This window comes from Schistocerca cancellata, chromosome 5, assembly GCF_023864275.1.
Source record: "Schistocerca cancellata isolate TAMUIC-IGC-003103 chromosome 5, iqSchCanc2.1, whole genome shotgun sequence".
Lineage (NCBI taxonomy): Eukaryota > Metazoa > Arthropoda > Insecta > Orthoptera > Acrididae > Schistocerca > Schistocerca cancellata.
Window position 1 is genome coordinate 365,281,152 of NC_064630.1, and position 72,089 is coordinate 365,353,240.

Here is a 72,089-nt window from a genome sequence, read left to right on the forward strand (position 1 = left end):
ACATGTTAGGTAGCGCATATTGTCGCATTCGTATCGATAATGATAGAGGAAACGTTTCTTCGGACTTAGCCAGGTTTTACTGCCTGCAATTGAGTTTATTCTTATGTTCGTATTTCTACACAGTGTAGTGACTGAGATGTTCTTATGTTTAGGAGTATTTATTTCTTTCGTTAGAAGTTGTAATTTCTTCCTAGCTAGGTGGTAAAAGAAAACCTTTGGAAAATCAAAATAAATTTCAGATACAGACTCTGTCTACAGCATTATCTATACAAGATCGTCCTTTTCTGAAATCCTTCTGCACAACTGGCTAAATGATGGCTACCAATACCTTAAATAGTTATACCAAATAAAAAAAGAGCTTTGAGCGCCTATACCTAGTCTAAATCTCTTGCAAAATGCAGAGGTACTCGTGTTTAAGCCCTAAATCCGGACGACACAGCAGGTGTATCTCAAGTTTTTGCAAGAACATTAGCGCCATAACACCTGTAAGCCGTTCTGGCGACATTTTGGTACTAAAAGTTTGCCATATTCATTATAGCTTTCTAAAAGTTGTGTGCTAAACTACTAGCGAGCTCACCCAGAGTTGAAGGCAGATCGAAGTATTACGCAAGTGGTAACTCCTTGGCTTTATAAGACAATCGCTCCCCTACGCACGCTTAATCCACTGCTAATACCTGAATATACTAAGGCAAAATGTGTTTGTTTTGACGTACGTAGACACGAAACCTAAGATGTGCCGTCAAAGTAACGACTCATAATGATGATTAAAACATCAGAATGTGGTGCGAGTAATTTGCATCTAAGGTTTTACGCTATTTTATAAACTAGTGCAAGCCTTTTTTATCTAGAGAAAAATAACAGTGACACGAGATGAGTAAGTGGACACTAGCAAAAGACAGAACTAGCTTAAATCTTAACTTTTTTCATTTTCCTCCGTCGCATATCGATCAGTGACTTAAAAGCAAGATGTTATGTTTCATTGCTAAAGATACCCGCAACAATCTGACATTCAAATGGACGTCTCTAAGATCAGTTTGTGGCGGGCCTTTAAGACTTTCTCAATGGAACAGATACGTAAATACTTTCTCCGAACCACCAATGTTACGAATGAAATGTAATTCTCTCTGTATCATACAGTTTGGGTGCCACCTGATTAAAAATTCGCTGGAAAGATTATTTCTACCTGCATGAAATGCGTTATTGTGGCCCTAAATGTTCACCTCACCGAGTATTGATAGTAATGCGCAGCTAAGCTACGTTGAAATACTAGGGAGTAAGCAACTGCCCTAGACTGTGAACCTGATTTTTCATATATATGGCTACTAGCAAACTTACATGCTGAAAACACACATACATTACCGGAAAGATTAGTACACCAGAAAAGACATCGATTTTGATCCGATAACGGCACATGCCACCTGGGGGACAGTAGATACACTGACAATGATTTTAAAGTCGGCCGCCAACAGATAGCGTAGTGACATAGCTACCAGTGCGCCACCTCTTTCTACCCTTTAAAAGGGAATGCTCGGAGCCAGATGGCTGCTGCCAGCCCGCCCCCTTTAGGGGGAATCGAAACTCAATAAAGGAAAAAAAACCAGATGGTTCAGCGTGGTTCAAACGTGTGAAAGAAGTATGCAGCTATGCCAGGGTGATGCACTTACGTTTCCTATAGCCAACACATCGATTTTGAAAGGGTCAAATTGTGGCCTTCCGAGTGGCACAATGGGTCTTTCAGAGAACACAAGTTGGACGTGCTGCGTCAGTTGTGTAACGATGCTGGTATCAGCGGTCACGTGAACATTCTCACACACGAGGTTCTGGACGTCCAAGCACCAGAGATACCCTCCAGGCTCGTCGTATTGTAAGGGCAGCAGTGGCATATGGTACAGCTACCATAGCACAGATAAGAGGGTTTGTAGAACCAGAAGTGTCAGCACAGACTGTTGTAAACCGGTTATTAGCAGTTGGGCTACAGCCACACTTGCCTGTAACCCGTCTTCCGCTGACGGCACAGCATCGATGTGCACGCCTCGATTGGTGACGTCATAGGATCACTTGGAAGATGGAATGACGTACCGTGGTCTTCAGCGATGAAGACAGATTCTGCCTGCACGCAAGTGATGGTCGTTTGTGCGTACGACGTAGACCTGGCGAGCGCTGTCTCGTAGAGTGCATTCGTCCAAGAAGCACTGGTCGCATCCCAACTCTCCTTCGCCTTTAGTGTTTCTGGATGAGACGCCAAGCAGCGCTCAGTACCTGCAGTATGTTGTGATGTGTTTTACTAACAGGATAACGCTCGTCCACAAACTACCCGTGAAACTCAACGTGCTCTGCAAGACGTGCATCAACTTCCCTGGCCAGTTCAGCCTCCAGTCGAGAACGTGGTGGTATATTATGGAACAAGAAGTGACTCGTGCGACTCTTCAACCAACAACTCTTACAGAACTACGTGAACACGTCGATCAGACGTGGCATAACATATCTCAGGACACTATATGGCATCTTCACGTTGGATTGGATGCCAGAGTCAGCACCTGTATTGCCGCCCGTGGAGGCCACACCACGTACTAGTATGGGTGTTTCAGCTTTGATCAATACCAGGTGCTTCAGAACCGCTTGTGTTATTAAAAGTAACTCCATCCTCTGGCGGGAGTGTGGGACTACGGCTGGTCAGTTTCCAATAATACAGTGCCAGTCGCCGTTCTTTAGGTTTTATTTTTAGGCTACCAGTTTCGACAGTACATTATGTGATCTTCAGGCCTGCTTAAATCCAGTAACCTTCGTGTTACAAAATATAGAAGCACTTTCAACTGGTCTCGAGAAGATTATTATGGGCATGTGGGCTCCTTGGACAGCTCTTGTGTTATTGATCTATAAATGTAATCATTTCATGTTCTCCATATGCGCTCTTGTAACAATTAATCTTGAGTGAACTATAAAGTTCTAAAAGGATGTCCTAACTTTTTTCCTGCTGCGTATTTCACCAGTTAACTCTCACTCACTGAAATACAAAGGCAGCAGATTCAATGCACCAAGTTGTCTTAAACTGAAGAGCCAAGGAAACTGATATACCTGCCTAACATCGTCCCTGTGAGCACACACAAGTGCATCAACACGACGTGAAATGGACTCGACTAATGTCTGAAGTACTGTTGGAGGGAACTGACACCATGAATCCTGCAGGACTGACCATAAATCCGTAAGAGTACGAGCGGGTGGACAACTCTTCTGAACAGCACGTTGCAAAGCATCCCAGATATGCTCAATCATGTTCATGGCTGGTGATTTTGGTGGCAGCGGAAGTATTTAAACTCAGAAGAGTGTTGCTGGAGCCACTCTGTAGCAATTATGGACATGTGGGGTGTCGCATTGTCCTGCTGGAATTGCCCAAGCCCGTCGCAGTACACAATGGACTTGGATGGAGGTGACCATACAGGATGCTTACGTATGTGTCACCTGTCAGAGTCTTATCTATCACTCCAACTGCACACACCTCACAGCATTAGAGTGCCTCCAGCAGCTTGCACAGTCCCCTGCTGACATGCAGGGTCCATGGGTTCATGAGGTTGTCTCCATACACGTACACGTTCATCCACATGATACAATTTGAAACAAGACTCGTCCGACCAGGCAACATGTTTCCAATTATCAACAGTCCAATGTCGGTGATGATGGGCCCAGGCGAGACGTAAAGCTTTGTGTCGTGCAGTTATCAATGGTACATGAGTGGGCCTTCTGCTCCATATCGATTATGTTTCGTTGAATGGTTCGCACGCTGGGACTTGTTGATGGCCTAGCAGTGAAATCTGCATCCGTTTGAGGAAGGATTGCAGATCAGTTAAGATGAACGATTCTCTTCAGTCGTCGCTGGTCTCGTTCGTGCAGGATCTTTTCCCGGGCGCAGCGATGTCGGAAATTTGATGTTTTAGTGGATACCTAATATTCGCGGTACACTCCTGAAACGAAATTTTATACAGTGTTCACCTTTTCTGAGCGGATATCTTTATTTACATTCCATAAAAATAGAACGCAACTCAGGCCCAACTTTCGGTTAAAAAACCTGTCCTACTCCTACAGCTAGAAGATTCGATCGCAATTTCCTAAATTTGCTTCTGAACGTTTGATATGTGAATTTAAGTCACTGCAAGTTGTTTTAGTACGTTGTAGGCCTATGTTCTGAAACTTAAATCTCTCACCGTGTATAGATCGTTCCACGAAATTAAAGAGAACGGATGTCAGTAACTTTGTGTCACGACGTTTCACCAAGAGTCTTCTTGCCGTCTACAACCGTAAGTAAAATAAATGTAATACTAAATTTGATGATATAATTTTATTCTTTACACTTTTGTCTTTAAGAAATCACTCTTACTTCCACTTCGGACGCTCCCTGTAACCACTGCAAAAAGTGGAAGGATCCCATGTAGCCAGAACACTGGTCATTAGCGGGCGATTCCGAGGTCCTGCTATTGGAGCTGTAACAAAATACTTTTTATAAGTCATTGTCAATATATTTTCTGTCAACATACAAAGAATAATTGAAAAATATTAAGTTCCAACAAGATGGTGGCGTGTTGAAAAAAATATCATTTTCTTCGCTAACAAAATAGAGACAACAGTGTGCACTGAAAGTAGACTTTTGAAGGTTTTGCAAAATGGCTATGTATGCTGATAGAGGCTTTAATTTAGAATCCCAGGGTCAAATTCAATCAAAAACCTATGTGCCGTTCTGGAGCTATGTTTCCCGCCAATTTGAAAAATATGATTTCGAGAAAAAATGCGTTTTAAGTTTTAGGTCAACTTTTTGGAATTAAGTTAAGCATATATCTAGTCAGCTATCACTGAACCATACAAAAATCCTTCCAGGTCGAAAAGTAGGTTCTACTCCATCTTCATCATGGTCATGGTGGTCCTGTGGGCCTTTTGCAGCTTCTATCATCTGCTGATCTGCTCTTTAGATACGTTTTTTTCTGCTGTTGTGCAGAAGTTTGTAATGCCAAAACGAAGCGTAGCCGAAGCGCAGGAATGCTCATGCCATCTGTTCGATAGTTGCGCAAACAAACGCACAGGTGCTTCCGCCTGGCGGCAGTCAAATGAAATAGCGCTACGAGTAAGACAGTATCTGAATAGGGCTGCGCACAGACGACGAAATAAAGATGCATTAAACTAGGATAATATTATTACGTATAGTAAAGATATTACTTTAATATTAGTTTTATATATATATATATATATATATATATATATACATATATTGATTGTAATTGAATATGGTAATGTTATGGTACGTCCATTCGTAAATAGAGAACTTGGCATAGTGTAAATTAATGTTTAAATGTGAGGGAAATCCCCGAGAATGCGGACAATGCAGGTTGGCGCATGAATTTGGCAGTAGAGAGAGATGTGTTCTGGAACTGTTCAGATGCAGAACAGAGATTACGCGTCGCGAAAGTGACGTATGGTCCGGTAACGTTGCTTATAGACAGTTAAAAGTGAGCTTTCAACAAACACGAACTGGATTTATGGTGTGTCAGCAAGTCAAATGGACAATAAGGCTTGCAGGATGCAACATTTCGACGGAGACGACTTGTGAGCGATATAGTTGCTGTTCCCGCTCAAAAAACACATGGCACGCCTTGTGGAAGTCTGCGTAACTTACGACGCACTGCAGCGACCAGCAGCAAGGTATGAAGTGACCAGTGTCTGCAGCTAACGTTGCAATCTGATCTTACTACCATATGTGACCCATTGATGAGCTCACGCCAGCACAAGCAACGAACTAGTAGTTATCGAACGACAGTGTTTTTATGAACAATGCATTTTATACCGCCGCCATAACAAGCACATTTATCCGTAGCGAACCAGTTTATGTATTTATCAAGTCAAGTTCTCTATAGTGTAATGTCTGAGTGAAATAATAAGTTTGTGATTCAAAGTGCATTCCACCAGTGTCATCAATTATTTACAGAAAATAGTTCATTATTACCCCAAACCCATCGCTGTGTGTGCAGCAATACCACTAAAAAGGCTATATTACGTGAGTATCGGCGTATTAATGCAACAAGGGGATATAATCGGAGTTAACGCCGAAAATTTCCAACAAACGCCGGATTATACAACTGACAGAAGACGCCAGGTACTGTGCCACATTAATTACAGTTCAACTCGATGTGGTGGCTTTTTAGTACATTATCAACGTAAAAACTCATTCAGTTTCAATAGAGCAAAATGATTCTAAAGTAATGTTTTTAACATCTCTAGTAACCATCAGTTCTATAGTGTTCATTGATTATTCAATTAAAGAATTTATTGCCACCACAGTACTCATTGTACCTTCAGTACAATGCAAATTCTGTAACATTAAAATCATTACTGACAGTTGGTGTAGATCAATCTAACTTACAGCAAGTTCAAGTGTTTATCATATGTGTGTGTATATTGTGTTATGTAAATGTTGTTCGCCCGCTAGGCGTGATTAACGTACACCAGTTAGTGCATTCTGTTCAGTCACTTCAAAGAGGTTATTTTTGTTAATGAAAATCAGAATTCATTTAACATTCGATTTCTTGTACGCCATCGCCAATATTTATTCAGTAATTCCGTGTAGTAGCCTTAAATACATAGCAAAGCTATTCAGTCTTATTACACGCTTTTATCGCTTTCCAGACGTCCGATGCCGCATGGTCTAAAAATATTACAGTACACTCGGATGGAGGCATCGCATATGGGTTTTCCGTGACAGGACTCGTCACAGTAGCCAATTTTTCGTGGTATTAGACCTCCACGTGGCGACGGTAGGCGAAAGGGGCATTAATCTTAAATTAGTGTTGTGAACTTTGCATTTAAAATTGGGTGTATTTTAAGTAATACGATCTCTAAATTTTTACGAAATTCCCAGATGGCGGACAAGCGAAAATTATTAAGTGACATGGACAAAGTAGAGCAAGATGGAGGAAGTCCAAATGGTAACAGTGGGGAAGATAACACATGTGAACCAGAGATGGCATAGTATTTGAGAGTAAACCAGAACGTGTTCGATAGTTGTGCAAAGAGTAGTGGGGCTCAAGAGGACTTACAAAAGACAGTGAATGTAAAGATCGAAACCATAAAGCAGGAAGTCACAGATAGTGACCAAAGTAATTTAGAAGGAGCAATTGCATACCCAGTACATGTAGGAAAACTAAAAATGGAACACGTAGTGGAACCCACTTGGGATTTAAGTATGTTGGTAGTCATGTTGCAAACAATGAATGGAAACATAGGCACAGTAAATGAAAATATAGGTTTGTTGAAAGAGAAAGTAAATGAAAATATAGGTTTGCTGAAAGAGAAAGTAAATGAAAATGGCTCTGAGCACTATGGGACTTAACTACTGTGGTCATCAGTCCCCTAGAACTTAGAACTACTTGAACCTAACTAACCTAAGGACATCACACACATCCATGCCCGAGGCAGGATTCGAACCTGCGACCGCAGCAGTCGCGCGGTTCCGGACTGCGCGCCTAGAACCGCTAGACCACCGCGGCCGGCTAAAGGAGATGAAAATATAGGTTTGGTGAAAGAGGATATGAATGAAATAAAAGGGGAAATGAATGAAAGAATAAGTTCACTAGGAGAAAAAATAGACACTGTAAATAGAAATATGGAGGCATCATTGAATGTAATGGTGGAGAGGCTAGACACCTATGAAGGATGTGTTAGTGCAGTTGAAAAGAGTGTAGAATTAGTGAACATTGAAGTCAAACATATTAAAGAAACTCATGAGATAGTAGTTCAGGAAATGAAAACTGAAATACACGAATCCGTTTCTGAATTGGAAACCAAGATTTTTCATGTTCAGTCAAGCAGTGAAACCAAAATGCAAGCAGTTGAAGAGGCTGTAGATAGCAAAATTGTTAATGCAGTAACTGTAATAAAGCAAGATGTAGATGGTAAAAATAAAGTCTTAGCTAACCATGTGCATCAACAAATTTCTGAATTGAAAGTGAATGAGGTAGGAGGGCTAATCACAGTAACTTCAGAAATTGCTGAAAGGATTGAGACTTTGGAAAATGCGAAGAAGTCAGCTATCATGTATTCATTTGTAGTGGCATGTCATAACTATGTAGGTGCCGAATTGCAAAAATTTGACCCGAAAGGCAAAATATATCCTGTAACTTTTATGAAAGCTTGTAGGACTTTGATTCCCAGGGAACTCCCTGAGAAAAATAGAATAATGATAGTAGAAACTAAGATGATTGGTGATGGGCAAGGAGGGCCACAGAGGATTGTGAAACTTTAGAAGTGTTTTTGAGTAAATTGGAAGAGGAATTTTGGTCCAAAAGTAAACAGAGTGAAGTGTTCCTGGAATTCTTGGATGCTGCACCATATAAACTAGGTGGCAACAAGACCATGAGAGAATATTGTGAGGACTTGTGTCGAAAAGTAGATAATGTAAGGGGTTTGGTAACAGAGGAGCACTTGCTACATGTGTTGCATAGGAAGTTACCTTGGAATGTACAAGGATAAATTGTCTTGGCAAGTAGTAACAGGAAAGATTTCTTGCAAAGGATAGGTGAACTGGATGTGTGGAATAGGAGCAATGAAAACAAGTCCAACTATAATAACCAGAACAGACACAATTATAGTAATTACCATAATAATGGTAATAATAACAGGAATGAACAGAGGCAGGAATATGGAGTGAGAGCAATGAGGACTAATAGATGTAGAAGAGGTGGGGGTTGTTTTGGGGAAGGAGACCAGACAGCGAGGTTATCGGTCTCATCGGATTAGGGAAGGATGGGGAAGGAAGTCGCCCATGCCCTTTGAAAGGAACCATCCCGGCATTTGCCTAGAGCGATTTAGGGAAATCATGGAAAACCTAAATCAGGATGGCCGGACACAGGATTGAACCATCGTCCTCCCGAATGCGAGTCCATTGTCTAACCACTGCGCCACCTCGCTCGGTAGAAGAGGTGGAAGAGGTTTTGGTGGTAGAGGTAACTACAATGGTAGATCTCAGTTCCAGTCGGAAACGAAGAACCACCATAGTAGAGGGCCAAATTGGAGCGGAATATAGGGGTAGTATAATAGGAACCAACACTATCACCAAAATAAGAATTACAATAATAATAGGAAATATAGTAGACAGTAAATTATTTGCAATAAGAGGGAACAGAATGAATACCATGCTTGGTGTGAGAAAGATATGAAGCAATGGGGGAAGAGAGAATGGGACTCTAAATTAAAATGGGTACAAGGTTTAACTGGATTTTGTAGAAAGAAGGAACTACATACCAAGGCTAAGCAAAGGCTATCAAGTAGATATAGATGATACCTTGCCAGAAAATGAACATAATAGCATACCTAATGTTAAAGAAGGGATATCCAAAAGGGAAAAGGTGGGTACTTGCAGAAATATAGGAAAGATTATCAATAGTAGTGCCGGAAAACAAGTAGGAAGTGTTGTTATTGAGAGTAAGTCTCCCAATAATGCTAGTGGTGAGGAAGGATATGATCACTGGGTAAATTACTTATATGAGTTAGGTACAGGATTAATAGAGTATGGGAGGGAGCTAGGAAAGGATACTTGTAGTAGATACGAGAAAGTTGAAGGAATGGGTAGAATTGAAATACAGGAGAATATTGAAGATATTCCCGAAATATGTAGTGAAATGGAGGAGGAATCACTAAGTAGTGATCACAGTGATGAGGAAACTAGTAGTGACGAGAGTGATGAGGAGGTAATCGAGATGGGTGCTACTACTTATAATATTGAACTGTGTAGTGTGAGTACACAGATGGAGCATAATTTGCAAGGAGAGTGTTTCAAAGGAAATAATTCAAAGAGTGGCCAGAAAGGTAACAGCTTGGTAGACATGGGTAATGAAATCAATAGTGTAGAGGGGCAAGTATTTAAGGGTAAATGTGATATGGTGATAGTAGGTGAACCTAGTCCAGAACATGAGAGGTTATATGGTACCCAAAGAGCAGAACTAAGTGAAAGAGAGTATCCCACCCATGCTGAAAGAGAAACACAAATTTATCTTGTCTAAAGAGGCAATTGTAGGGATCTGAGCCAAGAGGATGAAATTGTGATAGGTGATAATGAAAATTCCTCAATAGAAATGAGTCAAAACACAGTACGAGAGACAAACAGAAAAATACCCCAGAAAGGGTTTGTCACAGAGAGAGAAAAGGAACCACCTGTAAGTATAGTGATAAGTTAGTGAAAGGAATGTCAGCAGATTGGACTAATGAGGCAATTGAACAGGATTTGCTAAGAGAAGAGGAAGATGAGTCATCAATTAGGTTCGGTCAACCCTTAATAAGTGTACAGTTGTATGATGTAAGTGAATATGCATTATTAGATACAGGTAGTGAGATAACTTGTATTTCTGACTCCTTGTAGAAACATATTAGTAGTAAATATGAGATTCCAGAAATGTTTTTGTCTGGACTCAAGATAGTAGGTGCCACAGGGAAGTTAAGTAAACCTGTGAAGAAACAAGTGTATTTGTCTTTCAAAATTGGGAATTGTAAGATGGAAAGTGTGTTTTTAGTTACTCCTAATTTAAGTATAAATATGATTATAGGTTCAGATTGCATGATGGGAAATCAAGTAACAATTAATTGTGACCAAGGGCTGATGCTGTTTAAATATTTGGGTACAGAATATACAGTGAATTTTGCAGGACATATGGTAGATGAAAAGGAACCATTAGGGTGTCCCAAAATAGTGGAAGGGTCAGTAGTGGAATGTTGTGAAGAGTGGGAGGAAGGAAATGTTAGTGAAAGTGAGAATCTATGGTAAGACAAGAATAGGTTGTTCCATCAGAAGGTGAGTGAAGTGGACGGTATTGATGAACAACAAAAAGAGGAGCTGTATAATCTGTTAGTAGAAAACGAACAGGTGTTTTCTGAGGAACCAGGAAGAGTAATCGATTTCGAATTTATGTTAAAAATTAAACCTCATGAACCATTTTATAGAAGACCATTTGATACAGCTATAGCAAAGAGAAAGGCAGTAGCCGCTGAATTAGACAGGATGGAAAGACTGGGGGTAATAGAAAGAAGTAACAGCAATTATAATAATCCGATTATGTGTGTACAGGCAAAGGATGGTGGAAATGGAGTAGTACTGGATGCCAGGAAGCTAAATTCAATAATAGAAAGAGAGTGTGACAAACCAGACAGTTTAGATGATATAATACAAAATTTTGATGGCATTGAATACTTAAGTAGTCTCGATTTAACACCAGGATATTGGCAAATAGGCCTGCCAATAGAGCATAGAAAATATATGGCTTTCTTATTTTGAGGAAAATGTTACCAATATTGTGTGGTACCATTTGGTCTGAATATTTCAGTATTCATATTTATACGGGCTCCAGACAAAGTATTAGGAAAGGAGTTGAGTAGCAAAATTACAGTGTATGTGGACGATATACTCATAGCTACCAGAAGTTGGAAGGAACATTGTACTATATTGAGAGAGGTGTTTCATGCATTGCATAAGGGAGGAATGACATTACGATTGAAGAAATCTAAACTTGTAAAAAGTGAGATTATGTTTGTAGGTTACATAATTAGTAGTCAAGGAATTACGAAAGATCCTGAGAAGATTAAAGTGATAAAGGAATTCCCTGTGCCCAAGTGTAGGAGGCATTTGAAAGCTTTTCTAGTATTGTGTCGTTTCTACAGAAAATATGTCAGTCCAGGCATTTAATAGTCCAGCACTCAATGAGTTACTAAAGAAAAGTAAAGCTTTTGTTCAGGCAAAAGAGTGTCAGGAGGCGTTTGAACATCAGAAAGAGAAACTTAGTGATGATAGTATTTTAAGTCATGTAGACTTAGGTCTGCCCTTTTGCTTGGAAACGGGCAGCAGTGGATATGGATTAGGTGCGCACTTATTCCAAGTATTCAGTTTGGAGTGGCATGAGGAAAGAAAATTATAGCATTTGGAAGCAGGACATTGAGTAAATGTGAACATAACTATACCATTTCAGAAAAAGAAGCTCTAGCAATAATTTGGGCATTTAAAAAATTTTATAACTTTTTGTTGGGGCATAAAGTAATATTGTATACTGACCATCAGGCATTGACATTTCTTAACAAAAGTAAGCTAGTACATACCAGATTGACGCGATGGGTGTTGTATTTACAGCAGTTTGACATTGAAATAAAGTATATAAAAGGTAAACAGAACATAGTATCATATGCTTTGTCCAGGATAACTATAGGAATGAGACCAGAAGATGGAGTGTTAGGAGAAGAGGGTTACAAGAGAATTCACTACATAAAAAGAATGAAAAATCAGAAAGAAATCAAGAGTATATGTAAGAATTTAAGAACGGAACAGAATAAGGATCCATTTTTAGTATTAGTGAAAACTGAACTTAGAAAGAGGGGTAATGATGAGATGCAAAAACATTATTGTGTATTTGATGGACTATTGTTCAGAAGGAGAGAGGAAATGTCATATGTATGGAGAGTGTGCTGGCTGGAGGAACATGTAGTAGCATTAACTGATTGCATACATTTAAGTTATGGGCATTCTGGAACAAAGAAATGTTTGGAGAAATTGACAGAATCAGTATATTTTAACAATATGCCAAGGAGGATCCATGTAAGATTGAAGACGTGTGACCTCTGCCAGAAGGTGAAGGTAACAAATCACAAGAGTAGGGGTCTGATACAATCCATTTTACCCAAAGATACCTTAGAAATTGTGGCTTTGGATTTCTATGGTCCATTATCTAAGACTATAGGAGGTTTTTGTTATATTTTAGTAGCAGTAGATGTATTTTCAAAATTTGTAAAATTATATCATCTGAGAAAAGCTACAGGAAAAGCAGTGTGTGACAAAATGATTAAGGATTATTTTGTAAAGATAGGCAAACCAAATGTTATACTGTCAGATGATGGGTCTCAATTCCTTTCAAAGAAATGGAAAACGAGCATGCAAGGAGCAAGAGCAAGAGCAAGGAGTAGAATTAAGATGTATAGCAGCATACCATTTAGCAGGCGATCTGGCCGAACGCTACATGAAAGAGATAGGTAGACTCTGTAGGACATTCTGCCATGACAAACACAGTAGTTGGGGAAAGTATGTACCTGACGTTGAAAATGTTTTAAATAACCTGGGGCATGAAAGAACAGGATTTATCCCAAATGAATTAATGATAGGAATAAAAGAGGCTAACATAGTTGAAGAGAATATTAACTTCCCTTCAAGAAAGGGGATGACTTAAGAATAAAAGGAAGGGCTAGTTAAAGAACATATGGAAAAACATATGTTACGGAGGAAGAAAAGACATGATGGGAAAGGAAAGTTGACTAAAGTAGAAGTAGGAGACCTCGTGTTCGTCAAATCCCATGAGAAATCCAAAGAAATTACTTCAGAAATATCAAAGTTTTTTCAGGTGTACAAAGGTCTCTTTGAGGTGGATGACATACCTCATACCAATGCATACTGTTTAATCTTTCCTAAGTCAAAGAAAAACTATGGTGTATGGAACATAAGCTGTATAGAAAGAGAATACAAGAGTAAAAAGTTCAAAAATAAAGTAAGAGACTCTAAAAGTAGAGGAAAGCACTATTGTATATAGTTGTAGTAGGTATTAGTAAAATTTTGTAAAGACTATAATAATAAGACAGGTTTTGATACTGTGGTGGTATGGCAGGAACTAAAAAAACCATATGTGTAATATAAGACTGTATTTAAAGAAGGATTTACCATTATACTGTGTGATTTAAATCAGAATAGGCAAATTGAACTGAAAATTATCATGTTGTTCATTAGTTCTTAATCACCATTATAACCATAGTATTATTATATGTGTCATGTAACAAGTCTGTCTTTCCCAGAGGAATTCAAAATAATTTAGCATGTTTAAGTAAGGGCTTCAAACAATAGTAAACATGACAGGAGCCATGATGGCAATTCATCCAGACCTTGTATAAGCAACCCAGGATGAAATAGAGGGTCATATGTAATGTCACAATGAAGCATAGCAAAGGCGCTGCAGTTGAATATGTGAACGCTCATGCCATCTGTTGGATAGCTGTGCAAACAAAAGCACAGGTGCTTCCGCCTGGCGGCAGTCAAATGAAATAGCGCTACAAGTAAGACAGTATCTGAATAGTGCTGCGCTCAGACGACAAAATATAGAAGCATTAAACTAGGACAATATTATTACGTATAGTAAAGATATTACTTTAATATTAGTTTAAAATATATATATACACATATATTGATTGTAATTGAATATGGTAATGTTATGGTATGTCCATTTGTAAATAGAGAACTTGGCATAGTGTAAATTAATGTTTAAATGTGAGGGAAATCCCCGAGAATGCGGACAATGCAGGTTGGCGCATGAATTTGGCAGTAGAGAGAGATGTGTTCTGGAACTGTTCAGATGCAGAACAGAGATTACGCGTCGCGAAAGTGACGTATGGTCCGGTAACGTTGCTTATAGACAGTTAAAAGTGAGCTTTCAACAAACACGAACTGGATTTATGGTGTGTCAGCAAGTCAAATGGACAATAAGGCTTGCAGGATGCAACATTTCGACGGAGACGGCTTGTGAGCGATATAGTTGCTGTTCCCGCTCAAAAAACACATGGCACGCCTTGTGGAAGTCTGCGTAACTTACGACGCACTGCAGCGACCAGCAGCAAGGTATGAAGTGACCAGTGTCTGCAGCTAACGTTGCATTCTGATCTTACTACCATATGTGATCCATTGATGAGCTCACGCCAGCACAAGCAACGAACTAGTAGTTATCGAATGACAGTGTTTTTATGAACAATGCATTTTATACCGCCGCCATAACAAGCACATTTATCCGTAGCGAACCAGTTCATGTATTTATCAAGTCAAGTTCTCTATAGTGTAATGTCTGAGTGAAATAATAAGTTTGTGATTCAAAGTGCATTCCACCAGTATCATCAATTATTTACCGCAAATAGTTCATTATTACCCCAAACCCATGACTGTGTGTGCAGCAATACCACTAAAAAGGCTATATTACGTGAGTATCGGCGTATTAATGCAACAAGAGGATATAATCGGAGTTAACGCCTAAAATTTCCAACAAACGCCGGATTATACAACTGACAGAAGACGCCAGGTACTGTGCCACATTAATTACAGTTCAACTCGATGTGGTGGCTTTTCAGTACATTATCAACGTAAAAACTCATTCAGTTTCAATAGAGCAAAATGATTCTAAAGTAATGTTTTTAACATCTCTAGTAACCATCAGTTCTATAGTGTTCATTGATTATTCAATTAAAGAATTTATTGCCACCACAGTACTCATTGTACCTTCAGTACAATGCAAATTCTGTAACATTAAAATCATTACTGACAGTTGGTGTAGATCAATCTAACTTACAGCAAGTTCAAGTGTTTATCATATGTGTGTGTATATTGTGTTATGTAAATGTTGTTCGCCTGCTAGGCGTGATTAACGTACACCAGTTAGTGCATTCTGTTCAGTCACTTCAAAGAGGTTATTTTTGTTAATGAAATCAGAATTCATTTAACATTCGATTTCTTGTACGCCATCGTCAATATTTATTCAGTAATTCCGTGTAGTAGCCTGAAATACATAGCAAAGCTATTCAGTCTTATTGCACGCTTTTATCGCTTTCCAGACGTCCGATGCTGCATGGTCTAAAAATATTACAGTACATTCGGATGGAGGCATCGCACGTTGTGACAGACGGGTCCAATGCTACGTTCGAGCACGTTCATAACTTCCATAATGCGTATTAGGCTGTCCTGGTGATGTCGACCTTTTTCTTCCTGCTGTGAATAGTTTTCGGAGACATTTTTTACAAATCGCCTTGTACCTAGATAACGGAGTTTCTGGCTAACATGGGATGAACACTGCAATAAAGTAGACATGTCAGAGACCATTTTAAGCAAAAAAATGATTTTTAAAAATTTTCAAAGATGATTACCCTGTTAGGGTTCCGCCGGTGCATGCTGAGTGTACCTTGTTGCCGCTGCGCATGTTCATTGTACTGTTTGCAGTATACACCTGAAGATATCCAGAAGACCCTGCGCCGAAATATCGTGGTAGCAAGTTACTGACATCTGGCAGTTGCCCGATATTGCATGGAACAAGTTGTAGGTACCGATTTACATAGTTCGTTTATCACATGTTCATTAAAGCACCATGTTAACACGTTGTACTTATCTCTGCAACAAAGGTACCCTGAGCTTGCATCTAAATATATCGGAGATAAAAGTGAGCATTGGCTATATCCAGAACACAATTTACGCCGGATGTGATACATCAAAAGTACAGAGACCATGAGGTAAAGCTGCTGACGGACAATTTTTTTTTTTTTTTTTTTTTTGTGGTAAGTTATATCGGACCAAACTGCCAGGCTTACACACTACTTAATCTTACTTTAACCAACTTACGCTAAGGACGACACACACACCCATGCCCAAGGTAGGACTCGAACCTCCGACTGGGAGAAGGGGGGGGGGGGGGAGGGAAGCGGGAAGCGAACCGTGGCAAGGCGCCCCAGACCGCACGGCAATCCCGCGTGGTGGACCGAGATAAACCACTTGAAGTGCGCTGCAGGAAACGGAAAGTGGTTGCAGAATGAATCAACAGTTCAATATTTACCAGAATTCATGGAAATGTTCGTGACATAAGAGAGATTAAATAATTAAACTTCCACTCGATTCAGGACCATGTCTGTCATCAGTATCAGTATGAAATGTGATCGGTACGTACGTGTGAAAATTGTTGTATTTAGTGTTATTTTATTGATGTTTGATCCTGTGATCTCGGTGATCGTTTATGGTTGTTGGCGAATAACGCAACCAGCCACAATTACTGTTAAACCAGTTTTTGGCTGTCATGCCCATCCTAAGAAGGCTAACATTTCCAGTTACATTGTTTTGTGCAGCAGCATGTCCACTGCTTCTGTAATATCTTTCAGTGGACGGAGGTACGCTTCGCTGTCGTTCGTACGATTTTCAAGAATGATGCATAAGCTGCTGCGCAACGCCATTGTTGCAAAAACATCGACTGTAATGCACGTGTATGGGCTCTAACTAGCATTAAGAATGTTATGAAGTGTTCACAGTGACTTATTTACATTATGTGTACTGTCTGCAATGCAACAGCTTATACATCGACCTTGAAAAATATAAGGAACACAAGAAAAGAATCTCCGTTCACCAGAAGATACTGCAGGAGCAGGGGAAATGCTTCTTACCAATACATGAATGTATATGGAAATGTTAACCATCTAGCCATCTAAAGATGGTCATGGTAGCTCGAAATCTATTATGGGGTTGAAGTAAAGCATTTTAACGGCAATTGCGGCTGCTTGCGTTAATCACTAATGCTCTTATACTCCAATGAAACTACATGATTCATGGTATCTTTTCAAGTCTAAAACATCTATGATGTATGTAAGCAAACCGAAGCTATGAATGAAAATTTGAACCAAGGCCCGGATTCGTACCCGAGTTCCTTCTCACTGGACTGATGCCCTAATCACTATGCCATGGCACAGTGACTTTGCACACCTGCACAGACTATCCTGGCACGCCTCCCTCCTACGTCAAAATTCTCATTCTCGCCTCAACCCACTTGGTACTCCCCTTAAATTCGAACAGCATTGCGGAGACTCTCCAACTATATTTGAATTGCACATCAGCATCGAAAGAAATGAGGGGTCCTGCCTGAAATACAGGCATAGGATCTTTAATCAAACGAAACTAAGTGGTTCCAGAGACCTTTTCAAATCTCAAAAATCAATGATTTTTATATGCAAACTGAAGCGATGAATCAAAACTTGTACAAAGTTCGGGATTAGAACCCGGGTTTCCTTCTCACTGGGCAAATGAGCTGATCACTACGCCACCATGACAAATCGGCTTTGCACAGCTGCACCTACTATCCTAGCATACCTGCGTCCTCAATCCAAAACACAGCTTCGAATCCTGGACTTGGAACAAATGTTTATTCGTCGCTTCAGTCTGCATATATGTACTCTTGTACTCGTTCTGGCAAGGAGGGAAACAGTCTCCAAAAGTCATCTCGAGGAATTTCTGGCCATGTCTAAACAAAAATACTGTTGAAGGTAATGATATTTACTAGTTGACGGCTGATACGAAAGTACACACTTTTCCCATCGCATACCAGACATTCTCTACGAGTGGCAAATAAGAGAGCTGTGCGACTGGTCAAGGATCTGTACAGTCCTTGAAGCGTTTGTAGTATGAACTGCAGAGTGAGGTTCTGCGTAATCCTGCTGGTATGTGCCAGCTGTTATAATAGACATGATAAATATGATCACAGGTTTTACCATTCTTCCTACAAATCCTTCCCTTCATCATACACCATATCTGCGCTGTTGCCGGTTCCAGCATTTCTCACCTGCCCACACCTTGATTGGAGGAGCTAGTGAATTGTGGTCTCTACAGGCGCTGCTTCCTCTGGCCCTTTCACCAGAGTATCTAACAATACATTGACGTCTATCTGGCAGCCACAAACAAAAGCGAAATTCATCATTCAGCACCACAGAATACCACTCGGTGTACCATTTGATTCTGGCTTTATACGTTAAAATTCTGTTTTCTGTGATTTGCTGTCAGCAATACACAATGCAGGACAAAGTGAGATCTCAACGCAACTTCCGGTAATCTTTTCCCAGTGGTTTCGTTTTGGCATTCTCCCTGTAGCCTCTTCATGGATCCTAGCTGCTGTAATCTACCTATTCGTCATATTCAATCAAACAGCTCTATAATCTACTCACGGTGTTATACTTAAGGAAGGACCCATGCCTGCTCCCCCTTACCACAACTGTCACCACTACTTTCGCACTACAGCCGACCGCCTCTTCAGTCTGTCTGTATGACGCTACAATATCCCTCTTGCCAGTGATTCGAGCTTTCGTAAAGACCAAAAGTCGGCTATAAGCTGCACGTGCATGTCGTTAGGATTTGCTGCTTTGAGATCTCTACTGGGGAAGATCCATTACCGTTAGACACAACCAACAGATATCACGTACTCAGACATTTCGTGATCTGTGGGCGTTTTTACTGTTCAGTAAGTAAATTCGCAGAAGGGTGAAATTTTAAACAACATATCACACAGAAATGGAAGCAGCAGAGGATAAGTTTGATGCCGGCTGGAGTGGCCGCGCAGTTCTAGGCGCTATAGTCTGGAACCGAGCGACCGCTACGGTCTCAGGTTCGAATCCTACCTCGGGCATGGATGTGTGTGATGTCCTTAGGTTAGTTAGGTTAAATAGTTCTAAGTTCTCAGCGACTGATGACCTCAGAAGTTAAGTCGCATAGCGCTCAGAGCCATAAGTTTGATAGACTTCTGTCAAAGTGTTCATTGTGAACGGGTTCTATATTCGCCATTGAATGTTATTATAAACAAGAAAGGAATGACTTCTAGTGAGGGAATGAGGAAGGGGAATTAAGATGCACCTTAAATATTTTGGAAAGCATAGCTCAGTCTCTAAATGAGACACTGATGTGGGAAAGGTAGTAATTGGAAAACAGAAAAATTTTCAGGGGAACGGAAAAAACAAATTTACGAATTGGTTTTCACTAACATTATTACAGACACAGATTGGAATTGAAGGCATACACTCATGCTTCGTGTTACATACTGTAATGGTCGCCTGGTCGTAGATATTGCTAATTGCTATAATCGCACTATTTCACTCCCATTTACGGAGGCACTTGATGTTAGGTTGGCGCCATTAAAATGCATTGTGTTGTGGTAATCGCTGCTACTTGCTGGATCGCTGCTGTGTCTCGATGCTGATGCTGGCTCTAAATCTGGTTGTCTAGGGTTAAAAACATGAGGTCCCAGGTTTTTTATGTGCTTTTGATGGTAAGAACGAGCGAAACCAACAAATATGTAAACATCAATTATTTATTACTCTGGTGGCCATCTGAATTCCACAGTCCACCAAAGACCATGACACAACACAAAGTAGTACTTCCTTTACATGTTCTCTGCATTGTTTATCCACCTCAAACAATAACACACAAACACACTTTACCAAAGTGACATTCCGACTGCCTCCCGACCCTTCTTGCTGCTTGTATTTATAACATTGTCAAAGAACTACTAAAAAAAGATATAGTTTACAAGTCACATGTACATCTGTTATCATAATTTGTGCAGAAAAGTTATTAATTTGCATCGAGTGACATAATTTAACATGTTATTAAAATGACAGACAGATTTGCTGACTTGACAGAATAATTCATTGTTACAAAAAGGCCGTTTTTTAGAAGTTTGTCAATTGACTTCTCTAATTTGCATAAATAAGTAAATAACATGAATTATTAAGAATTACATTGGTTTTCGTCTAAAATAGGATTGATTACATGAATACTGAGTAAAAACGCTCCTAATGAACAAATAGGTTTCACTGGGTGATTTTTATTTAAGGAGATCCAAAATATCTAAGTTGGCCAATATTTTTCGTACTTCATATTAATTATTTAAGATGAACTTAGTGTTTTTACATGATGACATTTGCTGTATCAGTGATCAAGTGATATAAACTTTTGTGTGGGTCAGTTATTCAGTATAATTTAATGGGTTGACTGTTTATGGAGACATGTTATGCAATCATTGTTAACATACACAATAACTTTTCTATAATCATAAATACTCATTAAACTGGTTGAATTTGGAGGGTATCACATACTTCGGCACAGTAAAGCCTTTAATATGTTCCGTTACAATACGCACCATAAAAAATGAGGATGAACGGTCATCTTTCAAGGCGTTACAAGCGCTGCAAACTAGTGACTGACCTGAATGATAGTCCTTTTTAAAAAAAATTCTGTGCTCCGTCCACAGTTCAATGTCATTCAATGACTCTTGTTTTCTTTTTTTCAGGAAAATTTTTTCTTGACAGTCTAATCCAGTTGAGGGAGCTAATTTTTCAAGGAGTTGTATTCACAAGCTCGTCACATTCTGCTGAAAGGTCAAAGAAGTCCTCATCCTCCATCATAATCACATAATCTTTCATTGTTACCACTTCGAATCATTTCTGCTGCCTTCTGGAATCAATGTCTTGCATCTCTTTTTTCTCTTCTCAGTGATACCGAATGATCTATCACAACTTACCATTCTAAATGAAAGAGGTTTTGGTGGCATATTGATTTGTAAACGCAGATCTGTATGACAGCAAATACTACTATTTGTTACGGTCACATCTAGGCACCCTCTGTTCACAAGACACTATAAACGGACATACCACCTTGTCCGCACCAACAGCTCTGCACATACAACTTGTTATTTAGCGACTACGCTATCCAATAAATTGTTGACAAATAATGTTAAAAGTAAATTAGACAGTTTTCATTTCTAACTACACATAATATCGGAAATTTTATTACAAGCAAAACATAAAAGAGAACAGGTTGAGTGAGGAAGGTGGTATCCCACACACAGCAGTGTCTTCAGTGAGTTACATCAGTTTCCGGTTCAATAATCACAGCCACACGTATGAAACTGTCTATGTGGTTCCGTTGAACGTATAGAGAAAAACAGGCTTGAGCGAATGATGGAGGAAATCGTTGATCGGCCCAAATGTGTCGTCGAAAACCACGACGTACTTCAACAAACGTGTATATATATATATATATATATATGAATCGAGTTGCATCTTGATGGTAACAAAAATGTCGCCCTACTATGACAATACTCAGCAATCATATACAGAGTGGTTTCACTGTCGCTACCTTTGTTGTTTTAAGCAACCCTAAATTCTGTGTGTTGTCTTCAAAAACCACGCGCGTTATTTTCATTTTCTCTCGCTATTACTCTTATAGAAAACATGAACAATGTTGTGGTCTTCAGTCCTGAGACTGGTTTGATGCAGCTCTCCATGCTACTCTATCCTGTGCAAGTTTCTTCATCTCCCAGTACCTACTGCAACCTACATCCTTCTGAATCTGCTTAGTGTATTGATCTCTTGGTCTCCCTCTACGATTTTTACCCTCCACGCTGCCCTCCAATGCTAAATTTGTGATCCCTCGATGCCTCAGAACATGTCCTACCAACCGATCCCTTCTTCTAGTCAAGTTGTGCCACAAACTTCTCTTCTCCCCAATCCTATTCAACACTTCCTCATTAGTTACGTGATCTACCCACCTTATCTTCAGCATTCTTCTGTAGCACCACATTTCGAAAGCTTCTATTCTCTTCTTGTCCAAACTAGTTATCGTCCATGTCTCACTTCCATACATGGCTACACTCCATACAAATACTTTCAGAAACGACTTCCTGACACCTAAATCTATATTCGATGTTAACAAATTTCTCTTCTTCAGAAACGCTTTCCTTGCCATTGCCAGTCTACATTTTATATCCTCTCTACTTCGACCATCATCGGTTATTTTACTCCCTAAATAGCAAAACTCCTTTACTACTTTAACTGTCTCATTTCCTAATCTAATTCCCTCAGCATCACCCGACTTAATTCGACTACATTCCATTATCCTCGTTTTGCTTTTGTTGATTTTCATCTTATATCCTCCTTTCAAGACACTGTCCATTCCGTTCAACTGCTCCTCCATATCCTTTGCTGTCTCTGACAGAATTACAATGTCATCGGCGAACCTCAACGTTTTTACTTCTTCTCCATGAATTTTAATACCCACTCCGAATTTTTCTTTTGTTTCCTTTACTGCTTGCTCAATATACAGATTGAATAACATAGGGGAGAGGCTACAACCCTGTCTCACTCCTTTCCCAACCACTGCTTCCCTTTCATGCCCCTCGATTCTTATAACTGCCATCTGGTTTCTGTACAAATTGTAAATAACCTTTCGCTCCCTGTATTTTACCCCTGCCACCTTCAGAATTTGAAAGAGAGTATTCCAGTCAACATTGTCAAAAGCTTTCTCTAAGTCTACAAATGCTAGAAACGTAGGTTTGCCTTTTCTTAATCTTTCTTCCAAGATAAGTCGTAAGGTCAGTATTGCCTCACGTGTTCCAACATTTCTACGGAATCCAAACTGATCTTCCCCGAGGTCGGCTTCTACCAGTTTTTCCATTCGTCTGTAAAGAATTCGTGTTAGTATTTTGCAGCTGTGACTTATTAAACTGATAGTTCGGTAACTTTCACATCTGTCAACACCTGCTTTCTTTGGGATTGGAATTATTATATTCTTCTTAAAGTCTAAGGGTATTTCGCCTGTCTCATACATCGTGCTCACCAGATGGTAGAGTTTTGTCAGGACTGGCTCTCCCGAGGCCATCAGTAGTTCTAATGGAATGTTGTCTACTCCCGGGGCCTTGTTTCGACTCAGGTCTTTCAGTGCTCTGTCAAACTCTTCACGCAGTATCTTATCTCCCATTTCATCTTCACCTACATCCTCTTCCATTTCCATAATATTGTGCTCAAGTACATCGCCCTTGTATAAACCCTCTATATACTCCTTCCACCTTTCTGCTTTCCCTTCTTTGCTTAGAACTGGGTTGCCATCTGAGCTCTTGATATTCATACAAGTGGTTCTCTTCTCTCCAAAGGTCTCTTTAATTTTCCTGTAGGCAGTATCTATCTTACCCCTAGTGAGACAAGCCTCTACATCCTTACATTTGTCCTCTAGCCATCCCTGCTTAGCCATTTTGCACTTCCTGTCGATTTCATTTTTGAGACGTTTGTATTCCTTTTTGCCTGCTTCATTTACTGCATTTTTATATTTTCTCCTTTCATCAATTAAATTCAATATTTCTTCTGTTACCCAAGGATTTCTATTAGCCCTCGTCTTTTTACCTACTTGATCCTCTGCTGCCTTCACTACTTCATCCCTCAGAGCTACCCATTCTTCTTCTACTGTATTTCTTTCCCCCATTCCTGTCAATTGTTCCCTAATGCTCTCCCTGAAACTCTCTACAACCTCTGGATCTTTCACTTTATCCAGGTCCCATCTCTTTAAATTCCCACCTTTTTGCATTTTCTTCAGTTTCAATCTGCAGTTCATAACCAATAGATTGTGGTCAGAATCTACATCTGCCCCAGGAAATGTCTTACAATTTAAGACCTGGTTCCTAAATCTCTGTCTTACCATTATATAATCTATCTGAAACCTGTCAGTATCTCCAGGCTTCTTCCATGTATACAGCCTCCTTTCATGATTCTTGAACCAAGTGTTAGCTATGATTAAGTTATGCTCTGTGCAAAATTCTACAAGGCGGCTTCCTCTTTCATTCCTTCCCCCCAATCCATATTCACCTACTATGTTTCCTTCTCTCCCTTTTCCTACTGACGAATTCCAGTCACCCATGACTATTAAATTTTCGTCTCCCTTCACTACCTGAATAATTTCTTTTATCTCGTCATACATTTCATCTATTTCTTCATCATCTGCAGAGCTAGTTGGCATATAAACTTGTACTACTGTAGTAGGCATGGGCTTTGTGTCTATCTTGGCCACAATAATGCGTTCACTATGCTGTTTGTAGTAGCTAACCCGCACTCCTATTTTTTTATTCATTATTAAACCTACTCCTGCATTACCCCTATTTGATTTTGTATTTATAACCCTGTAATCTCCTGACCAAAAGTCTTGTTCCTCCTGCCACCGAACTTCACTAATTCCCACTATATCTAACTTTAACCTATGCATCTCCCTTTTTAAATTTTCTAACCTACCTGCCCGATTAAGTGATCTGACATTCCACGCTCCGATCCGTAGAACGCCAGTTTTCTTTCTCCCGATAACGACGTCCTCTTGAGTAGTCCCCGCCCGGAGATCCGAATGGGGGACTATTTTACCTCCGGAATATTTTACCCAAGAGGACGCCATCATCATTTAATCATACAGTAGAGCTGCATGTCCTCGGGAAAAATTACGGCTGTAGTTTCCCCTTGCTTTCAGCCATTCGCAGTACCAGCACAGCAAGGCCGTTTTGGTTAATGTTACAAGGCCAGATCAGTCAATCATCCAGACTGTTGCCCCTGCAACTACTGAAAAGGCTGCTGCCCCTCTTCAGGAACCACATGTTTGTCTGGCCTCTCAACAGATACCCCTCCGTTGTGGTTGCACCTACGGTACGGCCATCTGTATCGCTGAGGCACGCAAGCCTCCCCACCAACGGCAAGGTCCATGGTTCAAGGGGGGGACATGAACAATATCTTTTTTTTATTCATTATTAAACCTACTCCTGCATTACCCCTATTTGATTTTGTATTTATAACCCTGTAATCTCCTGACCAAAAGTCTTGTTCCTCCTGCCACCGAACTTCACTAATTCCAACTATATCTAACTTTAACCCTCCGTTGTGGTTGCAATATCTTTTTAGTAAACTTAATATAGCTCCGTTTTGTATTGGAATACTTTTCACTGGCGGCCGCGGTTTCGATTTATTCAAGAAAACGTACAAAATTACCTTGAAACGCACGTCTACCCCTACTCTGACTCCTCACCAGTCATGATTTCTAGTATGTAGTTCGTGGTACTTCCTCCCACCACTAAACGAAAGATTCCAACTACGCGAACTATTCCCGATATTCGCCTTTTTTTCGAATTGCGCTGTTAAGGCACCGGCACAGTCGGTTATTTCGTTAACAGTGTTAATTTAAACGTGCCTGTCAGGATATGAAAGAAAAACGACTTTTGTAAACGTTACGCTAAAACTAATGACGTTTACAATTCGATCCAAACTTAACTCCTACAAGAACAGTTGTTTCGCAGTCAGAAGGCCTGGCAAATACAGCGACGTAAATGTCTGTTTTATGCTGTTAAAATTCACGAAATTGTTTGGTAAAATTTGCACAAACGTCGGTTTTACTATTTGTAAGTGCTTGCCTAAGCAGGTGGCGTAATAAGGTCACTCAACTTAGGCCAAAGGAGATGAAATGCTGGAAATAATTCGTGCAGTCGCAAATTTTTGTTCAGTGGTAGGACGGAGTACCGCAAACAACATACTAGAAACGCTGACCGGTCGGGGCTGAGTGTGGGAGTGGGGTTGCGTTTGAAGGTCACTTTTGTATGTTTCTCTTAAATAACTCAAAAGCTATGGCCTCTATCCAAAACCCACCCCAGAACAAAATTTAAATTTCCTGCAAAAAGGTTCTGTTCCTTTTTCTTTAGGATTAATAGTTTGCGTTTAGTGACCGCGAGAACATGAAAATCTAGTCAAGTAGGTCTAAATGTAGATGTTTTAATGATTGCCACCCCAAACCGTGTACCATATCTGTGACGCTCACTTCCTATTTAGCGATAATAAAAATGAACTGCCCATCTCTGAACTTTCTCTACGTCCTCCGTCAAACCTGTCTGGTAATGTTCTCATACCGCGCAGCAATCTACAGAAACGGCCGGACAAGCGCAATATATGCAGTGTCCTCAGTAGACTTGTTGCGGCCTCTAAGTGTTATGCTAATAAAACGCTGTCTTTTGTTCACCTTTCCTACAAACTTCTCTATGTGATGGTTTCAATTTAAGTTGGTAATCGTAGCACCGTATATTTAGTTGAATCGACAAGCTTTAAATTTCTGTCATTGGTCGTGTAGTCGAACAGAGCTCTTTGTTATTTTCAGCCATAATGGCTATGTTCGTGCACCGTGACTGTGTGGGATAATTATTTATTTCAAGTTTCTGCTACCAGTCACTTTTTATTTTATGCTTAATCTAACATAATGCAACGCGTTTCGAACATGTTCTGTTCATCTTCAGTCGTTTATACATACATACATATAGAGAAAGATTACTTAAAAATAAACAGTCTTAAACTAGATTAATCTAGAACTCTTTGTCCATTGTTTTTTACTGTAACTGCTGGTGTGGCATTTGGGGGGAAGGAGGGGGCAGTGTATGGCTAGAAATCAAAATCAGTGATGTCTTCTGCTCGTTTTCTTCCTTGTGGTTGACTGTGTATATCACAGCCTGTACAGGATGCAGATAGAATTGCATCAGTTATGTGTTACGAAAATAGTGTAAAAGGCTTTTATATGACAGTTGATCACTTACAATTTCGTCATCTTGCTGCTTCACTTGCATCACTGATGTAATGGCGGAGCTATTGTTTGTCACTGATTGCCAACGTAATTCACTGCAAAAATTGCTTCGATGTCATACGCACAACACAAGATGGAGGACTGTAGCATTTGAGTCTGTATCGATTATCGAGGTTTTGTATCGATATTCTTGGTACTGACAGATTTGTAGTCAATTATTTACATTGACGTATCTTGAATCTGTTGAGATAGAACTGGCTTAAGACTGTTAAAGAATTTTGAGTTTTTGAATTCGGTTATTTCATTAAGAATGTTATCTCCATGCTTTGTGTTACGTGTGAAAATTTCCATGTCTTCCATGATCTCCATTCTTCTACTTTTTCCTGTTTTGTGCAAAATTTCGAGGTTGTCTTCGATTTTCAAAGGGTGGCCTGTGTCTTTAATGTGAGTTGCTACTGCTGATTTGTTACATTTATCAAGCCTGTAGCAGTCTAAATGTTCTTTGAATCGGGTTCTGAAATTTCTGCCTGTTTGGCCGATATAATGTTTATTACATTGGCTGCAGGTAATTTTTGTAAATGTCAGATGCATCAAGACTTGTATCTGGTGGTTTTATATTGTGAATAAGCTTCCTACTTAGGTTGTTGTTGGTGCTGAAGTAGATTTTTACTTCCTTGTAAGATTTCTCTATATGTTTGTATATATGTATAAACACCTGATGATCAACAGAACATGTTCGAAACGCGTTGCATTATGTTAGATTAAGCATAAAATAAAAAGTGACTGCTAGCAGAAACTTCAAATACATAATTAAAAAAGAGTTCTTTGTGTTCATGTCGAGGCCTCTCACTTTTTATCCTCTAAAGTGAACTGCCACTTTACTAGCCAGACAGATATCTTGTATAAATCATTTTGCAGTTCGTTTCGATCCTTTGGTTACTTTAACAGGCGTTAAACGAGAACATCATCTGCAAACAGAGAGGGATGATCATATCGTCTGCTAAATTGTTTATATAGATTAAGAAAAGCAGAGGACCTGTAACACTTCCGTGTGGAACCACAGATGTCTCTTCGCTTTCACTAGATGACTTCCCATCGGTATCCAGGAGCTTGACCTATCTGATAAGAGATAACTAATCCAGTGGCACAACTAAGGCGATTCTACACAGACACGCAATTTGGTCAGTAGTCGCTTGTGAGGAGCGGTGTAAAAATCTGCTGGGAACACAGAAATATGACCCCAGAACGCGTCACGTATCGCCATGTCACTTGCAGGATAGAATCAAATTATTTTAATACGCACTTAGTAATGTCCGCGATTCATTCATTAACTCAACTTATATCTTGCAAGGCGACATGTTTAAAGTATAGCTGCTTTTAAAAGCTGACAAAGTTTGTCTTCTTACGCGGTTTATTGACAAAAACTGTTTCTTTACCAGTTCAAAATACGCTAGAATGCCCTTAGAACGTCGCCTTAATCTGTTCTAAGGTTTCTTGTGACAAAGGCAACTTTCCGTCTAACTGAAAACTTCTAAAACCGCTTCTCAGTTTCCGAGACACTTTATCACCCAGCAATGATTGAAAAGGCTGCACTGGGCAGCTAAAACGTTCGGTGTTACAGGTCTCTTCTAAAAAATATTGGTCTTTCCCAGTGTCTAAACATTATATGATATCGCATTACGTTGTGATCGATGAAACGCGATAAAAAAGTCGTTCTGATTTCCTCTTATCGTTGACAGCTGGTGAAGTGGAGGTACAGTTGCATATAAAAATAAGTCTGGAGCTACGATAGACTAGTACCATGTTTGGGATTCAAGTATCACGCGTTCCTCTACAGTGGCCGGCTGCGTTTGCAGGTAGAGAACGCCAAGCATACTATCGCGCGCTGCGTACAAAGATGATCTCAAAAGACCAAGAATGTTCTCCTAAACACCTATCAATTTCGGTTCAAGTCATCTAATCTTTTACTGTCGTTATTGTTGCTGTTGTTGTGTGTATTACGGTCGTTGATAATATTATTACTGTCCCATAATTTGTGCCTCGCATTGCTCAAGTGAAAATTTATGTCAGTAACAGTTTTAAGCGAAGTTGGCTGTATACACTAGCAGTATTAATTCAGCATGATTATTGCAGTTAAACTGGAATATCTCTCTCAAGTAAACTGCTCTAGTAATAGGAATTCAAGACAGGTCAGAAACTGTATGCAGTAATGGGAATCGATTCCAATACTTATAGTTTAAGGTCGACTCGCTTAGCTTTAAAATCTGCATTCGTAAAAATATACATTCCTATCTCATTAGTATTGGATAGTAGATTTTAGGCATATGCTGTCTGCGCACCGAAACAGACACTCGTAACTAAAATGAAATATTTTAAGATGTTCCCCTAGTAAATACAAGAAAGTCATTCGACCATGGCTATAACAGATAACATCTTCGCTCTGTCTCTTTAGTATAACTCGTAGGCGTATATTTGTATTAACCCGACGTGGCTTTACATCAAAATTATCATTGGTTGGTTGATTTGGTGGAAGAGACCAAACAGAGAGGTCATCGATCTCATCGGATTAAGGAAGAAAGTCGGCCGTGCCGTTTCAAAGGAACCATCCCGGCATTTGCCTGAACCGATTTAGGGGAATCACGGGAAACCAAAATTAGGATGCCCGGACGCGGGATTTTATTAAGCATAAATGTATACAGGGTGAACCGGAACTCCACTGACAAACTGTCAGAGATGGTAGTATGGGCCGAAACAAGAAAAAAAGTCTAGCAAACATGGGCTCTAAAATGCTACCTTATGAGCTATGGCCATTTATTCATCTTTACTACTCTGAGGCACATCTATTCTACTGAATCTTTACTTTTTCTATTTTGAGATGTGATATTGACAAAAAGAAAGAAAAAACTGTACAGTAAAAATTGTGCTCCAAACCCCATACATTAAGAGCTATGGGCACCGTGAAACACGTCTCTTTTTACTGAACAACCGTTCATACATTTTTAGGCACGCATTTTAGAAGCTATGTTTAATAGACGTTATTTCCTTGTGTTGGTCTATAGTAGCAACTCTGAGAGTCTGTCGGTGCTGTTCTTGTTCATCTCGTGTGCTTCCCGTGTGGTGCTCCTATGTTAGTTCTTAGTGCAGTGTATTATCTGCTGCACTCGTGTTTTATGATCCTGTAAGGAAGTTTTATGTTCAATAAAATAAAATCTGTGACAAGAATTCTTTTACATTTATTGAGTATCCCTCAAACAGGTAGCTTTCTCGGTTGCTACTGATCTTAGTTGCTCGGCCACACCGAAGACTCTTTTTTCCCTTCATCACTTATCTGTGCTTGGCCATATGTTTAGTTGTTTTTGAAAAAATTCTTTTGGATATTAGGCAGCCTCAAAAAACGGGGTCAAAATTTTCATCAGAGCTGCCATGCAGTCATGTGACCAGCATGTTCCCTAAGAACGTTAGTCAACCACGTGGGAACAAAGGACGAGAAGGAGGTTAGTGTTTAACGTCCCGTCGACAACGAGGTCATTAGAGACGGATCACAAGCTCTGATTAGGGAAGGATGGAGTGCCCTTTCGAAGAAACCATGCCGCCATTTGCCTTAAGCTGTTAAGGGAAATCACGGGAAAAAGTAAATCAGGATGGCGGGCCCCGGATTTGAACCATCGTCCTTCCGTATGCGTGTCCAATGTGCTAACCACTGTGCTACCTCGCTCGGTGTGGGAACAATGGCATGGAAACTTAGTGCTGTTTGCTCGAAAGCTTCGATGAATCCATCATCTGCAACTAGAAAAAGGGTGAGCCCAGTATGTCCTCAAGATCCTCTTTCAACTACATAAACAAGAGCTCTCAATAGAACTGCCGTCTGCCAATGAAATTTTACTCAATGAAGAAGCTGCCTCTGGGTCCATGCTGCTGATTCGCTGTTGGCTGCCAACCACCTGTTATATTAGTACAGTCTTTCCGCAATACGTCCAACTACGCCCGACATATATCCTAACATTGTACTATTATCCAATGACGTTCCGGAATAGCGAAGTCGTTTCTCACGTGAGACCCGCAATAGGACGCTGTATATAGGCTTGCAATCTTCAGAATCCATCAGTTTTGCTTCCTAAAAAGCACCGCTCTAAAGACATTCGAAACATTCATGACGTTTTCGAGTTTTAAAATGACGTGTTCTAATACTCTAAAAGATTTGAGACTAGCATACTAACCGTACTGTTATAATAAACAGTTCTTCTGTGTCTACTTTACTTTCAACTAAAATGACAATATCATCCGCCAACCTTAGTATCGGTATCTTTCATCTTTGCACTTCCAGACCTGTTCTTATCTTTCATTTCTAGCGTCCATTCCTCCTTCAACAAATATTTTAAGCAACGATAGTGATAAGCTGCCTTCCACGCTTTTTAAGATGAGGTCCACTTAATCGATTCTGAACAACTATTATTTTCCTTTTGGCTTAGCGCTGTACAGTGCTCATTCTTCCACTTCTCCACTCCGTCAAGTTCCTCTTGATCTTCTGTATTTGACTTTAGCGTTCATAAAGAGTTCTTTGTGGCTTGCTCTTCAGGGTTCATTTACTTTTAGTGGAGGTCATCGGTCCTGGGAGAGCAGAGTTTGAGCAGTACTGAGCACTGTATAAACCCTAGTCATGTCCTGATCCATTCGCATTCTCTTCGGGCGCTTCACAATTGTTTCCCTCTTTCAGGCTTTAGGTGTTACGGCCTAAGACATACCTGGGAAATGTACGAAACAGTATTGGCAATGCTTCGTCAGCTGAGTATCCACTGTATTCTTTCCCGGAGGTCTAGGGAAATCGAGTAACTCTGAGGGTTTCCTGGCTGCCATGATATCAGATGTCACAGTGGTACTATGGGACTCGTACTTTTAGTTTCCAAAAGCAGTTGCGAGAGTCTCTTGATTCAGTTAATACCAGATCCAGTGACTTCTTCCTGCTGCCACAAAGGTAATGAAACCGAAAAGTAATTTCTAATTGAAAATTTCTGAAGTGGTTTGCGCTAGATAGATACTGATTATTTCAATCGTAGCATTATATTTCTACGGGATGATAAATATGCCAATATAATCGAATCGAGAATACTCATCAAATGTATTAGTACTTAAAAAAATTATATATCGTTAATTTTGAGTCCAAGTTGCACAATTTTTACAGTATGACTACTCTGTATAAATTCGATTAAAAATGAACGATACATAATCGTCTAATCATGGCTCTTAGTAGAGAGACTCAGAGTGTAGCTTTGGGCTGGGAGAGTGTGGTACAGTTGTGTGTCTGGCTGTTTTGAGGTGGAAATTTGAATTCATAGGTGGACTGGACAAGCAGAGATTGTCGACAGATACAGATTCTTCGCACATAAGAGGACAGCTGTGATGAAAGGGAGCCGATGTACACTTCCAGGAAGTAATCTACGAGCTATGACTGGGCAATCGGTGACACTCAAAACGTGATGAATAACGTTGCTACTCGGAAAGTCTGTGAGCCGCTGATTCAAACAGGACGCATTATCATGTTCCTGAAACTACTGTAGTATGATTCTACCATTGTGGCATACGCAGTTTTGGATCTTTAAACAGAATATGAGAAATCGACACACCTGCCAGGTTTCCTAAAGGAACAGGAATCATGTCAGATACCCTCGGATTATTTCTTCTCGACAGTTTGTGTTCAGGGTAGCCAGACCATTTTTACGACTCCCATGTGATAGTTATGGTAGCGATCAGATACTGATAGCCAAGAAGAAAAAAAATGGTGGTAAGGACTATAGGAACAAACTCCTGAGGTCATCGGTCCCTAGGCTTACACACTAATTAAACTAACTTAAACTAACTTACGCTAAGGACAACATACACACTCATGCCCGAGGGAGGACTCGAACCTCCAACGGGGGGAGCCGCACGAACCGTGACAAGACGCCCTGAGACCGCACAGCTACCCCGCGCGGCGAGTCAGTTGTATCAATATTGGGTTTGGCATCAGTAAAATGAATTAGTTCATAACTTTAGCGGAACTTTCTGACTTTATGTTTCTCAGTGGTTTGCTATTTACAGATCAATCAGTTTTCGTAAGTAAGCTTTCGCACATGCAAAATTCTTCGTTTTTACTGCACATATTGGAAAGTAAGTGATACGCCCTCGCATTATCAAACCTAGTATGTTGTTGCGGTAATTACGATCTTGGACAAATTTTTGGGAGAACAGTGCTCAAATCCTCGTCCGTGAATACTGATTGAGGCTACCCTTGACTTTTCTAAATCGCCTCGCTTGGGAAGTGGGGTGGCTTCCCCCACAGGACAACGGCTTGTAGTCTTCTCTGTGCTCGTCGAACTTAACTGTTCTGTTGCTATCAACAATGACCTACATTCCTTACTGCAATGAAGATGATTCTTAAAATAGAAATGGCCCATGAGTATAAATGCAATATATAATTTTCCTCTTAGAAATCACAAGCCATCCTCAATTTAGATACAACAATAAAATCGATCGAATTCTGCAGCTCCAATCATGGTTTTCAGAAAGCTCTTCTTTGTAACGAAGCAAACTGCATAGCTGTAATTACACTCACATATACTCCTCCCTGCTCGCTGTTAGCTGACTATAAGGAACAAAAAGGTCTACGACGCGGACACATGCTCATTTTGACCGGACATGAAATGAAGAAAAGGAGGAGGAAAACATTTATAATATATTTCATTTGATTTTTTATATTTACTCTACCCGGTAACATTAAGGACTTTACACCGTCTCTGACAATGGATGAATATTTTAAGGCATGAAATCTTTATTGCATTGAAGTTTCATTAATAGTCTAGTGATTACAATAACTTAAATTGTGATAATGGTAAAAAGATGAGAGAAAGGATGATCTGAACCAAATTTAATTATATTGAAGTTTATTTGTTTCAATAATATTTATTGAACAGGAACTAATGATATTAATAGAATTACTATTAATACTGCCATTAATAACGACATAAATAACAATTTTTGTTATTATTATTATTATAGTGACAGTGAAAATCATAAGAAAGAGTGCAAAAGTTTTATTATGGCATATACCTTGATAAGAAAGCGAAATTTTGGAATTCTTCCATAAAAAGACATTGTAATACGGGAAAAAAGTTGTGAATATGCGTAAATACTCACACTTGTCTGCACGTAGCCAGGATAGTTGTGAGTGGATGGTGAAGTATGATCATAATGGGAGGCGGCAAGGGATTCTGTTTGCCACAATACGAACTTCGCAGTATATGGCTGGAAAGGGAACAGAATTTCAAAACATACTGACGCTTTGACTATAGGTAACTGTGTGAGAAGAAAATATATTTTATAGCAAAACAAATGGAGAAACTGAAAGGTGCATAATCAGCATAATTCCCTATTGTAGCAACTTTGGCTCAATCAAAAGTCAACATTGCCTGCCAGAGCGACACATTTGGCAACAATTCGCTTATAGTTAATATAAATGGTTCGGTGGAATCAAGTTTAGTTGTGAAAAAAAAGACCGTCTTATGTCATTGTTGGCTAGGACAAGACGAGGGGTAGTTTCGGCCTCCTAACCGGAAAGAGCTTTCGTCCTGCACGTAGTGTATGGGAGTTGTGTCTAAAGTGTAGTGTGGCTGTTACAGTTTTTTGTATAATATAGTGTCATGTTTCTGTTGCTTGATGATGAGAGAAGGGATTGTGAGAAACCTGGTGCTGGCACATACCCTCTTCCTCTCGAACGGAACCAAGGAGAACGCCGGGCTGAACATCTTCACCGACGGACAGATGACAATCGTCAAAATCAGATGCCGACATTCCATGAGACAGTATGAAGTACGCCATAATTTAATCCAAGCCATTGGAACACGCAGACTGGTGGTCTGCAACTGTACGACACCACCTCCATTCCTCTTGTCGGCCAGATACAGGAGGCGAAACTTTCTTCCACAGCTCATTATTCGAACCAGTTACCTCCGAGTTGAGTGCAGTTTCACTAGCGACAGTGGGTACGGATGCAGCACTGTTTTACTGTAAACAACTGCGACAGTTTAGGTTCAGTGACTGACAGTTCTCATGTACAGGATGGGCAAAATAAAATGGCCCAGAAAATATTTCGACACCTCAAGAAAGGCAACTCAACTTACACCATCTGCCCTGAATGGCGACGATGTAAGTTAGCTTTCCTATGAAAGAGTAGAAATCAGTATGAAGAGCGGTTTAATGCAGGAATATTAACACTGTCTGTTGAGATAGTCGTGACAATGTATAAGCAATGCAGTCAAATAGTATCGCATTTTATATCAGTAGTACAGTATATTACAAGACATCAACGATTCTGTTGGTAGAGAGTGGAGCTTGATATAAAAGCAGTCAGATCTATGCTGTGTTAGGTTATGTGTATATCCCTTTAAGGCAGATAAGAAACAGACAACATTAGCGACACTGAATCTTGTTTACATAAACCACGATTGTGACAATGCCATATTGAAAACAATTGTCACGTGATGGAAAATAAAAAAAATTTGTACTTACAGGGAAATGGGACTCCCTAATCATCAAATTGCCAGAAAGATGAACTGTTCAAGTACAGTGGCTAATAATTTCGTTACATAGGGGCACCATGTGGGCAGAACGGAAAATGCGGGCAAAGCAGAAAATTATCTGAGGCATGGAAAGGGTTCCTTTTGAGCAAATCAATGGCCACAAACGGTTATTCTTCTCAATTCTAGCTGATTTTCAGTTTCCAGTACTGCCATACGTGTATGACAAATTTTGTCACATGACAAACATCCTGCAATCAAGAAACGACTGCAGAAACTCTCATTTAGAATCAAACATAAGCAGGTCACGTTAGAATTTCCTGAAAAACGCACGTTATGGACTTCAGAACAGGTTAAAGTGATAGTCAGTGGTGAGAAAATGTTTAATTAAGATGGGCAGGATGGATTTCAGTATTACTGGCATGACCTGAGAATAGAGTAGCGGGTAAGAACCAGCAGAAATTTTGGTGGTGTAAGCGTTATGATCTGGGCAGCATTCCGCACTAAAGGTAAACCACGAATTTCTTTGATGAACTCTAGAATGAACTCTAATATGTACACTGAGATGCTGCAGACAGTATTAATAATAATGTTTGAGGACCTAGGTAACGGAAGTCTAATGTTTCAACAAGGTAATGCATCTCTGTATGGTTCTCCTAGAACCAAAAAGTGGTTTGATCATAGAGATACGCCTGTCTTGCTCAGACCTGCACGTATCCCGAATTTGAACTCTGGGAAAAACTATTGTGAAATACTTGCAAGGTGTGTTCATTGCAATGGAAGGCAATTTGAGTGCATGTATAAGCGGAAAAGAAAGATACGAGAAAAGAATGGGTGACAATTTCACTGCAAGAACTACAAACACTACCAAAATTAGTGCCGAAGAGGATTGTTGAGATAATTTGGTAGAACGGAGGTTGGACAAAGTACTAACTCTGCAATAGCCTATCAGAACAGTGAGTGTCTTCATATCAAATTTCAAACGGGAAATGCAAACACCTTATTTTGTTACTCTCGTTATGAAAGAAACTTTGTAATTCCGTCATGATTGTTTAACCTCAGCTCGCTCCCAAAGGAGGTTACCCCAGCTTCGGTATACCGCTCGCGGTTTGTCGAACTTCGTTCGAAGTTCATTAATACGATCTTCATTTATACAGATGGCTCTAAGACCAATGACGGTCTCGGGTGTTCTTTTATTGTCGGGGCACACAGTTTCAAATACCGGCTCCATGGTCATTGTTCGGTCTTCACAGATGAGCTGTTTACCCTCCGTCAGGCTGTTCTTTACATCCGCCGCCGCCGACATTCTGCTTATGTCATCTGCTCTGTTTCCCTGAGCGCCATCCAGAGACTCAGTGATCCGTATCCGGTTCACCCGTTCGTGCACCGGATCCAACGCTCTCTTCAGCAGCTGGCGGACGACGATTCTCCGGTTACCTTTATGTGGGTTCCTGGCAATGTCGGTGTCCCTGGGAACGAAGCTGCAGATGCCGCGGCCAAGGCTGCGGTCCTCCAGCCTCGGACAGCTTCTTGTTGTGTGCCTTCATCTGATTTTAGCAGGGTCATTTGTCGGCGCATTTTATCGCTTTGGCATGCCGATTGGTCTACACTTACTGAAAACAAGCTTCGGGCCTTGAAACCTCTCCCCACGGCTTGGACGACCTCTTCACGCCCTTCTCGGCGGGAGGACGTCGTTTTGGCTCGGTTACGGATTGGACACTGCCGGTTCAGCAATCGCCGTCTGCTGACGGCTGCGCCGGCGCCGTTCTGCCCATGTGGGCAATTGCTGACGGTCCGCCACATTTTAACGTCCTGTCCGAATTTTAATACACTGCACATTGATCTTGACCTGCTATGTACTCTGGATGACATTTTAGCGGATGACCCAGGAGCAGCTGCTCGCGTTCTTCATTTTATCCACTTGACAAACCTGTCTAAGAACATTTGATTATGCTGTTTTCTTTTAATCCCTTGCCTGTCAATGTGCCTTTTATAGTGTTGTCCTTTTTAGTTGCTGTTTTAACCTTGTGCCTCACAGTGCATTCATAACTTAGTCTGGGCACTAATGACCACTGTAGTTGTGCGCCCTGAAAACCACAAAAAACCTCCATAGTAATTTAGATACATTGTGAGGTGTCAGGCAAATCCAACAACTTCTATGAAAACCCTGACATGATAGCAAATCCGGTAGTATGTCACATAGTTCCAAATAAATCCTGACATTAAATTAACCAAAGTAATACGATCAACGAGTGAGCAAGTGGAATACCACAAACTAACACAAGAACGCCTAAATTCATGTCATACCTTCCCATCGTGAAACAGACGCAGATCCGAGGGAAGAAACGAGAACAGAAGCCGAGGGCAGAATCGTGTAGGCTAGGAGACCCTACGATAAGGGACGGACACCCACGTCGCCAGATGACCGCCAAAACCGCCCCCCAGCCCATGTTAAAAGATAGAGCCCTCCAGAAGAACAGTATAGATCTTACGATAACACTAAAAGGGCCACACCAGCTGCAAGTTTTAGCGTGAGAATTTTTAGCGTCTCTGTTACGTTGCGAACGTTAAAAACATTGCCCCACCACGAAAAGTATAACGTTTCTCATTGGATAGACAGAATTTTGTAGGCGGAGCTTAAGGTTAACATTGAGACCCTGATTGGTCAGTTGAAAACACAGCCAGATAGCTTTTTTTAAACCAACTTCGGTAAGTTGTAGTAAGGAGAAGTTAGGAGAGAGTTGCTTCCGAGACGGCGAGGTACATGGAGCTGTGCTGCCCGCCGCCCCCTGACTCTGCCTAAAGACCGACAAGGTAATGAACGCACGCGATGCCGCATTTTTGAGCGCATAAGGCTTCACTCAGAACTGCAGAAGTCTCATTTGTTACATCCCCATTTTGCGTAATTCTAGTGTCGATCGTCAATTAAAGCTCATGGTATTCACATTTGCTACGTGAAGTTAAAATCTGAAACGCGATGATTTTTCTGTTATATAATTATTGAGAAGCCACATCAGCCACTGTAATTTACGACAAGTTGGATAAGTAATTAAAGATAATTGAGGGTCACTGTAGACCACTTTGGTAGTTTTCTCTTTTATGAGACTTAACTTAAATCTAGATTATAGATGTGATATGGCACAGGTCATCCTTCGATCCATTGTAAAACTTGGAAACCCATTCAGGGAATATTCGTTCACATTTTTGTTGAACGCAGTTGGTTTTGATCATCCTGCATTAAAATATTTCCTTTTATCAATAGCGCAATTTATAAACAATGTTTTGTGAGTAGAATAAAATTTCCAATGGTAAACGTAACTGCTTTTTCGACGTTATTTTACCAGCTAACTAAAAATAGGAAAGCCTTGAACCCCTTCAACTAAATTTAGTTAGTATTAAGATTCTTTTACAGAGAGTGCAGTGGAGCTGACGCTGAAATCATTAAGTATTTGATTATATCATCGCTAGTCTCACTGAACTCTTCTGAACTCTACATGTGGTCTAGCGTCTCCTTACCAGCAACAGGTCCCAGGTTCAAACTAGTCAATCCCCAAAAAAAACACGCTCAGAGCGTCGTTGCACGGAGACACGACGTAGAACAAACAGACACCACGCAGAATGTTAGAACATGTGTGCTTCAGACAACTTTCGTGGAACTCTGCCATTATACTGATTTCCACTGTTTTAAGGCGAATGAAATATTTTCCCGGCCAGTTTTGCTTTTCCCACCCTACAGAGTGAGACTTACCATCCAGACAATATTTGTGACGCGACATGACAGGGTGGCTGTTACACGTGTGCAGCTACGCTGGCGTTCCTGACGAGCGGGCTCTTCATCGGCTTCAGCTCGCCGATGATCCCGCGGCTGCAGCAGAACACGTCGCACATCGTCATCTCGGCGGACGAGGGCTCGTGGATGGCGTCGGTGGGCATGATCACCACCGTCCCGCCCTCGCTGGTGTCCGCCTGGCTGGTCGACGTGGTCGGCCGGCGACCCATCGTGCTGAGCTGCGCGCTGCCCCTCCTGGGCTCCGCACTCTGGCTGCGCTTCGCCTCCTCCTTCTGGGAGCTGCTCACCGCCGTCATCATCGCCAACCTCGCCATCGGCTTCATCATGCCGGTGCGTGCACCACCTGGTCACCATCCGAAACATTACTTCACAAGCGGGGGGTGGAAAGTGCCCCCATTTTAAACAAAATGTACCTTACAGTGTTTGATGAAAATCATCCAGACATCTATTCTGGCCATTGGTATCGATTGTGTCTACCTTTATGGCGGCTTGTGGTCTGCTAGGGATACTTGCAATGAGTTGTCTGACTGTCTGCGGAAGAATGGCAGCCCATTCGTCCTCAAAAGTCGAAAGTGGAAAAGGCATTGATGGATCCTGGAAACTGGAGCGAAGCTGACATTCTAGCTCAACCCAAAGGTGTTCTGTTGGTTTCATGTCGGGACTCTGGGCCCCCAGTCCATTGCAGGAACGTTACTGTCCACAAAACGTTGCCTCCGACATGATGACTCATGACATGGTGCACTCCCAACTGTTCCTTTACTGGAAGCAGAACAAAATAGCGGAAAATGTGTTCGTATCCTTCCACATTCAGCGTTTTGTTAAGTGCAATAAGGAGACCACAGCCTATCAGGAAAATCACCTCGTTAACACCAGCTCGTCTGTACTCGCTATTGGCACAAAAAAATGTTCAAATGTGCGTGATATGTTATGGGACTTAGCTGCTAAGGTCATCAGTCCCTAAGCTTACACACTACTTAACCTAAATTATCCTAAGGACAAACACACACACCCATGCCCGAGGGAGGACTCGAGCCCCCGCCGGGACCAGCCGCACAGTCCATGACTGCAGCGCCTCAGACAGCTCGGCTAACCCCGCGCGGCACACTATTGGCACATGATGGTGGGTAACAACCCGCACGTATTCGTCAAAACCTGAACCATTCCATCGCACTGCCACAGGATATATCATTATTCATCGCTCCAAATCACTCGTTTCCAGTCATCTTCTGTCCAGTGGCGACTCTCTTACGACCAAAGCGTCTCTTTGCATTTACTACAGAAATATTTGGCTTACGAAAGATTTCCCGACTGCTGTTCACCATTCTTTGTAACAGCATACGCACAGATGCTCTAAAGGACTGTCGGTAGCAGTTTAGAACTCAAGAGTGATTCCTTCCGCTGATTTCATGTGATTTTTTTCCACCAGCCTCCGCAATGCCCGACTGTCTGGTCAGTCAGTACATGAGTTCCGCCTAGTCGTGACTTAGGTGTAATTGTTTCTTCGCGTTTTACTGCAAACTCTTTGCTTTCTATGTTTTGTGGGGAGGTACCATGGAACAAAACAAGAAAAAAATGTCCAGTAAACATGGGTTCTGACTGCAGGCGTCAAGAGCTATGAGCACGAGTTCATCTTCGCTACGATGAAATACACTCCTGGAAATGGAAAAAAGAACACATTGACACCGGTGTGTCAGACTCACCATACTTGCTCCGGACACTGCGAGAGGGCTGTACAAGCAATGATCACACGCACGGCACAGCGGACACACCAGGAACCGCGGTGTTGGCCGTCGAATGGCGCTAGCTGCGCAGCATTTGTGCACCGCCGCCGTCAGTGTCAGCCAGTTTGCCGTGGCATACGGAGCTCCATCGCAGTCTTTAACACTGGTAGCATGCCGCGACAGCGTGGACGTGAACCGTATGTGCAGTTGACGGACTTTGAGCGAGGGCGTATAGTGGGCATGCGGGAGGCCGGGTGGACGTACCGCCGAATTGCTCAACACGTGGGGCGTGAGGTCTCCACAGTACATCGATGTTGTCGCCAGTGGTCGGCGGAAGGTGCACGTGCCCGTCGACCTGGGACCGGACCGCAGCGACGCACGGATGCACGCCAAGACCGTAGGATCCTACGCAGTGCCGTAGGGGACCGCACCGCCACTTCCCAGCAAATTAGGGACACTGTTGCTCCTGGGGTATCGGCGAGGACCATTCGCAACCGTCTCCATGAAGCTGGGCTACGGTCCCGCACACCGTTAGGCCGTCTCCCGCTCTCGCCCCAACATCGTGCAGCCCACCTCCAGTGGTGTCGCGACAGGCGTGAATGGAGGGACGAATGGAGCCGTGTCGTCTTCAGCGATGAGAGTCGCTTCTGCCTTGGTGCCAATGATGGTCGTATGCGTGTTTGGCGCCGTGCAGGTGAGCGCCACAATCAGGACTGCATACGACCGAGGCACACAGGGCCAACACCCGGCATCATGGTGTGGGGAGCGATCTCCTACACTGGCCGTACACCACTGGTGATCGTCGAGGGGACACTGAATAGTGCACGGTACATCCAAACCGTCATCGAACCCATCGTTCTACCATTCCTAGACCGGCAAGGGAACTTGCTGTTCCAACAGGACAATGCACGTCCGCATGTATCCCGTGCCACCCAACGTGCTCTAGAAGGTGTAAGTCAACTACCCTGGCCAGCAAGATCTCCGGATCTGTCCCCCATTGAGCATGTTTGGGACTGGATGAAGCGTCGTCTCACGCGGTCTGCACGTCCAGCACGAACGCTGGTCCAACTGAGGCGCCAGGTGGAAATGGCATGGCAAGCCGTTCCACAGGACTACATCCAGCATCTCTACGATCGTCTCCATGGGAGAATAGCAGCCTGCATTGCTGCGAAAGGTGGATATACACTGTACTAGTGCCGACATTGTGCATGCTCTGTTGCCTGTGTCTATGTGCCTGTGGTTCTGTCAGTGTGATCATGTGATGTATCTGACCCCAGGAATGTGTCAATAAAGTTTCCCCTTCCTGGGACAATGGATTCACGGTGTTCTTATTTCAATTTCCAGGAGTGTACATATCTTCTACCGAACAAATGCTCACAGTTCTTAAGGGATGCATTTTGAGCCTATGTTCGCTGGAAAATTTTTTCTTGTTTTGGCCGCTGTTACCTCTTCCCAAAATATGGTAATCAAAAATCTTGAGAGATTTGTTCCACGGTAACTAAGATGAAGAAGTGCTCACAGCTCTTAAGAACCAAAGTTTACTATACTTTTAAGCTTCCAGTGATCTTTCCTGTCATATCCCTGTCACTCCTCCTGAGACACCCACTACACATAGATACTAATAGTAAACAGTTTCCACCAGGAGTGGAAGTCCGTCTCAAGGCCTGATGATGTTTCACATTGAATGAAATTATATTATCATCAACATCTGCTTCCAAGGATTAGGTGTTACGGTCACCTGTTCCGGTGTCTATCATCCGTCCATCTCTTACGATGTCTACGTGCTTCTCTCTTTCCAGTCGGCCGCTAAATAACTATTTTTGACATTCTATTTTCTATCGTTCTATCAATATGATCCTTTCATTTCATTGTATTCTCATCTAAGTTGTCATTAACTAAAAATATTTTAAAAGCTCATATTTGTGCCATACATTTTATTATAGCCCCTTACATATATCATGAACTTCGTCGCTACTGCATGCTTATGTGATTTTTCTGTTTTTGTTGTTGTTGTCCATGATTCGGAACCATGGACAGGAATAAGCTATAGCCACAACTTCATAGAGTCTCATTTTCGTTTCATTTCTTGTTTGTTTCTCAACGCTCTTCCAAAAGTTCCGCAGATAGTTTTAAATTTATTAATTATGTCTTTGTCATAGTTAAAAGTAATATGACAACCTACGTAACAAGTGGTATAGATCTACTTGTTTTAAAATTTTCTCATTTATTATTATTTTCAGTCTGTCTGGATTCCTTTGAAAGTCATTTCCTCTGTCTTACTTGCAAATTTAGTCAAGTTGTAATATGTTGCGTATTGGCTCAATACATTTACTGCTTTTTTGTAAATTATCTTCTATTTTCTGTATAATTACATAGTCATCAGCAAATAATAGTTTAATAACATGCTAGATCCTATTTTAATTCCTATGTGTATTTTAAATTTCTATTTCATAACTAAGTAAATTAAATGTAGTGTGTCATAAGCTACAAGCCTTGCCGAACACCTTGCTTTATTAAAATATCGTCCGACATTTTAGATCTTCTACTTTCATCTGTTTTTTATTTACGTATAGATTTTTAATGTCCATGAGATGCTTAGGAAAACCTTTTGTGTCTAATACTTTCCACAAATTGGGTCTTTTTACCTTATCAAAGGCTTGCTCGTAATCAATAAATGCTATATACGTTTCAGAGTCCAGTTTCCTACGTTTTTCGATGATCTGTCTTATAATAAACATATCATTACACGTACGTCCCTTTTTGAAACCCGATTCTTCTTCTTGGAATTACGTGTCAGCGAATGTTTGCAATATTTGGTTAGGAATTTCACTGTAAATTTATACCTTGCATTTGGTAAACCTATTCCTCTAGGAGTGTCTTTCCCTTTGCCTTTTTTTACATACAGAAATAACTTTAGCTGTCTTCCATTCTTCAGGTACGGCATAATTATTCCAACACGTACTTCAATAACAGAGAAAGCAAAATTTTATCAACCAAACAAAAGCCACACAAACTATAAAAATGGATGTGTGTGTGTGTGTGTGTGTTTTCTACATCTCCACCTTAACCACCTGAAGGATTTCAACCAAACGTGGAACACATATCACATATCCCTTACTGTCAGGCAACGATTCATGTGCAGTTAAAGACGACTTATCTATCAGAGATCAGGAGATATGACGTCATGAACAATGAGATGCGTGAAAATCTGCCGCATCATGCATGAGACGTAAAGTAGTAAAGGAGGTTTGCTATTTGGGGAGCAAAATAACTGGTGATGGTCGAAGTAGAGAGGATATAAAATGTAGACTGGCAATGGCAAGGAAAGCGTTTCTGAAGAAGAGAAATTTGTTAACATCGAGTTTAGATTTAAATGTCAGGAAGTCGTTTCTGAAAGTATTTGTATGGAGTGTAGCCCTGTATGGAAGTGAAACGTGGACGATGAATAGTTTAGACAAGAAAAGAATAGAAGCTTTCGAAATCTGGTGCTACAGAGGAATGCTGAAGATTAGATGGGTAGATCACATAACTCATGAGGAGGTATTGAATAGAATTGGAGAGAAGAGAAATTTGTGGCACAACTTGACTAGAAGAAGGGATCGGTTGGTAGGGCATATTCTGAGGTATCAAGGGATCACCAATTTAGTGTTGGAGGGCAGCGTGGACGGTAAAAATCGTAGGGGGAGACCAAGTGATGAGTACACTAAACAGATTCAGAAGGATGTAGGTTGTAGTAGGTACTGGGAGCTGAAGAAGCTTGCACAGGATAGAGTAGCATGGAGAGCTGCATCAAACCAGTCTCAGGACTGAAGACAACAACAACAATGATACATTTAAAGTAGTAGATGATTTTTCCTATTTGGGGACAACAACATGCATGACATTTAAATGTCTCACATCAATGCTACTAACTGCATTCGCAATAAATTCTGCAGGAAGTAATCACTTAATGCCCCTAAATGCACCTACAAAAAAATCACTGTACAACTTACAGTTTAGGAGATGAGACGACGTGGAACTGAGATGCGTGAAAAACTGCCGCATCATGCATCACATTTAAGTTCGTTAATTCTTTTCTACTAAATCTTTTCGCAGTACATTTTTCAGACAGTATCCACATATACCGCTGAATGTACCTACACAAATGCAGCATTGCGCGCTGCACAGTTGGAGCAAAATACTGTCCTAAACACTGGAATTCACGAAACAAACGCCACATCACGCATGAAGTTTAAAATACATTTATTAATTACTACTAAGACATTCCCTCAGTCGACTCAGCTAAATGAAATCCCTGACACGTGGCAGCAATTTTGACAGTCTTCAACTGCGAAGCTCAAATGGCTGCAGGCGATAACGATAGCCGTGCATACAGCTGAGAAGAAGCGTTGCCCTACCGACATTTACAAAATCGTGTTGTAGGCTAGTGTCCTTATACATTCATATATTATACATATTTTTTGTATGACTGTTACATGATTTCAAAAGTATAATACGAATACATAGACATGTGACTTTTTTTTTTTTTTTTGCATTTTTGCAAAATGAATATCCAAGCAATGCTGGGTTTCCAGACTGAGATTTTCACTCTGCAGCGGAGTGTGCGCTGATATGACACTTCCTGGCAGATTAGAACTGTGTGCCGGACCGAGACTCGAACTCGGGACCTTTGCTTTTCGCGGGCAAGTGCTCTACCAACTGAGCTACCCAAGCACGACTCACGGCCCCTCCTCACAGCTTTACTTCTGCCAGTACCTCGTCTCCTACCTTCCAAACTTTACAGAAGCTCTCCTGCGAACCCAGGAGGGCTTCTGTAAAGCTTGGAAGGTAGGAGACGAGGTACTGGCAGAAGTAAAGCCCGGAAGTGGGCGAGGGGTGGGGGGGGGGAAGAGTCGTGCTTGTACAGCTCAGTTGGTAGAGCACTTGTGCGCGAAAGGAAATGGTCCCGAGTTCGAGTCTCGGTCCGGCACACAGTTTTAATATGCCAGGAAGTTTCAATGCTGGGTTTGTGAGCCAAAATTGCTATTAAGACTCATGAATGAAAATTAAATTGGAAACCTATTTTACCTACAGGTGATTCCGTTGTACTTAGTGGAGATAGCGGAGGACCGCGTCAGAGGAATGCTGATCACGCTCTTCACACTGATGGGCGGAACAGGCTCGTTCCTGATGATGATCGTAGGCTCCTACCTGCCTTACTTCGCGGTGACCGAGTTCATCATGCCGTGGCCCGTCGTATTCGTGGCGATATTCTGGTGGATGCCGGAGAGCCCTTACTTTCTGGTTGCCAAGCACCGAACAGAGGCGGCGAAGACGGCGGTGATGAGGCTGCGCGGGAAGAAGTCGGAGAAGGACGTGAGCGCCGAGCTGGACACCATCCAGAAGGCCGTCGACGATCGTAGCAAGAACGAGATCAGCGTCGCAGACGCCTTCCGAGCCCTGCGGAGAGACCCCGGGGCGCGCCGTGCTGTGGCGGTGAGTCTGGAGCTACTCATCTCTCTGCACGGGGGGACCTTCTGTTTTGGGTTTCAATGTGATACAGCCATCTCATTCTGTGGAAACGGAACGTAAAGAGCTATCTGTCGGATACGTTCAGTTTCAAAATAAGTACTGCACGCTCATGAACGTTACTAAAATGGTTCAAATGGCTCTGAGCACTGCGGGACTTTACATCGGAAGTCATCAGTCCCCTAGACTTAGAACTACCTAAACCTAACTAACCTAAAGACATCACACACATCCATACCCGAGGCAGGATTCGAACCCGCGACCGTAGCAGCAGCGCGGTTCCGGACTGAAGCGCCTAGAACCGCTCGGCCACAGAGGCCGACTGAAGGTTGTAAATTTTAACAGTTTTTGCTACAAATAATAGTGCTTCATCTCCGTATCAAAATCTATAGGTTTTATACCTGAGGCACTGAGGCTGACAAGGAGAACACGGCAAGTGCCATAACCCGATTTCCCACAGACTTCGCTCAATGGAAGTGGGGTCAAAATAATTGAACTCATGTCTCGGCTTATGGGTACAAACTCGTCGTTTCTGAGAAAACGACGTTCAAAGTTTTCTAGTTAGCTGTGTACCTATTACTGGATAAATAGTTCCGTAGAAATGGTGGCGCAATGACTGGTGGCTCGGCTTCACAATTTTCGGTCCCACCATAGAATCTGATTATTACTTTTTTGTTATTTGTTTATCCATCCATGTCCGTAGAATATTACTACAGGAGTGCTTTCCAGAGTATATTGAAATAACGTTGTCCTTATTCGTCTACTACTGTTTTCCGTGAAATTCCTGTAGTGTATCGTGATTCATAATCAATGACGAGCTCCAGTGATCTGTTATGAGTGGTTTTCTGCGCAATTATTGCCAACGTATGATATCTTCGGTAATATAACAACGTCTTTTTTCCCGAGTGTGATTTATACGAAGAAATGTCACTGTGCCAAACCTATCTTCGGGCTATGCTCATGCTGTTTCGATTTTCTATGTTCCGTATGTTTCTATGATCGGTATCATCCAAGGGCGTGCAACAAATCTTAATGAAGAATAAACATAAGAATAAAATATAAGAACTGACACAATACTTGATATAAGAATGAAATACCAGAATATGATAATTAAAGCCGGCCGAGGTGGCCGAGCGGTTCTAGGCGCTACAGTCTGGAACCGCGCGACCGCTACGGTCGCAGGTTCGAATCCTGCTTCGGGCATGGACGTGTGTGATGTCCTTAGGTTAGTTAGGTTTAAGTAGTTCTAAGTTCTATGGGACTGATGACCTTAGAAGTTAAGTCCCATAGTGCTCAGAGCCATATGATAATTTAAAAAGACTCTAACCCTTGAAAATATCATACACACATACATTATACAGCAATTGTGTGACACTTACTGTGAAACCTAATCATAAATTTACAATTGATGTAACGCCCTTGTATCGCCTTATTTCATAAGAAACATTCTTGTAGTAGCTTTTTACACATGGGTAGATAAATGAAAAAAAAATAAGTTAAATAAATAAAAACAAGGATCGGTTTACGAAGACGGGGCGCAAAAGTGACAGGATGTGACGCTAGCCAGTGTGCCATCATTATCATGCGCAACAAGACATCTACATTACCTTGACAATCTTGACTGTCGTTTTCTCAGAAACGGTCTGCAGACAAACCGACTCACGTGTTCGCTTGTTTCGACTCCTCTTCCACTGCGCAAAGATTACGAGGAATCGGATTATACCGTGTTCTCCGTCTGACGGTCACAGTCTCTCCGTTTTGCAACATTTGTATCGTACAGTTCCAGTAGTCACAAACGTGACATTAATAATCATCCAACATGAGTGAACTGTTACGAGCGCCGGACAGAGCGGCGACCGCGTCAGAATATTGGGCGCCAGCGGCTGCATTGTCCTACGTGGGCGCACACGCGTGGGGCATCGTGCGAAGCGCAATGGGGTGAAACAAACGCGATCAGTTAGTTAAATATTTTTACTTGAAGTGGACGGGGTTTGCGGTCTGCGCTTCAAGTTTGAAATTTTCTTCAGGTTTCAGGCCCACATACAATATCGTAGAAATTATCGTCTACAGGGTCACACTGTTCTTCTTCGACGAGATATTAAATTATGTCTAAGAAAGTTTATCGTTCAATCTAAAAAAGGAATAGTTAATCCCTTTTCTCGACATAAAAAAACGTTTTGAATATTAATGAAACAGAAAAATACGCCCACCTTTGTTTGGTATCATTTTTAAACAACATTGTTTCGAAGCTTTTAACTGTTTATGAAATATGATGTGCGTTAAGATCACACGATTCGCGTTGCATACAGCCAAAGTGGACCCTCCTGTACGTTTAAACCAATATTTGGAAAACACAAAGTGTACTGCTCTGCTCTCAGCCTTACATACAATTTCGATACATCTCACTCACACCAACGTATGGTTTAAACTGCACCGTACCTGATTTATCCCTACACAGGCACAGAAATTTCTTACTATGATGTACTTAAATTTCGATACAGCTCACTAGCTATGACAAATAACGAGAATAAATTCAGCCCTTCATTGCGCGCGAGTCAGATGCGAAAGAATTAAGTTTTTTCGACGAATAGTTTTCATACAGTCGGATAGCAGCTGGCACATCCTCTCAATCACTTCATCGACAATTCGTGCCAGTTTGAATGTGTGGTACAGGAACTAGTTTTTACCACCGCTGTACAGAAACAGATGCACAGAACAGACTTCTGCAGCCGGAATTCTGACACCTCTATACACAACATCAACACTGGATTATGGATATGTGTCGGAGTGTAGTATGGTCCAATGAATCTTGGTCTCAGCTGTGTTGAGATAATCAGCGCATGAGAGTGCAACGTACGTTCCACGAACCTATGGATCATGCATGTCATCAAGATTGTACCCAGGCTGCCAGTGAGAGTCTTCAGCTGGGCTGCACGCATATGGTCGCAAGGACCAATGTCAGACTCACGTCATGTGAACAGTCTAGCAGATCATTTGCATTCCTTTGTGGCTTTACGATACCCTGATGGAGATGCTATGTTTGAGTATGACAATGCAGGGTGTCACTAATTTTATGTTGCCTGCACATGGCTTGACGAACATTCCAGCGAATTCACGGCCGTGGCTTAAACTCCCCTGGTTGTCACCTTAACTCAGCCCAGCGTTTATGGGATACTGTTGATACTCACGCATGTTCAATGAATCTAACACCAAATACACCAGAACACTTTTGGGTGATACTGGATAAATTTCTATATAACGATTCCAACATCTCGTAGATTCCGTGCCTGACGTTTTATAGCAGTTTTAAGAGCTCACACAGTAGTGACTCGCTATTAGCATCACATCCAGTGTTTCCTAATGACTTTTGGCCAGTCAGTGTAGTGCAGTGCAAAAGATTCTATTGGTCAAAAAACTAGAGCCATACAACTGTTCTTGGCCTTTGTGATTGCAAGGTGAAGCTAGAGTGAACGTTTGCGTCGGCAGGTGACGTTGACGTTCACGGTACTGCTGGCGCTGAACGGCAGTGCGGCCATTAGCGCGTACTCGACGCAGATCTTCCTGACGAGCGGCAGCACGCTGGACGCGAGCGTCTCGGCCATCGTGCTGCTGAGCGTGCAGCTGTTTTTCTCGATCGTGGCGACGCTGCTGGTGGACCGCGCCGGCCGCCGGCCCATGCTGGTCTTCTCGTTCGCGGGCTGCACCATCGCCATGGCTGTGATCGGCGTCTACTTTTACCTGACCGAGTACGGCTCCCAGGAGGTGGTCAACAGCCTCTTCTGGCTGCCACTCACGACGCTGCTCTTGTACTACGTAAGCAAGTCTCTACAGTCTGTTCTACACTTCACCACACGTAGTAACATCTGACTGACGGAAAACATTGCACACCAAAAAATAAATAATTCAGAGTAATGAAATTTCTGGAACACGTTAGTCTAGCTACCATGTTTAAGGTTAATGTAAGCGCGAGATAAGTCATTGCAAATGTGAAATACTGGTACATTACAAACTGTAAATGTCGTGTGACTAGGGCATTCCGTCGGGTAGACAGTTCGCCGGGTGCTCGTCTTTCGATTTGACGCCATTTCGGCGACTTGCGCGTCGATGGGGATGAAATGATGATGATTAGGACAACACAACACCCAGTACCTGAGCGGAGAAAATCTTAGACCCAGCGAGGAATCGAACCCAGGCCCTTAGGATTGACGTTCTGTCGCATAGACCACTCAGCTCCCGGGGGCGGACACTGGTACGTTAATAACGAGTGTAAACATCCGGAATTTTGAATGCAAACGTGCATGCATTGTGCTGTACAGGTGACGGAGGTCAGTTTGCGGGATGGAGTTCCATATCTGTTGCAGTTGGTCAGTCAACACAGGGATGGTTAATACCATTTGGGAATGACACTGGAGTTGTCATCCTATGATATCCCCCACGTCTGGTGAACAAGCAGGCCAAGGCAACATGTGGACTCTCTGTAGATCATGTTGGGTTAAAAAGCGGTATGTGGACGAGCGTTATCCTGTCGGAAAACAGGTCTTGGAATGCTGTTCATGAATGGCAGGACATCAGGAAGAATCACCAGACTGACGTACAAATTTGCAGTCAAGGTGCGTAGGATAACCACAATAGTGCTCCTGTTGTAATACGAAATCGCAGTCCCGGACCACCACTCCAGGTGTAGATCCAGTGTGACTAGCACGTTGACAGGTCGGTGGCAGACCGTCAGCTAGCCTCCTTGTGACCAACACACGGCTATCACTGGCCCCGTGGCAGAACCGGGAACCAGATTTCATCAGAAAACACAACAGATGTCCCCTCTATCCTCTACCTCTCGTTTGACGCCACTGAAGTAGAAAATGGCGGTGGTTAGAGATCAATGGAATGCACGCTACAGGGTTTCTAGCTCGGAGCTGTCCTTGAAGCAATTGGTTTGTAACAGTTTGTTGTGTCACTGTAGTGCAAACTGTCACTCAAATTGCTGCTGCAGATGCACTACGGTGCGGCAGAGCCATACGCGGAACACGACTGTCTTCCATCTTGGTAGTGCAACGTGGCCGTCCGGAGCCCGGTCTTCTTGAGACAATACATTCTCGTGACCACCGCTGCCAGCAATCGTGTACAGTGACTAAATTCGTGTCAAATCTTTATGCAGTATCGCAGAAGGAAAATCTAGCTTCTCGTAGCCCTACTACACGACTTCGTTCAAACTCACTGAGGTGTTGATAATGACATCTTTGTCGCCTTGACTGACATCAACTCACCATGGCCAGTCTCATAGGTAACTAACGCTCACGGCCGTCACTGTGTGTATTTAAAGCAAACCTGATTTTCGTCCTCATAGTGGCGCTACTAGCGATACTGTTATGCTACTGGCGCAAAATTTGATCAAACATCAACTTTGAGAAGTATAAATAACCCAACGAACTTTCGGTTATATCGCACAACTTCTTCTTGGTGTCGCGATTATTTTTTCGGGCAGTGTGTATATACACAGGCAATCTTACAATTATAATGGAGGATACTTCTGATACCATAATCTGTTCCTCCCTTCCCTTTGCCATTCGCGAACGTTGTGTGGGAAGAACAGTTATCGATAAACATTGGTGTGAGTACTGCTCCCTTTTATTTTGTGTGCCGGCCGGTGTGGCCGTGCGGTTAAAGGCGCTTCAGTCTGGAACCGCGTGACCGCTACGGTCGCAGGTTCGAATCCTGCCTCGGGCATGGATGTGTGTGATGTCCCTAGGTTAGTTAGGTTTAATTAGTTCTAAGTTCTAGGCGACTGATGACCTCAGAAGTTGAGTCGCATAGTGCTCAGAGCCATTTGAACCATTTTTTTATTTTGTGGTCGTAGTCATATCGCGAAACGTATATGGGAGAAACTAATATGTTTTCCAATTCTCCTTGAGTGTACGCCTCTGGACAATCCAGGTACAAATTAAATTATACACTGCAGTTGTACAATATCGTGAACATACTTATTTTGTCGCGTTTTACATAAATGAACAATTGCATATTCAACACTTATTGGTAAATTCAATTTGTTCTCAAGAAAGATTCGTTGTGTTAGTGGTATCAGGGATCCGATTTAGACAACTGTCGTAGCATTGAACCAACCTCACTACACCCTTGACGTAGAAGGCATCCTCCTGTACTTTCCCCCAATTCTCTACGCTGGTCTACAGCTCGTAGGCTGTACCAAAACTTTTGTCTTCATAGCCAGCAGGTCATGTCAGCAGTGATGAAACTCAGGGGGAGCCCATTACGGGTTGTATTGTGGCTGATCAAACCCACTTCGTATCGAAAACGCTGCAGGAGCATCTTTATTACCACTGCAGACTGCGGTCGAGAACTGTCAGAATGAAGAAAACGCATGACAGTTACGTTATGTGGGCTGCATGACATCAGACGAAATTTCTCAGCAGGCCTTCATACTTGGTGCGAGACTCTATTTTCTAGGCATCATTACGTGCTCACTGTGCGCTCAAAACTGAAAAGAGTGACGTGACGCGATCGACAGGCTTCCCAACACATCTGTGCAAAGATTCATCGGATTTTCATAGTTCTTTCGATTTCGCGCCCGATCGCAGTTTACATTCCAATGATCCCTCGAAATATTCGTGTCTTTCCGTCGTGTAAGTGGTAAATGCGGAAACATGAACTGAGACGACGTTATTTCCAAGTGTGTCGAAACAGGACCAGTAAGTTGTTACTCTTTTCGAAGACAAACACCGGTGGACATAGATCAGAGAATGAAGAATCTGTATGGACCAGCATGTTCGTCAAAAAGCAGCATTTTGGAATGGTGCGTCAAATTCCGTTCAGTTCGTGATTCGACACAAGACGCCCGTCGATCGATGGAGCCAGGCTCAACTGGGAGACTCAAGTGGGAGACATTCGAGACCCCACTCTTTAGTCCTGATCCCTGCCCGTGCGATTATCATGCCTTCGGTTCCTTAAGAAAGACCCTGAAGGGTCGATGTTCCAGTCGGACGAGAGTCTGCAACAGAGAATTACTGACTGCTTCACGCAGGACACGGTTTAACAAAACAGGTACCTGCAACCTGGTCCGTCAGTCGGATGATTTCCTCAGTGCTCATGCCGATCTTTTTCCTCCATGCCCATGACGATTTTTCCTGACTGGCATTTCCAGTTTGGACTGTACAGCCTTCAAACAGAAACTTTTTGATAGGCACCTACAGATGATCTGTAAAGTCCTATATGATAGTAAACTCTGGTCAGCACAGAAAAGTGGCATAATGATCTATGTTACTAAGTGGGATATCGGTATCAGTAAGCGTAAGACACCACGGGACATCTTTCATCGTTTGCTACTATTTTTGGGCAGCAGCAGTTAAGTAAAGTGGCACAACTGGAACTGACGTTTCTCCTATCTTTGTTACAGATATCCTTTAACGTCGGAGCGAATGCACTGCTGTGGGTGTTGACCAACGAGCTGGTGCCCTCGTCGGTGCGCGGACTGTGCAACTCCACATTCAGCGTCCTAAACTCCGTGCTGACGTTCAGCATCACCAAGCTGTTCCAGGTGGTCGGCGACTCGCTCGGATCGTTCGTGCCGTTTTGGTTTTTCTCGGTCTTCTGCCTGCTGGGACTCATCTTCACCTGGTTCTTCATCCCTGAGACCAAGGGCCGTTCTCTGGAAGACATAAAGGAGGAGATGGATACTAAAGCGGCTGGCACCAAAGAGTCTGCAGAAAAGGCTTAAGTGAGCAATATTAACATCGGAACTGTAGAGGAAGCAAATGTTCCGCGGTTCGGGTCTACCGGTAGCGAGAAGACAATTGGTTGACAAGCGGTAGACTCTTCCAGAAGACCGAATTTTCGACGGTCAGCATGAGAGCGATATGTTTTCTGAAACTCGAAGTAGAGATCATCAACAATGTTATGAATCTAAAGTGTAGTACGTTGTGGACATAGACTATCACAATGTTGCGCTCACTGGTTTCAGACACATAATTTATTCATTTTATCTCCACGAACGGCAGTTCTGACCGTGTGTTTCATTAATGGAAACTGTATGTATATGTGTGCTGCTGCCATAATGGAGTAGCTATCAAGAATCTCAAGCGAATAAGAATTTTGTTTTTATTCTCGAACTGAGTCTACTAAAGCAAGACATATCAGTTTTTACATAGGCGGACGCATATGAGTTTTGTATCCCACTGTGTTGTTCAACATTCTTGCTGCAGTACTTTCGCTTCATTTTTTTGTCTAATGATAAATGGTCTGTATCTCTATGTAGCAACTGAATTGCTCAAGAATAAAAAATAAAAATAATTAGAAAACAAAATGTTTCATTGTTCCACTACTGCCTTAACACCATGAACTGCCAATGAGCAGAACAATAAAAATCAAACGATCATATTGAGCCGGCCTCTGTGGCCGAGCATTTCTAGGTGCTTAAGTCCGGAACCGCGCTGCTGCTACGATCGCAGATTCTAATCCTGCCTCGGGCCTGGCTATATGATGTCCTTCGGTTAGTTAGGTTTAAGTAGTTCTAAGTGTAGGGGACTGATGACCTCAAATGTTAAGTCTCTTAGTGCTTAAAGTCATGTTGACAACAGCAACGACAAGTTTCACACAGCCAACCCTAATTTGTCATTGGGATCTTTCTTAGCTGTCCTGGTTTTCAGGTTGCATGAAACTGAGTAAATTTCACGAGGTTTAAACGTCCTTCACTGCAATCGTCAAGAGAAAGTCTGCAGACAGCTGCGATCGGCAAAGAGCCGCCCTTCTGTGTCAGAGGAGGTGGCAGACCGACACACACTGTGATGTCACCTGACATTGCTATCTAACTCGCCCTGCCATCACTGGTGAGATCCGGATTTTGGTGGTACACCGAAAATAGTGTGGCACCATCCTTGAAAGGAAAATGTTGACGCTGGAAAAGGTCCAGCCCTTTCCAGTCTGCAAGAAGGGTCACTATAGTCCGGTTAAAACAACTTTATAGTCGACACTTCACGCGTTGAGCTGATTTCTTCCAACCAGAGCGTTCTACGTCGTCCCCATACCGTTCGCCGTTGCCGAACTCCTACACAATCGATCAGTTCACTTCCAGTTTCTTGTCTGGCTTTCTTTCTTGATGTGTTTGGATCCTGAATCATACGTCCGGAACTTTCATTTTGTATTTCGTCTCACATGATAATCTCACCAAAAACAACAGACACGAAACGATGGTAACGAAATATGCATGTTCCACACGCAGCATTAACCAAATTCTACTGGATAATTCCTCTCAACACGCGATTCAGCGTCACCTATACACTGATAAGCCAAAACATTTTGCCCACCGCGACGTTGCATGCATCTTGGTAGCCTTGCGGGCACGTGACGTAATAAAAAGTATGGAAGCGTAGCAGATACAGACGGGGTGTCTCCCTAGCGAAGATATGGGCTCAAATAAGCGACTTTGGCAAAGGAAAGATCGTTATTACATCTGTTATGTAAAGCAGGATAGATGGTGATCTGCGGCATTACTGCCGAAAGAGCACAATTCTGATGCATGCATGAGTGTTACGAAGTGCACTGTTCATCGTACGTTGTTGAACATGGAGCTCCGCAGCAGACCGTCACTACGTATTCACATGTTGACCTAACAATATCGCCAGTTACGTTTGCAGTGTTCACGGAACCTTCGAAATTCGACAGTCGATCAATGGAAACGTGTCGGCTCTTCGGGTGAATCACATTTTTGCAGCATTAGGTCGATGGTCGTCTCCACAACCGCAGTTATCGAGGCGAACGGCGGCTCGGAACCTGCACCGCGCCACGTATGAATGCTGGTGGGAGCAGCATTGTGCTATGGGAGACATTTTACTACGCTTGTATGTAACCTATGATATTAATCGAAGACAAGCTGACAGCAGCGAACCATATGCATCCATTTATAGTTGATATCTTCCCCGACGGCGATGTCGTCTTTCAGCAGTAAAATTGTTCGTGTCTCCGAGCCAATACTGTGCTACAGTGGTTTGAGGAGCATTATACTGAACTCACGTTGATGTCTCGACCACCAAATTCGCCTGATGTAAATCTTATGGAACCCATCTGGATCGGTATAGGGCGCCATCACCGCGATCACGATTCAGCGGCCCGCTATTTACGTGAATTACATGACCTGTGCGTAGACATCTAATGCCACATACCTCCACAAACGTACCAACAAAATGTCGGAACCCTGATTCGCAGGATCAGTGATGTATTTCGTTCCAAAGACGGACAAAAAACATATTAAGCAGGCATGTTTTGGCTCACCATTGTACAGTTTTCATCGTTGCGACTGGGAACGAGAGTTATAAATATTACAACCTAATACAGCATAGAGCCATATCGCAGTTGTTAGCGAACCAGGTTGAGGCGTTGAAGGTCGTGGATTCGAATCTCGCCTAATATAACGATGTTTTTATTTCTAAATCTAATCAGAAGAGTCTGAATATTACTTCGATTCAGTTAATTCGTTTACATGTAATTTAATTTCTAATCTGTTGTCACGTCATTTTCATCATCATAGTCACTTTATTTGGTCTCATTTTTCTTCCTACCATTCTTTTTCCCTGTGGAAACGCCTGTGTCGCCAATAATCTGTAACCTTGTGTCAACGAGGACTGTTCATTCGTTGGTAACGCGACAGCTGGTGTAGCCAGTTTGAGAATAGTTTTAGGCAACCAGTGATAGCGAGACACGACAATTTGCTTTTGGCGCAGAATTTTTTCTGTCTCGAATTTTCTCGTAGAAGTTAGCTTCAATCGCCGTGAAGGAAACAATCGTGATTTTAGTTCTGCCCGCAAAATGTTGACAGCCGTTTTCTCGGAGACATTGCACTTCAGAAGTTTGTGGTTAGCTGAGGACATGAGTTGAAATCCACGGTGTCGTCTGTCGCAGTTGAGTCATTGGTCACTTAAAAAAAATAAGCTGTTGACAGAGCATCTCGCATTTCCATGCCTCGTGTGGGCCGCTTCCAACACTGCTCAGCGTTACACATTAACAGCATTTTTTATGTGACCCCTCCGTGTATGGGTCGTGTTTCTGTGTCACCTGTAACCGAACGGTACACAGCAGCCGGTGTGGCAACACTGTAGCGGCAAGTGACAGGCGTCAGCTATCAAGTAATTTTAATCGGACTATAGACTGACACGCAGAACTGTCTCTAGTAGACTAACTGAACGTGAATTGTGTTGCTTGAAAACTCCTATTTAGGACACAGCATGGTCTACATCTGTATTTACATGACTACACAATTCACACCTAAGAGCCCGTCAAAGACGTCATCAAACCGCTTTCAAGCTACTTCTCTACCGTTCCATCCTCGAGCAGTGCGTGCTAAAAACTAACACTGAAATATTTTCGCACGAGTTTTGATTTCATTTCTTTCATTACGGTGATCATTTGTCTCTATGTGGGTGCGCACCAAAAAAATATTTGCGCATTCGAAGGAGGAAGTTGGTGACCTAATTTTCATGAGAAGATCCCGCCGAAAGGCACTCTCTCTCCTGTTTCGCAACAACACGAAACAAGTAGCGCTTCTTTGATGTTTTACGACGTCCTCCGTCAGTACTGTCTGATGAGGTTCCCAACAGCACAGTAGCAGTCCAGAAAAGGGAGAACAAACCTAGTGTTAGCAGTCTCTTTAGTAGACCTGTTGCATCTTCTAAGTGCTCTGCCAATAAATCGCTGTATTTGGTTACCCATAACCATTGTGGATACTGTACGGCAGCTTGTTGTAAACAGTTGTGCTACTGACGACATGATTCGTGGTTCAAATGGTTCAAATGGCTCTGAGCACTATGGGACTAAACATCTGTGGTCATCAGTCCCCTAGAACTTATAACTACTTAAACCTAACCAACCTAAGGACATCACACACATCCATGCCCGAGGCAGGATTCGAACCTGCGACCGTAGCAGTCGATGATTCGTGGATATGATGTTATTTATATGTATTTGACGATGTTGGTGCTGATTCCGTATTTAACATTTGACGATGTCACTATGACTGCAGTACACTAGGACTTTGTTTTTATGAAACAGGTATACTTAAAGCGCACAAATGTATATATTGTCAGTACTGCTTTTCATTATGGTCTATGTATTGTTTTTAAGCTGTAGACAATCTGCGAGTGTATTTGTTTTTCCCGTTTTTGCTGCAGATCTGGTGATGGTCATTAAAGACCGAAACCGGTAATTTGTTAGCAAAAAGTTTGCGACCATAGACGTAACTTAAAGGAAACTTATTGTTCCAACTTAATTTAGTCTTAATTGTAATCCTTGAGTAATTACCTCTTAGATTTGTGTGAGTCATCATGTAACCAAAATTTTGAAGATTCCTCTTAGTACTCATATGGATAACTTCACTCTCTTCATTATTTAGAATCAGTTACCATTTTTCTCATCCTACAGATACCTTGTTTAAATCATGTCGCCATTGGTTTTGATTATCTTATGTCATTATGGGATAGTAAATGACAACATCGCCTGAAAACAATGTAATGGGGCTGCTGAGATTGTCCCCTGCATGGTTTGTATAGTTCAGGAACAACAGAGGGCCTATAACAGTTCCCTGGGAAAGGAAACTTCTGTTTTATCCGATGACTTTCCGTCACTTACTACGAACTGTAACTGTTCTTATAGGAAATCACAGGTCCAGTTGCACACCTGATTACGCAATCTGATTGCAAGTCGCTTGTGAGGAACGGTGTCAAAATCCTTCTAAAAATATGAATCCATTTGAGATCCCCTGTCCATAGGACTGATTACATCACGTGAATAAAGGGCTAGCTGTGTTTAAAAAGAAAGATATTTTCTGAATCTGTATTGGATATTTCTCAATAAACCATTTTCTTCGAAGTGATTCTTAATGTTAGAGCAGAGCATATGTTCCAAAAGCCCACTGAAACTCGACGTTACTGATATAGGACTGTAGTTCAGTGGATTTCTGCGGTTTCTTTTCTTGAATATTGATGTGACATGTGCAACTTTCCAGTGTTTAGGCAAGGATCTTTCTTCGACTGAGCGGTTGTATACGATGGCTAAACATGAAACCATTGTATCAGCATATCCTAAAAGGAACCAAACTGGTATACCATCTGGACTGGAGGCTTTGCCTTTATTAAGTGATCTCAGCTGCTTCGCTATACCGAGGATATCTACTTCTAATTCCTCATGTTGACAGGGAGTCGAATTTTGGAACATTCGCTTCATTCACTTCGTCTTATTTGGTAAAGAAATTTCAGAAAACAATGTTTAGTAACTCTGCTTTAGTGGCAATGTCATCAGTAACATCACCATTGTTATCACGTAATAAAGGTACTGATTGTGTCTTCCAATGGTGTACTTAACATGCGACCAGAATCTCTGTGGACTCTGTGGATTTTCCACCACATTTCTGGACAGAATTTCGTTGTGGAAACTATTAAAAGCAATTAAAAGTATCTCGCACTGAATTCCGGGCTAGAATTTCGAGTTTCAGTACATCATCACCAATCTTGCGTATTTTGCGTTCTTTTAAATTTGGCATGTTTTCTTCGATGCTTTCGCAACAGCGATCTGACCTGTTTTGTGTACCATGGGGGCTCAGTACCATCTCTTATTAAAATATTTGAAGTATATATTTCAATACTATTCCTGTGAATTTGAACCACATCTGGTCTACGCTTACGCAAGCAGATTGGAAGGAGTGGAATTTTTATCGGGTTTTTAAGTAGACTAGTCTGTAAGTTGACATATTCTGCATGTTTTCATTCAATAATGCCTTGTGGAATAATGTTCTGGGGTATTCATATTTAAGAAAGCAAGTCTTCATTATTGTAAGAATAATTTGTGATGTTAATCCACGATCATCTGTTTAAGAAGTTGGGCATTCTGACTACTGCTTCACAGTAAATTTATTCCCTCACGAAGTTTGTTGTAAATAGTCCACTACAGTTCAAATGGCACAAGAATGTACACAATTAAAATACCAGAAGGAAAACTTTTACTCATTACTCCAAATTAAGGCTGTCTTTAACACAAAACGGGCTGCACAATGCCGCAACAAAAATTTTTGATTACTTACCCAGTGATACAAAACGTCTGACGGACGGCAAAGTAACATTTGAAATGACTGAGAAAGTTTGTCCTTGGCAAATCCTTCCATTCCCCAGAAGAATTTCTATTACAGTAATGTGTAAAAGGTGGTGCGTATAACTTACTAACTCACAACTTCTGTACTTTTCGTTCTTTTTGAAGAAAAATACTTTGTAACGCTCAGAATGTAGCCATACATACTAATTAAATTGCAATATAAATCTGAAATGACTCGTTCCATATCATTACGATCTATGACGCAAAATGATCCATGTAACATGAGACTAACTAACTAACTAACGTAGTGTCACAGTTCTGATTATTGCTACTATAGTTGCGTAGAGATGGGGTATCTCAGCTATAGCGAAAATATTTAGCAAATTACACTCTGCTGACGAGATTATTCTTCATGCTTGCATCAGCCTTGTCTCAGTGAGTACGGCCTGTTCTATTGACTTAAGATAAATCTGAACAAGGCTTAACCCATCGACGAAGTTGGTTCAAGGGAACTTAAATACAACAGCTCTACATAATATTTTTTTCCTTTTTTTTATTCAATAACTTAATGGCAGACTGTGCACAATATTCAGTGGAAAGTACTGCTGGAGCAGCAGTTACACCCCTACCATAGACAACGCGTGCAAGCAATGGGACCACATAGCTTTCAGTCCACAGTTCAGTTTTGTCAAAGGAGTATCGAGCGCAATAGTGAAGCACTGAGCTTCCTGTTGTTTGTTTCACCATCCGATGAGATCTCTTTCAAAAGTGATGGTGCATAAAACTGCCAAACAGACGCATATAGAATCATGAAGACCCATACACGATTATCGTTTTAGCTTGCCAGATTCTCTATTAACTTGTAGACTTGAACTGTACAGCGTAAACTAATAGGACTTCATTTGCAGCGTTCCTGTTGAAAGAACTTGGTGTTGAACCCAGATGTGCCGCCACTATTCCATGACGCAGTCTGAGCAAGACAACAATTGCAGTTGTCTTCTGTCACCCCGAAAAAACCAAATGTCGTCTTACTGATACGTACGGATCACCCTAGCGAAACTGTCCTATTCCCCATGTCCTAATTTTGTGCTGTAATACTATAGTAACAGTGAACCTAAGTGTTTTGCCAGTTGCAGTATGCCTTCCCAAATTTGTGGAATGAATCACACACATAGACGACTACGATAATTTTCGTTATCTGCCAGGGGGATCTTTAAACGAGATGTTATTATGTTTTGTAGACTCAGGAGGATATATAAAAACGAGTCGGAGCTTCAGAGAGATTGATTGGCTGGTTCAAATGGCTCTGAGCACCATGCGACTTAACTTCTGAGGTCATCAGTCGCCTAGAACTTAGAATTAATTAAACCTAACTAACCTAAGGACATCACACACATCCATGCCCGAGGCAGGATTCGAACCTACGACCGTAGCGGTCGCTCGGTTCCAGACTGTAGCGCCCAGAACCGAACGGCCACTCCGGCCGGCAGAGAGATTGATTGTCTGGACTTTTTTCTACAGCTGAACTACAATTCATTTTCAGCCAAATCTTGGTCAGTAAGAATGTTGCTGTGGCCGGATTGTAAAATGTAGACAGATAAAACTAAATAAAATTAAACAAAACATAACCATCCGAACATTCCCTTATGAGAGTATGTGCCAAATGTAAATCGACACCTCGCAATAATCCCTCTGGGTGGTAAAACGATAGTGTTTCATCAGATACGTTATAAAGTGGACTCACGTCAATAGAAAATCTTTGCGACAGATCGAAAGATATAAAACTTAATCAGGTGGCGGGTAGTGTCTTACCTAATCTAAGATAATGCTTGACACTGAAACGTGGGTTATTTACGTTTGAATTTATCAAAAGATGAGAACTAACTTGACCGCCAGACTTTATAATTAAGCCTTGGGGAAAACCGGGGCACAGAATTCATAGTCCCAGTCCGTACATTTATCAGATGCATTGTATTGTAAAACAATCGAATGATAAATAACGGCGACGAAAGGGAGAACTCCAGATTTGTTCCTCCTCTTCTTCCCGAAGAGGGTTTTCACACTGTTTTACTTGGTCCGATAGCAAATCTCAGAAAAGATGATAGGCTTATAAATATTACTAAAGAAGATTTAAAATACTAAAGAAGATTTCTCTTGCCCGATCTCTACCTCACCCGTATGATTGGAAGCGTCTGTATAAATTTTTCACGGACACATCAGTTGTATGTCGGCAGTAAGAGAAAGAATTATTGCTCCTTTCGGCCACGAATTTTTCAAGGGAATGGATAAGAACTCATATATGCAGAGTCCATTGATACTAATATATAATTACCATCTTGGCACTTTTGATATTTCTTAAGGTACGACATCTGAATATATTACTTCTTTGCTAACTCTATTCGCAACTCATTTTGCAGACTATATTCACATATGTCATCGAATGTACCTACAAAACTGCATCATTGTATGACACTTAAATCACGCTGCGGCGCCATAAACAGTGAGATGCGTGAAAAACTGTCGCATAGTGCATGACATTTAAACTGGTTACTTCTTTGCTGCCATATCCGTTCGCAACATATTTCGTATACAGTACCCAATAAGCCACTGAATGTACCCACACAAACACACCCTTGTACGACGCGTAGTTCAAGGCACATGACGTCATAAACACTGAGATGCGTGAATAAATGCCGCATCATGCATGAAGCATTAACTCCTAGAAGTATTTACTACTAGACACTCCTACAGTCGAGTCAGCTTAAGGAAACCCCTGACGCAATGCACTGCTTTTGACAGCTTTCAACTACGGAGCTCAATCGACTGTAAGTCGAAATCATAGCCGTCTATAGAGCTACGAAGAGGCATTGCCGTAGAGACGTTTACAAAATCGCGTTGCAGACACGCAGAGCAGCTCTACTTGTACATTTCTACATTGTGCACATTTCTTTGTACGACTGTTTTATAATTTCAAAGCTGTTTTAACGAATATATGGATATGAAATTTTTTTGATATTGCACTACAAACGCGATTCCTTTTTTTTTTCGTTTCTAACAGAAAATTGGCAAAGTGAATATCCATGCAGTCTCAGGTTTGTTAGCTACCGTGTACGTATAACTTGGCTTTTCGTGTCTGTTGAAACTTCGAGAGGAAGGTGTCTGTACGATTTATTATTCTGAACTGCTGTTAACCCAACATACTTTCTACTTGATAGATGCTTGTAACGGAACAGCGCTACTTTGACATTTATATGTTGTGTTGTCGTTTTCGGATATGGTTCTTTAATGATTATTTAAAGATTATTGTAGGGAGAGAGATGTTTTCAAACGGTAGTAAAGGCGTATTGTCATTAGTAAGTGCATTTTTATTTCATTTTTAAATGCTTAAGGATTTAAATCAATTATATCAGCAAAGTCTGACCTCTTCCTCAGGATACTATATTTTAGTCTTACGAAAAGAGTATTTTCTGCCAAGGAAATGAGAAAGCTGTTAGGCCTGAGGACAGTCAAAACTTTTCCCTTTGTTATTTTGTTTTGGGAGCACTTTCCCCCCGGGGAAAATTTCATAGTATCCTGAGCCAGTGGACAGCATCGAGGTAGGGCTTTGGCAGGTGTGTCTTGTCGTTCTCGCTTTGTGAACGCCATTAAGTGGAACGAAGTATACTACAGAGAGATCGAACTGTGGCAAGTAGCCAGCTAGTAGTAGTTGAATGAGATCATATATTGGTGGCATCTTTAGAACATTAAATATTTTGTACTAATATTGGTCGGTGATAGTGTAGTACCTTGAAACACTTTTCAGAGTTTCGCCTCTAGCCAATCCTGTAAAAAAAGTCCACTGTACCTTCTTATTCCTTTTCGAAATGATGGCATTCACTTGATGTGTGCTGCAACAATTTTTTGTAATTACAAAAATTACTCTGAAAAAGTTAGGTTTTTCCAAATGTGGAAAACTGTTCCAAGATACAACATGATCATGTGCCTTGGAAATGTTATGCTATTCAATGGTTTATACATACAGACTGAAGCGACGAATGAAAACCTGGTGTTGAACCCAGATATGCCAGGGCTGGGAATCGAACATTTACATCTACATCTACATGATTACTCTGCAATTCACATTTAAGTGCTTGGCAGAGGATTCATCGAACCACAATCATACTATCTCTCTACCATTCCACTCCCGAAGAGCGCGCGGGAAAAACGAACACCTAAACCTTTCTGTTCGAGCTCTAATTTCTCTTATTTTATTTTGATGATCATTCCTACCTATGTAGGTGGGGCTCAACAAAATATTTCCGCATTCGAAAGAGAAAGTCGGTGACTGAAATTTCGTAAATAGATCTCGCCGCGACGAAAAACGTCTTTGCTTTAATAACTTCCATCCCAACTCGCGTATCATATCTCCCACCGGATCTCTTTCTCACTAGGCAGATACATTAACCACTACGGCACACTGGCTTTGCGCAACTGCTCGGGCTAGTGCATCACGCCCCACTCCTCAACCTAAATTCCCATTCACGCCTAACATTCCCACTAAATTCGAACAGCACTGTAGAAGCTCTCCAGCTGTATCGGAATACCACATCAGAATCGAACGAAACGGGAGGCCCTTGCTAAAACCCAGGCATAGGTGTTTTAATTAAATGAAACTCTACTGTTCCCGAGACCTTTCCAAGTCTCACACATCTATGATATACATATGAAGACTGAAGCAACAAAAGCATTTTTTGTACGAAGGCTGGGATTCGAACTCAGGTCCCCTGCTCGCTAGGCAGACGCGCTAACGTCTACACTACCATCCTGTCGCAGTGGCTTTGCACAACCGTGTGGTCTAACCCACGGCTTTCCGGAATGGGAAGGAGCGCCTGCGCCTGGTCCCTGGCAGGAATCCGCCCGGCGGACTTGTGTCGAGGTCCGGTGGACTGGACAGTCTGTGGATGGTTTTTACGCGGTTTTCCATCTGCCTCGGCGAATGCTGGCTGGTTCCCCTTATTCCGCCTCAGCTACACTATGTCGGCGATTGCTGCGCAAACAAGTTCTCCACGTATGCATACACCACCATTACTCTACCACGCAAACATAGGGGTTACACTCGTCTGGTGTGAGACGTTCCCTGAGGGGGGGAGGAGGGGGGGTGTCTACCGGGGCCTGAACCGCACAATAACCCTGAAAGAGTGGTTCGGTGTGGGGCGGCGGAGGGGTGAAGTGTACTGTGGTAGTCACCGTGGGGTTGTGGACCACTGCGGCTGTGGTGGGGACGAAGCCTCTCCGTCGTTTCTAGGCCCCCGGGTAACATACAATACAATACAATACAACTGCATAAGAGGTGAGTCGCAAGATTAATTTGTGTGAGCTATTACGAAATGCTGAGAGGATCAGTACCATCCTCCGTGCTACTTATTTCGTGCATACGTGAGCATACACACAAAGTAGAAAAAAATCTGGCATTGCAGTTCCACGTTCAGGAGCCAGAATCAAAACTTACCTTTACGCCTGAAATTTACACGTGCAAATACCAAGGCTGTTTATTACTATTGATAGGGGAAAGCTGTCTAATAACTGAGTTACTTCATTATCTGAATTATTTTTACCCCTCGACGGGGCTGGTTGCGACAGGTGTGCACAAGCTGGCGTCTGACAAGGAATCCACCATAAATTCGTATAAATATACAGCAAATGCTGTAGGAAAAAGCAGGAATAAGTAATAGCAAAGTTAAATGACGTACACATATTGCCTTCAGATGATAACAACAGTGGATCCAAGCCTCGTGGCATTTTCGTTACATATGAGACAAAGTCGAAATTCTAACAATCACAGATATTCAAGTTCTGTACAGGAGATTTCCTCGAAAGCCTAGAAAAGCATGAATTGCATGAGGAAGTGACAAAACTGTGTGGATGATACTTTGGATTGAATTATTATAACATCATACAGTAACCAGCTTCCAGCTTACGACAACACAAGGCCCCTGAACGACTCGTGCCTATATACCGGTTCACCGCCATAATTCATAGCCATAATGCATCACAATATATCACCCAAACTGATGGCAAACAGTCAACCATACGAATATCAATAGAACATGTTTGGGATGTTTTGGAACTCCGACTTCGTGTCAGGCCTCACTGACCGAACCGATACTTCTCAGTGCAGCACTCTGTGAAGAATTGGCTGCCACTCCCCAAGAAACCTTTGACCACCTGATTGAACGTATGCCTGCGAGAGTGGAAGCTATCTATCATCAAGGCTAAGCGTGGGCCAACACTATGTTTCTGATTCTTCCGTGCCTAGTTTTTAGAATATAGGTAAGGGGTAACTCGTACGAAATCTTCCTTGCAAATTAACGTTGTGTTGCGATTGTATCCTCAGAAGCTATTGCATTTCTTAGACGTTTCTCCCGTGACCGCATTCAATAAATTTTGTCACTGGATACACGGATCAGTTTTTCGTGTAGTCCAGTTTCACCATGGTGAGATATGCGCAGGATTAATTCCTCGAACGACAGCCAACCCGCTCATACCGACAAGCTGGTGACCCCCAACGTGCTCGCCGGCGTAATATCACGGAATTAATGGGTGCTCACGAAGGAGATTCGCGAAATAACTGACACCCGGCTATGACTATTCCCAACGTGTCGCGACTGGCCGTACAGCTACCTTCTTTCTGGCCACAGAAACTTTGCACTGTTGTTTTTGTTTACACACAGTTGCGTATAGGTCAAATTTGTGGAACCATATTTTCGTGTTTATCTGTAATTTAACTGACTTATTCTTAATACTCTATTACGTTTATCATGAGCGAAAAGTGCTTGACTTGGCGTCGAATTGTTAGGTCGGGGCTTTGGTGTGATTGGTGCTGTAGTCTTTTTCCATGTGGGCGACTGTAATGGCGTGGGAATAGGGGAAGTAAATGAGACTCATCAGTGGTTTTGTAGGATTTGTAGTAGAGATAGGAAGATACTAGAACAGGAGGGGAAAATTGCCGCCCTTCAGGTTGAGTTAGACAAGGCCAGGGGAGATCTTGACAGGTTAAGGAGGGAGAAGGGTAAAGAGAGGTGAGAAGTGGCAACAGGCAACAGGAGGAACAGGCCTAGAACTTTGTCTGACAGCTTCATGGTGAATGTGGGAAATAGAGGTTTGACCTGTAGCTTCAGTTAGAAATTGGTGAGCCTCAGACAGTTGCAGGTGAAGACAGGGCACAATAAACTTCCAGCAGAAAATTTAAAAGTAAGAATGTAGGGAAATCAGTAAAGAGAAAGAAAGTATTGTTGTTGGGTAGTTCCCATGGAAGAGGTGTTGGCCGACTTTTGCAGGATGAACTAGGGTCAGAATACCAGGTCACCAATTTTTTTAAACCTAGTACTGGTCTGGAGCAGGTGACAGAGGTTTTAGGATCACTTTGCAAAGATATCACTAAGGAAGACACCGTGGTTATAGTGGGTGCGGCAGGTAATAGTATTGACAGAGATTCTGGGTACAGTATAGAGTGTGACCTGGCAAAGATTGCATCAGCTTCGAAGCATACTAGTGTTGAGTTTGTATCTGTTCTTGGGCGCCATGACCGACCTCATTTGAACTCTTCTGTCCAGAGAGTTAATTTGGAGTTGGAACAGCTGCACCGGCCGCGGTGGCCGTGCGGTTCTGGCGCTGCAGTCCGGAATCTCGGGACTGCTACAGTCGCAGGTTCGAATCCTGCCTCGGGCATGGGTGTGTGTGATGTCCTTAGATTAGTTAGGTTTAAGTAGTTCTAAGTTCTACGGGACTTATGACCTAAGATATTGAGTCCCATAGTGCTCAGAGCCATTTGAACCATTTGAACAGCTGCTTATGACGGGTGCAGGGTCACACATTGGTGTGGTTCCTGCTGATTCTCTCAATAGGTGGGATTATACCAGGCATGGCGTTCACTTCAACAGGTAGGGGAAGGGTAAACTGGCTGGGAAAACAGCAGGAAAGTTAAAGGGGGGAGGCACTGTCATGAGTGACAAAATACCAGTTGTTATAGGGTTCAGAAAAGACCCTTTTTTAGGGTAGCGAGGACAGAAAGAAACCAAATTTTAAGAGAGGTTAGGACTGAGACAAACCTTCAGTTTGAGAAAGAAACCAAAAAACATAATTCTAGCTTATTACATCAGCATAAACTGCTATTGGCTAAGAATTTACAACAGCCATCAGATATTTTAACTGTACCCAATTTTAACTCAGTCAATGTGAAATGTCAGCTATCTTTAGTGCAACAAAATATTCGAGGATTGAGAAATAAAATCAATTAATTAATTATCTGCATAGATGAATTAGAGTCTTCAAACCCAGCTGACATAATCTGACTCCCTGAACATCATGTGACCACTGGTATAGAATTTTTAAGTGTCACAGGGTTTAGGTTAGCATCTCACTTTTGTAGATCAGAAATGGAGAAAGGAGAATTTGCCACATTCATCAGGAACTGTCATAAATTTAAGAACATAGACATTCATAAATTTTGCCTAGAACAGCATATGGAAGCATGTGCAACATTCACAAAAAATCCTTCATAATATTAAGTGTATATCGAGCACTTGCAGGTAACTTTAATCTGTTCGTAAACCACCTTGAAGCTGTACTGACCCATTTAACGACCAAAAACAAAGAAATGGTGGTTGCTGGTGACTTCAATGTAGATTTCCTTAAAGACTCTCCCAATAAGAACTTATCTGAGTCAGTAACACTATCATTCAACATTCCCACTGTAAAGTTCCCCACTAGGGTAGCCAATTACTCACAAGCAGCCATTGATAAGATCATGATAGAAAAGTCCAATGAACACAGTTACATTACGAAACCAATAGTCAATGGCCTCTCAGACCATGACATGCAGTTCCTTCTGTTAAATGTTAATACTGAACAGGATATAAAAATCTGTTAAATCTGAGCTCAAGAGGGTAATCAATAATCCAAAAATTGATTATTTTAGGACACTCCTCAGAGACATTCACTGGACTGATGTTTACAGTGCTCATGGCATGAATGAAAAATATGACACTTTTGCTAATAAAGTGCTTACCTTATTTGAACACTGTTTTCCCACAAAACTTACCAAGGTTAAAGCAAAGTCTACAAAGAAGGCATGGATTACTCAAGGAATAGGGGTATCTTGTAAAACAAAAAGAAAACTGTATCTGTCAATCCGAAACAGTTCTGATGTTGAAGCTATAGCACATTACAAAAAATGCTGCAAAATATTAAATACTGCAATACAGGCATCAAAGGAAATATATTACAGGGAAAAGATAGTCATATCAGATAACAAAATAAAGAGTATATTGGATATAGTGAAGGAGGAGAACGGTAGAACCAGACATGAAGAGGGACAAATAGCATTAAGAGTAAATGATACATTGGTGACAGATGTGTATAGTGTTGCAGAACTTTTTAACAAACATTTTATAACTGTTACTGACAAGATGGGGTTGTCAGGTTCTGTAGATGCTGCTATGGAATACCTCACACCAGACATTTCAAATAACTTCCATAATATGAATTTGACCCTCACTACCCCAGCAGAAATAATATCCATCATAAAATCATTAAAATCAAAAACATATAGTGGGTATGATGAAATATCAACAAAGTTAATTAAAGAATGTGATTCTGAGTTAAGTGACATATAAAGCTATCTGTGTAACCAGTCATTTATCAGTGGAATATTTCCTGAATGGTTGAAATATGCTGAAGTTCAGCCACTGTTTAAGAAGGGTGATAAAGAAACAGCATCAAATTTCCATCCAATTTCACTTTTGCTAGCATTCTCAAAAATTTTAGAAAAAGTCGGATTTCCAAAGAGTTCTGATATTCGGAAGGCTATCTACACTTACAGTGAAAATGTGCTAATTCATTAGATCTGTCAAAGGCATTTGACTGTGTAAATCACAATATCCTTTTAAGTAAATTAGAATATTATACTGTAACTGTAACTGTACTGTGACTTCCGTAAGGCGTTCGATACAGTTCCCCACAGTCGTTTAATGAACAAAGTAAGAGCATACGGACTATCAGACCAATTGTATGATTGGATTGAAGAGTTCCTAGATAACAGAACGCAGCATGTCATTCTCAATGGAGAGAAGTCTTCCGAAGTAAGAGTGATTTCAGGTGTGCTGCAAGGGAGTGTCATAGGAGCGTTGCTATTCACAATATACATAAATGACCTTGTGGATGACATCGGAAGTTCACTGAGGCTTTTTGCAGATGATGCTGTGGTGTATTGAGAGGTTGTAACAATGGAAAATTGTACTGAAATGCAGGAGGATCTGCAGCGAATAGACGCATGGTGCAGGGATTGGCAATTCAGTCTCAATGTAGACAAATGTAATGTGCTGCGAATACATAGAAAGATAGATCCCTTATCATTTAGCAACAAAATAGCAGGTCAGCAACTGGAAGCAGTTAATTCCATAAATTATCTGGGAATACGTATTAGGAGTGATTTAAAATGGAATGATCATATAAAGTTGATCGTCGGTAAAGCAGATGCCAGACTGAGATTCATTGGAAGAATCCTAAGGAAATGCAATACGAAAACAAAGGAAGTAGGTTACAGTACGCTTGTTCGCCCACTGCTTGAATACTGCTCAGCAGTGTGGGATCCGTACCAGATAGGGTTGATGGAAGAGATGGAGAAGATCCAACGGAGAGCAGCGCGCTTCGTTACAGGATCATTTAGTAATCGCGAAAGCGTTCCAGAGATGATAGATAAACTCCAGTGGAAGACTCTGCAGGAGAGACGCTCAGTAGCTCGGTACGAGCTTTTGTTAAAGTTTCGAGAACATACCTTCACCGAAGACTCAAGCAGTATATAGCTCCCTCCTAAGTATATCTCGCGAAGAGACCATGAGGATAAAATCAGAGAAATTAGAGCCCACACAGAAACATACCGACAATCCTTCTTTCCGCGAATAATACGAGACTGGAATAGAAGGGAGAACCGATAGAGGTACTCAGGATACCCTCCGCCACACACCGTCAGGTGGCTTGCGGAGTATGGATGTAGATGAAGATGTAACAGGAAATGCTGCAAAATGGTTCAAATCTTATATCTCTGGTAGGAAACAAAGGGTGTTATTAGGAAAGAGACACATATCAAGGTATCAGGCATCATCCAACTGGGAACTAATTACATGTAGGGTCCCACAAGGTTCCATTTTAGGGCCCTTACTTTTTCTTGTGTATATAAATGACCTTTCATCAGTAACATTACCAGAAGCCAAGTTCGTTTTGTTTGCCGATGATACAAACATTGCAGTTCATAGCAAATCAAGTGTAGTCTTAGAATGGTCAGCTAATAAAATATTTGTGGACATTAATTACTGGTTCCTAGCCAATTCTTTGTCACTAAGCTTTGAAAAAACACACTACACACAGTTCAGAACTTCTAAGGGGTATCCCACGAGTATGTGCCTGACATACGATGACAAGCAGATAGAAGA

General features: G+C 41.7%; 1 protein-coding gene across 1 annotated transcript; it reads left to right on the forward strand.

Annotated features, from left to right (window-relative positions):
- The first annotated feature begins 9,599 nt into the window (after window positions 1–9,599).
- LOC126188539 (facilitated trehalose transporter Tret1-2 homolog) lies at window positions 9,600–54,268 on the forward strand. The gene is made up of 5 exons (XM_049930139.1): window positions 9,600–9,960; window positions 39,327–39,643; window positions 46,108–46,509; window positions 50,029–50,355; window positions 53,948–54,268. Exons 1-5 carry the CDS (start codon window positions 9,600–9,602, stop codon window positions 54,266–54,268), a joined length of 1,728 nt encoding a protein of 575 aa, XP_049786096.1.
- Window positions 54,269–72,089: the final 17,821 nt, after the last annotated feature.

What these genes read in the sequence shown, in the direction of transcription:
- LOC126188539 (XM_049930139.1), top strand. Translation starts at nt 9,600, where the DNA reads ATGGGTAGAATTGAAATACAGGAGAATATTGAAGATATTCCCGAAATA. An exon ending in AGAACATGAGAGGTTATATG is followed by an intron (nt 9,961 to 39,326) that starts GTACCCAAAGAG and finishes ACACGTGTGCAG; the next exon opens with CTACGCTGGCGTTCCTGACG. An exon ending in CCATCGGCTTCATCATGCCG is followed by an intron (nt 39,644 to 46,107) that starts GTGCGTGCACCA and finishes TTTTACCTACAG; the next exon opens with GTGATTCCGTTGTACTTAGT.